The sequence below is a fragment of the Lathyrus oleraceus genome, chromosome 2 (genome assembly GCF_024323335.1).
Source record: "Lathyrus oleraceus cultivar Zhongwan6 chromosome 2, CAAS_Psat_ZW6_1.0, whole genome shotgun sequence".
NCBI lineage: Eukaryota > Viridiplantae > Streptophyta > Magnoliopsida > Fabales > Fabaceae > Lathyrus > Lathyrus oleraceus.
This window is the reverse complement of record NC_066580.1, coordinates 145,443,495-145,515,583: the sequence shown is the minus strand read 5'-3', so window position 1 is coordinate 145,515,583 and position 72,089 is coordinate 145,443,495. Positions and strand designations below refer to the sequence as shown.

Genomic DNA, 72,089 nt, shown 5'->3' with positions numbered 1-72,089 from the left:
CCTTGATACATCCTATAAAAGAAAGAATAAAAAACTTGACTAAGTTGGTATGTTAAAATAAAAGGGGGTTGGTGAAGATGAAAGATAAAAAGTTAACAAAAGAAAAAACTTACATATGTTGCGATGTTTGCAACCGTTCCTCTATGTGATTCGCCCATTGTGAGGATAGACATTTTGTCGGGGGGTTGGTGTAGATGAAACTACAAGAAGTTGTTGCAAATGAAATTATAGAAGAAGTATTATAAAAGAAGTAGTGAGAGTGATGGTGTGGAAGAAGTGTTGATGAAGTGGATGTATTTATAGGCAAATGGATGGGAGCATGAAAAGTTATGCTTGCATGGTGTCTCCATTTGAATTGGCGACCATGTACAACCTTTAAGAGGGGTCGCCATTCAAATTGGCGCCTCCATAGGGACATGCACGCAAGACCTAGGTCTGATTGCTTGGTTTCGAGGACTGAATGCATGGTGTCTCCACTTGAATTGGCGCCCATGTGCAAGGAATGAGTGGGGGCGCCAATTCATTTGGAGTGTGTGTCTGCATGTCTAACACGTGGTTGTCTTGTCTCTTGCATGCTGAACATGTCACTTCTTAGTAGCTTGCATGGTTGACACATCATTTCGGAGTAGCTTGCATGTGTGGCACGTCATTTCGGAGTAGCTTGCATGTGCGACACGTCACTTCGAACTAGCTAGCATGTGAGACACTTCACTCCTCTATTTAAGTGTCTTACTATCAACATCTAAGACATTTCACTCACATTCATCTGCAGTAAGAAAATAGTTTTCATCTACACAATGTCATCTTCATCATTATACAGTGTCAACGTTCACTGCAACGGTGAAACATACGAGTCTGAGCTATATGGTTTTTATTTTCGAAACACCGATACTATTAGACTCACGATCAAGAGAAACACAACCTTCTTGCATTTGAAAAAAAGAATACAATCCTGTATAGGATCGGATATTGTGTCAAAGATCACATATCAAAATCCAATATTTTTTTAGAATAGTCAATGCAAGTATTTCCCCCTTAAGGTATGAGACGATGAAGATGTTGAATACATGTTTGTTAGTCATGAACATTCAGGCTGCAACTGTATTGAGTTATACATTACTCTTCAACCATGTATACCATCTCAACAGTCTCAACTAACCGGTCAGGATGAATCTGGTGAAGATGATCCACAATGGTCAGATGAACTCAACCCAGAAGCAAAAGTGGACGTCGTTGATGAAGAAGAAGAGGAGACCGAGATACAGGTTGATCACATGCTGAACAACGATGATGAAGATGATGATCAACCACCACCAATACCTCCTAGTCATGTCTACAATCCGCCTCAACATATGACAAATATGGATCTTCACGACGATGAAACATCCAACAGTGTTTTCTATAATCCGTATCCGAGTTCAAAAGGCGAATTAAAGGTGGGAGACATGTTTCGTACCAAAGAAGAATGTGTTTTGGCTATCAAAAAATTCCACATGAACAACTTTGCTGACTTTACAGTGAAACGCACTGATTCTAGAAGGTATGTTATCGAATGTCGTAACATGCTTTGTAAGTTTCGTTTGGCTGCGTCTTACAAGAATAAAAATGAATCTTGGGAGATCGGTTCAATAGACCCACCTCACAGTTGCATTGCAACTAACGTTGAACAAGATCACCGTAAACTAAGCGCAGCGTTGATATGTCAAGACATTCTGCCGTTGGTTAATAAAGACCCATCAGTGAAGGTGAGTATAATTATATCCCATATCAGATCAACATATAATTATACTTCATCTTACAAGAAAGCCTGGATTGCAAGGACAAAGGCTGTTGAACAAGTTTTCGACAACTAGGAGGATTCATACAAGGAATTACCATGGTTTTTATGGGCACTAAAAACATATGTCCCAAGAACTGTGGAAATTATGGAGACATTGCCAGCGATGATGCCAGACGGAACCTGTGCTACAGGTAATAGAATCTTTCACCGTCTCTTTTGGGCATTTGACCCGTGCATCAAAGGTTTCGCATTCTGCAAACCTGTTATTCAAATTAATGGCACTTGGTTATACGGAAAATACAAGGGTACTTTGCTAATGGCGATTGCACAAGACGGAAACAACAATGTCTTTCCCATTGCCTTTTCTCTTGTTGAAGGTGAAACAACTGGTGGATGGGGTTTCTTCCTTCGACATCTCAGAACGTATGTGGCTCCACAAGCCAATCTCTGTTTGATTTCTGATAGACATGCTGCCATTGAGAGTGCCTACAACAACCATGACAACGGATGGCATGATCCTCCTTCTACCCATGTCTACTGTATCAGACACATTGCATAAAACTTCATGCGTGCTATAAAAGATAAGAATCTTCGCAAGAAGGTGGTGAATGTTGGGTATGCTATAACTCAGCCGTCATTTTAATATTATCGTGATGAAATTAGATTGTCTAATGAAGACGCGGGGAGATGGCTAAATAACATACCAGTAGAGTAGTGGACAAGGGCATTTGACAGAGGTTGTCGATGGGGCCACATGACAACAAACATTGTGGAATGCATGAACGGGGTATTCAAAGGAATTCGAAATCTACCGATAACCGCCTTGGTAAGATCAACCTATTATAGGTTGGCTTCTATGTTCGCAACCAGAAGTGAAAGATGGAGTGCGGTGTTAATGTCCGGGCAAGTATTCAGTGAGTGTTGCATGAAGGTCATGAAAGAGGAGAGCATCAAAGCTAGCACACACGTTGTAACAGTCTTTGACCGTCATAGGCAAAATTTCAGCATCCAGGAAACAATGGACCACAACGAGGGGAGACCAAATTTAGCCTACGCTGTTAGACTAAACAGAAGTTGGTGCGATTGTGAAAAATTACAGGTCTTCTGCATACCTTGCTCCCATGTCATTGCAGCATGCGCTTATACTCGTCAAGATGCTTACAGCCATTTATCTGATGTGTACAAGGCCAACACCATCATGAATGTATATAATCAAAGCTTCTCAATACTACCAATGGAGGATTACTGGCCTCCATATGAAGGTGATATTGTTTGGCACAATGACGAGATACGTAGAAAGAAGAAAGGAAGGCCGAACAACACACGTATCAGAACAGAGATGGATTCCACAGATAAAATGATAAGATTATGTAGTATCTGTCGTCAACCAGGATACAACAAGAACAACTGTCCCAATCGAGGAGCATCATCTAGGTCTTAAGCTTTTTGTAACATTGTATTTCTGTAACCTTCTATCATTATATATCATTAAGTTTTTGTTACAACGAGGTTCACAACAAACATCAGTACAAAATAAGCTATCTGAAAACATAAATATTTGTAAACTGATTACAACAATCAAATTGATGTCGTCTCGACCGAACATCATTTCCCTAGCATCCTTATCAGTCTTCATTCGCACCCAACCAAAGATACTGTCAAGTCTCTCAATACTTCTAATTTTTTCCCCTTCTGGTATTTTCCCATCTAACCAACGAACCAGCTCCCGCTTCAGTTGATCGAACATAGTGATGTTCCAGAACAACATCAGCATCTGAGGTTCGTCTCTCGCATAAATCACCTTACCGTATCGGCGACGAACACCAAACATGATTGTCAAATAATTGTGTGAGATGTGGAACATTTACTCATACAACGCATCTATTTATAACACAAAAATTGCATTTTAGGAGGAGTCTCCAATTGAATTGGCGACTCCTCTTAAAACCTACACAGGGGCGCCAATTGGATTGGTTTGGATTGGCTAGGGCACCTGCCCTAGCCAATCCAATTGGCGCCTCCATTCAAGTTTTAAGAGGAGTATCCAATTCAATTGGCGACTCCTACTAAAAATTGGGTAGTTTGAAAATTTTTTTGAAACCATGGATATTTTGAGAATTTTCTTGAAAAAATGGATTATTTTTGTAAAAAAACCATGTTATTCCAGTTCAAGTATAACTTGCATTTTATACCTTATGATTCTAATCCTTTATTAAATAAGTAATGTATGTATACTCGTCTCTTTACCATATTAGGTTTCTTTAAAGATGCTTAGCATGTTTTCTATTTTTTTTTTCTTTTAGTCCAAGGCTTGATTCTAAGTTACACATCCTAATATACTAACCTATTTGTTGTAGAACCATAACTCATTCTGGAATCAAATAAGCAAAAATAAATAATGGCACCCAATATCTCATCGATAAATATAGACAACTCCTCAGCTTCGATATTAAAGGCACGGGATATTGACAACTCCTCAGCTCTCTTACATTTCTACATACCAATCAGACACATGTGAGGAACTAAACTAACTTTATGGATTAACAATTTAGCATCTATTGAACTCTTTGACATGCGTATGTCAAATAAATAGGGTAACACATTAAAAGTCGAATTTCATATACCAAAAAATGGCATTCTATCATAATCTTTAAATCAATAAATAATATCTAAGCTCTATAGAGTAAGCATATGAACATTTAGAAAACAAATCGGTGCAATTATCTTGTTATGTTGTTTAATCTATGATGTTAATCACAAACTAGCGTTTCCTAGAACCAATGCCTCTAAATTGTTATAGAGCAGTATAAAGGATAGTGAAGACAAAAAATTATAATGCAAACATAAATGTTAAAAAAAAATACACAAAATTAAAATTTAAAAATAAAAATAAAAATTAGAAACCAATTTGATTGACATTTATATCTTTAAAGAAGAAGAGACTTTAAAAAAAATTGAAGAATTTTCCCCAAAATCTTAATAGCAGCTTAGATAGGTAATATTAAATTTGACACTCGCCTTCCTAAACCTTCAATTTGTAGCTTCGGTGTTAATAATATATAAAGATGCAAGAATTATAAATTTATTTTAGAAGTCATCACCTTTTCAAACATTCATGCTAGAAAATTATAAATTTATTTTAGAAGCAATTATATAGGAAAGAAAATTACAAGCATGAGACAAAATTGAGCATGAAACAAAATTCTTGATGATCTCTAGTCAAACAATTTTAAAGATGATGATGTCTATCAAGAAGTCTTATCAAACTTTATCAGTTAGAAGAAATCAAATCTAAAATCAAGTTTTGAATCGATGAATCAAGCAATTGATCTTGAAATTTCAAAAATTGTGAAAGTTTGTTTGTTTCATGTCTAAATGATCAAAGTATTGTAAGATGTTATATTAATTTTAAATTACTAAGACAGACCACACACTAACCTAAACTTGTTTTAAATCTTTCTAAATTTACTAAAAACACCTTAAACTTATAGAGAGACCATCAAAATGCTTCTGATATTGACAAAAAAAAACGGTTAGAGCAAAGGAATAAAACTTCTTAATGGATTAAAAATATTCCTAATCGATTATGACATATAGTCGATGTAGGTTTCCTTTCATAAGAATTAGAGTTGCCGTATTTTAAAGTTAATAATCGATTAACCATATAAATTAGTCGATTATGTCATTTAAAGGCTCTTGAATGATTTTTTTTCACCTGTAAATAAAAGTCTTCTCCTAACTTTCAAAATAAATTAAAAATGATATTTTTTTTTATTTTTTTTTGCGTTCTTATTTCTTTATTTTTTATTGAATTGTTGAAGTGATTATTGTAATTTATGCAAAAAGAACTTTGTATCTTATATAATATTTTTAGTACTTCAAAAAAACTAGACTTACATTAAAAAAAAGATTATGACATTTTTACCTTAAACTTTTTATTAGAATAAACTTATATTTTAAAAGGTTTTATTTTGTCTCACTTATTTATAATTCTAAAAGACGTGATTTTTATTTTGTTTAGCAATAAAATTGAGTATCCTATTCTTTTGGACACTTTTTGTTTATTTTATAAATAGCCCATAGCTCTACTGAATAATATAAATGAAAAAAGAAGTATAACAAGCTAGTGATCTAAATTAAAACAGTTAAAAACAGATATTCCTTCTGTTCCACGAGTTATCCATTTAAAATAAAATAGTATTTTAAAATAAATGATCAATTTTAATTTTTAATATATATTTTTTAATTTTATCTTCTAATTAATATTATTTTATTATTTTTAATATATATTTTAGTAAAAAAATTATTCTCTTTCATTTATTTAACTTTTTACCATGTGCGAAATTGTCAATTTAATCATTTATTCTGGAATAAATAGAATAATAAAAATAATTTAAAAAATCAAATTTGTTGCATTGAAAATATAAAAAAGGTGTATATTCCAATTGTTGTTGATGATGAAGTCTTTCACTTTGCTTTCGATTGAGCGGGGATACTGATGGACATTTTTAAAGATTTATTACCTGCCACCTCATATTAAATCTGGATTTTTTAGTATTTGGGTTCAAAAACCACGGTGTCATACTGGATTTTTCAACCTAAATACCAATGTTTTCAAAACAAATATATTTTTACTGATAATTTAACATTTTTATCAGATATTTAAGCAAAATATGTATTTTTACCAAATTTCTTAAAATATCCGGTAAAAACTCATGTTTATTATGCATTTTTATCGAATATTTTGAAAAATCTGATAAAAATATATACATTACTATCAAATATTTCGAAAAATCCAATAAAAATACATATACACAGACTAGTTTTTTTTCAAAAACCGATAAAAGAAAATGGTTGAGATGTATATTGGAGATTTTGAAACATCCGATAAATCCATGTTGATTCCTAGAATTTTAAAAAGTCTAGTAGTTAATTTGTTTTTGTCTTGTTCTTTATTTTGCAGTGAGTGAGTTGGAGCGAGGACTCATGTAAAGGTCGATGGCGTAGAGGCTTTGCATATGCGGGCAGAGAGAGTAGTCTCGACCGGTTCTTACAGAAGGCGAATGGTTGAGTAGGCTCGTACACCCTACAGTATCCGACGTAGAGACTAGCTAGAGTTGATGGATGGATCAAAGTTCTTGGTAATGAGTTGGTTGTTTACAATGTCATTTAACAGTGAGGATGTGGAGGGTCAGGGTCAAGATGACAGGAAGATGGTGGTCAAAATATAGGTAGTCTATCAGACTGAGACGGAGGTCTTGACTGATATTGAGACTCCTTAGACTGTTACAGAGGTGAATCCTCCGACAGATATCAATGTGCCTCTTACATATGATATGGAGGTTACTCCTCGGGCTGATATAAAGGTTACTCCTCAGATTGATACTGAGGTTCGGCTTCGACGGATCCGTATTGATACTGAGGTTATTGTTTCGGCTTCGACGGATCCGTATGTTAACATGGATTTAGGGGGATTCTTGAAGCATTCAGTGACCATTACTTGTTCATTGAATATGTCGATCATGTGACATTCAGATTATGGTATATATATATATATATATATATATATATATATATATATATATATATATATATATATATATATATATATATATATATATATATATATATATATATATATGTTGGTGCAAAGGTAGAATAAAAGATGAATATTCTATTAAGAGAATGACGGCTACAAAAAGGATTAAAAGTTACAATGATTGACACCCTATTTATAAGCCTCTAACAAACTTAAATATGAATCAAATCTAATATTTAAATCTAATATCTAACAAACTTAAATATGAATCAAATCTAATATTTAAATCTAATATCTAACAAACTTAAATATGAATTAAATCTAATAATTAAATCTAATACCATCCCTTAATTCATATTCCATCAAAACTTGTAACACCAATTCCATCCCTTAATCTGAGAAATTGATCAGTCTTGATAGCTTTCGTCAGAACATCTGCCAACTGCTTCTGAGTGCTGCAGTGTACAACTTCTAACACTCCCCTCTGAACTTGATGTCTCAGAAAATGATACTTGGTCTCAATGTGCTTGCTTCTCCCATGCAACACTGGGTTTCTGGCAAGATTGATTGCAGACTTGTTGTCAATCATCAGCTTCAGAGGTTTGTTTACTTTAATCTTCAGATCCTGCAATAGATTCAGAATCCACACAGCTTGGCATGCAGTAACAGCACCTGCAATATATTCAGCTTCACAAGTTGACAACGCCACAACAGGTCGCTTCTTGGAACACCAAGAAATGGGACCTCCCAGAAATTTGAATAAGTACCCAGACGTACTTCTTCTGTCAACTCTGTCTCCACACCAATCAGAATCTGAATAACTCAGAAGTTCTGACTCATCCTTTCTTCCAGAAGGAAATAATACTCCATACTTCAGAGTTCCCTTGATATACCTCAGAATCCTGACTGCAGCTTGGTAATGGGACCACTTAGGTTTACTCATGAACCTACTAACCATCCCGACTGAATAGCAAATATCAGGTCTGGTATTGCACAAATACCTCAGAGAACCAACTAACTGTTTGAAGGTTGTAGCGTCCACATCCTTTCCATCAGAGTCAGAATCCAGCTTCTGATTTGTATCAGAAGGTGTGACAGCAATCTTACAATTCTCTAATTCAAATCTCTTCAGAAGTTCTAATTCATACTTGAGCTGATGCAAAATAATACCTTTCTCAGAGTATCTGAATTCCATCCCTAGAAAGTATGTCATTTTGCCTAGATCAGTCATTTCGAATTCATTCATCAGAACTTTCTTGAACTTGGCTATCTCCTGTTCAGAACTTCCAGTCAGCAGTATATCATCAACATATAAACATACCAGAGTCATATTTCCTTCAGAAGTATGCTGAACATAGACACCGTACTCCATCTCACATTTCTGAAAGCCTTGCTTCTTGAAAAAAGAATCAATCTTCTTATTCCAAGCTCTGGGCGCTTGTTTCAATCCATATAGAGCTTTGTATAATCTGTACACCATCCCTTCCTGATTCTTTTTCACAAATCCAGGAGGTTGTGACACGTAAACTTCTTCTTCTAATGGACCATTCAGAAATGCAGATTTTACATCTAAATGCATCAGAGGCCAATTCCTGTTAGCAGCTATTGCAATCACCATTCTGATTGTTTCATGTCTTGCTACAGGTGCAAACACTTCAGAGTAATCCAACCCAGGTTTCTGTAGAAATCCTCTGGCTACCAACCTTGCTTTATGTTTGCCAATTGAACCGTCTGGCTTTAACTTCTGCTTGAAAACCCATCTGACGCTGATGGCTTTCTTGTCTTTTGGAAGTTCTGTCAGCTTCCAAGTCTTGTTTCTCTCTATAGCATCAAGTTCTTCTTTCATGGCCTTCAACCAGAGCTTCTGCTTAAGAGCCTCTTCTGTACTTATGGGTTCAGAGTCTACTAACATGGCACACTGTATAACTTCTCCTTCAGAGTCTACTTCAGTGTCTTGCAGCATGTCAAATTCTGCATATCTTCTGGGGATGTTTCTGACTCTTTGTGGTCTCTGAACTTGTTCAGAGTCTTCAACTTCAGAGTTTCTACCTTCAGATGGTTGACTTCCTCCAGAGCTTTGACCATCTGAAGGTTCTGGCATATTTCCAAAGTCTGAATTGCCACCAGAATCTGGATTACCATCAGAGTCTGGGTCATCAGAGTCTGGATCATCAGAGTCTGAAACATCAGATTCTGGATCACTATCAGAGTCAGAATCAACGTCAGAGTTTACTCCAACCTCAGAAATTCTGAACTCTGACCTTTCTTCAGAAGTTCTAACATCAGAATCAGATTGAGACTTATCCCAATTCCAAACTTCTGATTCCTTCACAATCACATCTCTGCTGAATTCAATTTTATTGGTTTCTGGACAATAGAGTTTGTATGCACCTGTACTGTGGTACCCTATCAGAATCATCACTTTGCTTCTATCATCCAGCTTCTGTCTTCTGGCTTCTGGAACATGTTTATAGCAAACAGAACCAAACACCTTCAGATGACTAACACTTTGCTTATCTCCAGTCCACTTCTGTATTGGAACTATTTCCTTCAACTTCTTCGTAGGACATCGGTTGAGTACATACGTTGCAGTGGCAACAGCTTCTCCCCAGAGCTTCTGAGGAAGCTTCTTCTCCTTTAGCATGCTTCTCACCATATCAAGCAAAGTGCGGTTTCTTCTTTCAGCAAGACCATTGTGTTGAGGGGTATAAGGAGCAGTAACCTCATGCTCAATTCCATTCTCCTCACAGAATTTCTGGAATTCTTTGGAGTTATACTCACCTCCACCGTCAGTTCTAAGAATCTTCAACTTCTGACCACTCTGATTCTCAGCCTTCATTCTGAACTTCTTGAATTCATCAAACACCTCGTGTTTAAACTTAATAAGGGATACCCATGTCATTCTTGTGAATTCATCAACAAATAACACAAAGTATTTATTCCCTCCAATCGATGCTACTGGAAATGGACCACACACATCAGAATGTACAACTCCCAAGGCATGTTTTGCTCTTGGAGCAGTTTCTGACGCAAATGGCAATCGTGGTTGTTTTCCTTCCATGCAAACTTTGCATGACTTTTCAGGCTTCTTAATTGCAGGAATTCCATGTACCAACTTCTTTGAATTCAGATGTTTTAAGCTTCTGAAATTCAAATGACCAAATCTTCTGTGCCACAGCTCACTCTCCTTCTCAGCACTTGTTGCACTAAGACATTCTGAGTCTGCAGTTCTGACATTCACCTTGAATGTTCTATTTCTTCCCTGTTCTGACTCCATAATCAACTTCTGATTGCAGTCATACAGCTTCAGAAGATTGTCCTTCATGGTAACTGAGAAACCTTTCTCAATTAATTGTCCCACACTCATCAGATTGCTTCTGATGCCAGGTACATACCACACGTTCTGAATCAATGCTGTTTTCCCATTGTTCAGAATCACTCTGACATTTCCCATACCTTCTGCATTAAGATATTTGTCATCAGCACATCTGATCTTTGTCCTTTTTTCAGAGTCAAAGTCAACCAGCCATTTCTTGTTTCCAGTAAGATGATTTGAACAGCCAGTGTCCATATACCACCAGTCTATCAGATCCATATCATCAGATTCAGAGGCCATCAATAGCACAGATTCGTCATCAGAACTTCTGGCTATATTTGCTTCTTCTGATTTTCTCTCCTTGTTTGACCAACAGTCTCTAGCAAAATGACCGAACTTCTTACAGCAGTAACATTGGATTTTCTTCTTGTCATACTTCTCTTTTCCCTTCTGAGCATTCTTTTGTCTATCAGAGGTTGAGCTTTCTGACTTCTGACCACCATCAGATCTTCTCCTGGCTTCTGACTGCTTCTGATACCTCCTATCAGAAGTTGCTTTCAGAGCCTGCTGCTCTACTTCCCTTTCAGAAGTTCTCTCAGTTAAACGCAACTCTTGCGCTTCTAGACTGCTCTGCAGCTCTTCAATTCTCATGGTGCTCAGATCTTTGGAATGTTCTATTGCTACCACAATGTAATCAAATTGACAGGTAAGGGATCTCAATACCTTCTCCATGATTGTTTCTTCAGAAAGAGTTTCTCCACACGCTTTCATCTCATTAGTGATCAGAATCACTCTGGAGATGTATTCAGAAACTTTCTCATTATTCTTCATGTTGAGATTCTCATATTGCTTTCTCAAGGACTGAAGCTTCACCTTCTTCACTGATGCGTCACCACCATAACATCTAACCAGTGTGTCCCACGCAGCCTTTGCTGTCGTTGAATCTGCAATCTTCTCAAACACATTTACATCAACACATTGATGAATGAAGAACAATGCTTTCTGATCCTTCTTCCTTACTTCCTTCTGCGCGTTTTTCTGTTCATCCGTCGCATCTGCTGCTACCGGAACATAACCATCAGTGACAAGATCTAGAACATCTTGAGCACCGAATAGTACACGCATTTGGATCATCCAACGATTCCAGTTTTTACCGTCAAATACTGGAAGTTTGGTGTTCATGTTGCCGTTTCCGTTCATCTTTCTACCTTGCACAGTACACTCAGATTTCTCACACAGTGTTTCCCAACCCACAGAATTAAAATTCTGATCAGATTTTGTTCAAGATTCAACACGAATCTAAGAATCAAAATCAAACACACAAGACCTCACGTTCACTCGTGTTTCCCGTGTTTCCCAATGAATCTGAACCGGAGCTCTAGATACCAATTGTTGGTGCAAAGGTAGAATAAAAGATGAATATTCTATTAAGAGAATGACGGCTACAAAAAGGATTAAAAGTTACAATGATTGACACCCTATTTATAAGCCTCTAACAAACTTAAATATGAATCAAATGTAATATTTAAATCTAATATCTAACAAACTTAAATATGAATCAAATCTAATATTTAAATCTAATATCTAACAAACTTAAATATGAATTAAATCTAATAATATATATATATATATATATATATATATATATATATATTATATATATATATATATATATATATATATATATATATATATATATATATATATATATATATATATTATGTTGAACTTAATTTTATTTATTTTTGATACGTTGATCATTTTTATTTTGTTAGATATTATAAATATTTGTGAAAATGTTAGATTTAAATGTGGGAGTAGCGGGTAAAAACCTCTTATAAAAAATACACCACATCAAAGGTCTCATCTTCAATATATCAATTAGAATTAGCAAGGATGGTATGAGATTTATATTTGATGTTGGGTCAAATGGAAATGAAGATATGGTATGAGATTTATATTTGTTGTTGGGTCAAATGGAAATGAAGATATGGTATGAGATTTATATTTGATGTTGGGTCAAATGGAAAGGAATATATGGTAGTTGATGGTTTTATCTTTGTTGTCCCCTGATTAGATAAATGAAAGAGAACTCTATACTTGCACCTTATTTATCTCATCCTAAGTAGTGGGAAAACGAATTTTAAAAAGTGTTCCTCAGAATCCAAAAATACATCTTATGACACATCCTTTAAACACAAAACGCGTCCAAAGTGAATTTCATCTCTTTTTTTAGATACATTTCTGAATTTATCCTATGTGCATCCATGTATTTCTAACAACGATATATTCATTTTAAAATAAATTAATTCGGAGATGCATCTTCGAATTCATCTCAAATAGAATACGAAAATGTATTTTCATTCGCCATCAAATCATATCAAAACACGTCCACACTAAATCTCACTTCAATTTTTTTTTAAATTTAGTTCAAAAATATATTTTTGAACTAAACCCTATCACTAATTTCCTCATATTTGCTTTTAGTAATTGTCTTACTATAACAAAATAACAAGTGAAATTTCAACCACTATTAATTTCTCATTAATTTCTCAGCGTACATAGTGAAAACAATAATTTATGATCAAATATTTTTTTCAAGTTGTAATAAAGTAATATATTGACTACAGTTAACAAATACTTCTAATAACAGACAATTAAATTGAGAGTTAAATTACATTTTCATTTTTTAATTTTTCTCTATTTTTAACAAATTAAGTTCAAATTCAATAAATAATTATGTCAAGATATTAGATGTTTTTTTATCCAACATGAAATATATTTTATCTCAATTTAAGGTACCCTTAGTTTTGATTCTTTTAATAAAAAAATCATTTGCAGAAATAACTATAATATAAATTTCTGTATTTTATTCAATCCAAAAATGCATTTTTAAAATAAATTTTATCATAAAAATTAGGTGTAGTTGAAAAGTAAATGAATTGTGTGTATTAACTATGTCTGAAGAAATATTTTCGAATTCTCTATGTTTTTTTTATTTTTCCCCGAAGGTAAGAAAGCAACTCTTAGAATGCATTAAACAATTTCCTTAATTAATCTATAAAAGAAACAATTTCCTTAATTAATCTATAAAAGAAACAATTTCCTTAATTAATCTATGAAAGAAGTTTGATTCCTATGCAATATTGATCAATAGACTTGCAAACTTTGTACCTGGAAACAGTTAGGAAACAGTTACAAGCTTCTTTTGGTTGATATCTATGCTCAGGATAAAATTTCCCACTCCCTTGTCAATTTTTTTTTGCTTTCAATAGCCAAGAATAACCTTTAAGTATTGTAAATCAAAGCTCATTAACTACTTGAATCACTCATTAAACTTTTTTAGTTATGTACTGTCATGGACAGGACTATCGTACATTTAGTTGTAATGCCAGATCAAAAGCTGAACCGAATCAAAACTGGCACCCTAACTAGCTTAACTGAGTTAGCTTAATAAATCCACACGTGTAAAATGCGATAACTAAACTAATGAGTCAAAGCTCGTTGAGATAATAATTAGTTACTTGAATTTTCAATGATGAATGTACCTACCAGTACTTTGCATGTAAGATAGTGAATAACATCAATTGTAATAACCTACATCCATTGTTTTATTTTGTTTAAATCTAAGTGATTAACATCAACATTCAATAATCAGTTATAATTCCTCATCATAGGACTTTTAAAACAAATTTGAAGACTCTCTTACTCCAACAATTCCTCAAGCTGCTGGTAGGTTTGTAATCTTTCATGATCCAAAAAGCAAACAAAAACCCATTAAAGCAACCACACAGAAGAATTGAACAGAACACACAGATAGGAACTTTGTTGTAACGACAGCAGTAGCAATGTAAAAAAAACAATGTGTTCACAGTGGTTTGAATGTGTGCACACTAACTAATCCGATTTCACACATGACAACAGCTTCTCTCAAACAACTGATTCAAAAACCTACTGAAACCTCAAATTAAAGATCTCTAAAGTTTGCATGTTTATTACAGCTGCAGAACAATAACCAAACCACAATACAAAGATTATTTCATACAAATGAATAAATTATCAAAGATGAAACTAGAAAAGAACTCCGTCTGATGGTTTTAGAAACAACAAAAACCATCCAGCAGCACAGCTAAATAACCATCATCTGGTACCAACTACTAACAGCTAATAACATTGCAAACACGACCCCGGCAAAAAGGGCACAACAATCAGGTACAATCACGGACATACATTCATATTAGAGATGGATCGGCAACCACCTCACAGCTACAATCACGGGGCATCCCACTACATTAAGTAGCAGATATTATAAACTTTGAAGGTTGATGTTAAATAAGTATCCAGTAAAATACCCTTAAAAAGTAACCTTGAATATTTTAGCATTGACCTCTTCACTGTGATTCAAATTGAGGTAATACACCAGCAAATTAGAGTTCATATTCAGTAGCACTGTTTATAATTACTATCTGCAATCAACAAATGACAGGTCCAACTCCTACCAGGCATCAACCACATCAAAATACATTCAACTTGTGTCCATCACAGCATCAAGAATTCCTCTCAGGACAATTTTAATTGATGAAGACCAATCATGATTACCAGATCAAAATCAGAATTCTCAGAGGACGTGAAAGATATAAAAGGAAAATAAAACGTGAACAAAAATGCTTACCAAAATTCAAATCATTCACAACAAAAAATCAAGTCAACTAAGTGTCATTCTAACCAGCACACTGATAAAACAATTCGGTTTTAAAATCAGCAGTCTTGCAACCAGCACCAAACTCGCGAACAATCATCAATGACATAAAAACAGCATCAACAGCAACAATTTCAACACGCGCCTATCAGGCCCCCGTCACTTCTCCCGATCATCATAACTATAAAACCCAATAAGTTGTAAATTTAAATTAACTGAGCTTTAACTAGATCACAGCCACACTGCTTATAATAAAGGAAATGAAAATGCAGAAACAGAGAGATAAATGCAAATAGAATAAGGCTAAAATGACGAAATCCCTCATAGTCAAATATTAGCTTAGCAACTATAAGGCCCAAAAGTTACCAAATTCTAAAGTAGATGACATATAGGTCAAAATATATGAACATTTAAACATCAAGAAAGTCCAATCCTACCAAACTGCACTTAGGCCATAAATTCCTTTAATGACTCTGATAAGACCATTCACACTGACCAAATTGTTCGAATCAAGACAGCAACAGGTACAGTTGTCTCTGGAATACATCCTGAAAACCGCTTACTCCTGCAAATGTAAATAGAATTGAATAGTCACAAAATTTGAAAAATACCTCCAATAACGAAGTTGAATTTTTGATTCAATTTTAAGTTCAAGAATGATATTACTTACATCGCCATTTGAATTTCAAGGAGATGGGCTTGGGGAAACATCAGGGCGACCTCGTGGTGAGACACTTCGTGGAGTAAGAGACCTTTCATCACGGCTACGATTATCAGGACTTTCATGACGTGGACTTTTCTGGGGAGAAGTACTCCTTTGAGGGGAAATACTCTTCTTAGGAGAAGGGCTCCTTATTGGACTAGGACTTCGTTGGGCAGGGGATCGGCTGTGGAGAATAAAAACAACAAAAAAAAAGGCTTCAATAGCTATAACCATTCATGATGGTGCAAAATCAAACTGAAAAGGCCAAGTATCAATAATAAATACCTTTCTACTGATCTGCTTCGGTTTCTACTACGGCGCTCATCATCATAGCGTCCCCTTCCACGGCCCTTGTAATCAGGACTGGCACTACGGCGCTCATCATCATAGCGTCCCCTTCCACGGCCCTTGTGATCAGGACTGGCACTACGGCTTCTGCTTCGGCGACGATAGTCCCTGTCTCTCCCACCGCGGTACCTGTCGCGTTCATACCTATCATAACTCCTGCTGCGACTTCTCCTCCTGTAATCCTTGCCTTTGTAATCATCACGGTGCCTACAGACAATTTGACATTAGTCGATAAAAAATTCTATCAAAGTCAATCATGAATGTGGAAACACCACTGGCTATGAGAAATATAACTAAATAACCGCAAGAAAACTATAAAAAGTTAACACATAATATCCTCTTGAGCATATCAATCAGAAGATAGTTTGAATGCTAGTTACAGTCCATTACAATGGCAGTTAAGAAATTAGACATTCAAAGTACAGTATACTATAGGGTCTCTACTATAAAAATGGTAACAGCCCCCTTAATCCCCGTGGTACGAGATTTTGCAGATTATACAAGTTAACATTATTCTGGAGAAAATCAAACTGCATGATACATCTTGATTGAGCTTCAAATAAATAAATACATCAACTAAATCAAACTGCATGATATATTTTAATTGAAAATTCCAGAAATGGTTTCGGCTATAAAATAAAATGGTCACACTGAACATGAAAACAAAGGCTAAGAAATCGCATGTAACTGAAATACAACATGCATCTAATAACAGGGAGTCAAAACTAATTAAAAAACAATTCTACAATGGTAATTCCAAGGCTCTCCAGACAAGTAGCCACAAAAACTCCTAATTCTACAACACTCTGGAAGCAGCAGTGACATTAAAAAGTTGTACGCACCTTCTCCTGCTGGGACTGCGGCTCCTTGAGCTCTTCGATCTTGGGGATGTTTCAATAATCCTTCCTTTCTGACTGTAGATTGAAGAAACTAAATTTAGCTACGTACAAGTGCGCGAGAATAAAAACAAACAAGCCGTGAGAAAAATAATAACCAGCACTATCAGTATGCCACTTAATAACAAGGTAAGAAAATTATTGTATTAACAAAATATATTCAAGAAAGTTCCTCAGTTTTCCTCATAATATAAACAACATGATAGAGAAACACCAACAGCAACAACAACCAAGCCTTATCCCACTGACTGGGGTCGGTTACATGAATCAACTATCGCCATATTGGTTTTATCCAGAACCATGCTTCTATCCAAATCATTAATCTCAAGATCTTTATTAATAACTTCTCTTATAATTTTTCTAGGTCTTCCACTACTTATATCTAGAAGTTTGTCTCTCTCCATCTGATCTACTCTCCTTCCCACATAATCTAATCTACATGCCTTCTCTCTATATGCCCAAACAACCTAAGTCTATTTTTCACCATCTTTTTCTACGTGCTACCCCAACACTTTCATTTCTAATGACACTAGAACACCAAGGTAAAATTTTAAATATGACATGAGAACACCATTATAACATGACAAACCACAAACGGTTTGAGCTGAGGATTGAATGAAGAGTTAAATGACCCGGATTCAAACCCTAATAAAGACAAAATATTAACATAACTACGAATTACTAACACTTGCCTATAAAAAAAAATCATAATAACAAAAATAAACAAAAGTGCAGAACTTACATCCTCTCAGCATTAGGGCCATATTTCGCAAACTGAACAGTTATTTCACGACCATCAACCATTCTTCCTGAAAAATCAATTTCTGAAATTCTATCAACAATAAAAATGAAATTAAGAGGAAGCATTAATAATCACGAAACAAACAAGCATACCGTCGAGCCTATCAACGGCCTTAGAAGCTTCATCAGCATACTTGTAACGCACAAAAGCGAAACCTCTTGATTCACCGGTCCTTGAAAACCAAAAAAAAAACTTCAGCAAGTTAAAGAAATAATTAACGAATAGTGAATAAAAAGGGGAAATTGAAAAAAAAAACCTTCTATCTTTGGGGACGAAAATGTCAACAACTTTGCCGTATTTGTCAAAGAGAGGAAATAGGTCATCGGGGGTTGTACCTGAAGGAAACAATGTATGGAATTGAATTGATTTTGAGAGGGATAATGGAATTGAAAAACGGAGAGAGAAGAGAGGGCTTACGAAAAGTGATGTTGAGGACGAGTAGAGAGTAGGTGTCGGAGATATCGGGAGGACCGGATCTTCCGAAGTGCGACATGGTTGATTCGAAATTGAGAATTGGATGCAGAGAGAGAGCAGAATGAAGAAGATGAGAAATGAATGGGGGTTTTGCAAAGAACCTTCGCGATTTATATAGAATTTTTTTGCTTACAAAATTATTATAAATTAATTATCAAGTACATTTCATTGCTATATTTTTTTTAAATGAAGTCCTTATATGTTGTTATCTCTATAATCTTTTGATTTTTTACGCAAATACTTCACATTTTTTTTTAAAAATCCTAAAATAACTCATTTTTCAAATAAATTTTTAAAGTATTCTAATTTTAAAAAAAAAATTAAGGTATAGGTGTCATATTAATTGGAGTCTATCCTTAATTTTAAATGGGGGGCGTCAATTGAATTGGCTACGACAAATGGTGATGTCAATTCAATTGACGCTCATGTGTATAAAGTGAGAGGGGATGTCAATTGGTTTGGCGTCTCCGTGTATTATGTAATCTTTTTTTTGTATAAATAGATGTGTTTGGTGATTCATTTTTCCACATCTCTTTTCATTATATTGCAAACATGTTTCGTCTTCGTCGCCTATAAGGAAAAGTGATTTATTCGAGAGACAAGCCTCCGATGGAGATGATGTTTTGGAACATCTGTCGTTTCGAGCAGTTAAAGAGGAAGTTGGTTCTTTGATTATATGGAAACATACCTGGAGGGGAAAAAATTAGAAATATTGAGAGACTCGATGGCGTACGTGATTGGGTGCGAGTAAAAAATGATAAGAATGTTAGGGAAGTGATGTTTGGACCAGATGACATTAGTTTGATTGTTGTAATCAGTTACAAATGTTGTTTTTAAATGTTGTGGTTAAGTATTTTCATCTGTTTTGATGTTTGTTGTTTGTGTTGTTTATTTAAGCCTGGTCGGTTTTAAGTGTGTTTAAGTTGGAGTGATGTTTGTTGTTAACCTTGTTGTAATAAAAAGTTATTAATATATCAAAATCAAAGGTTACAAAAATTGAAAGGAGGTACTAAATTATGATGTAGAGGTTGATCCTAGATTGGAATATTTTTTCTTATTGTGTCCGGGTTGACGACATATACTACATAATCTTATCATTTTATCAGTCGTGTTTATTTCTGTTATAATACGTGTGTTGTTTAGCCGTCCTCTTTTCTTTCTTCGCATTTCATCATTGTGTCAAACTATGTCCCCTTCATATGGAGATCAGTATTCCTCCATTGCTAGCACTGAAAAGCTTTCGTTATAAACATTCATGACGGTAATGACCTTGTAAACATCAAATAGATGACTGTAAGCGTCCTGCCGAGTATGTGTGTGTCATACCCCAAAATTTGCCCGTTGGCATTACAAAGCATTTTCCAAGACCCTCTGACTTGTTCTGCAAGGCACTGATATCAAATGAACAAAAGCCCACTCACAACAGGCCCAATCCACAGGCGGCCCAAAACAGCTGGCTCGCTAGGCGAGCAGCTCCTTCGCCTAGCGAACATTGCATCATGCCACTCGCCCAGCGAAGCATCAGGTCCAGGAAAAAGCCCAGACCTAATTTGCTCGCTAGGCGAGCAATTCCTTCGCCTAGCGAAGCTTGCGAAAATTGGAAATTTTGGACCTCATTTCCAGCCCATTAGGTCATCATTGCCACTACTATAAATACATGCTCTTCTGCCACGAAAAAGAACACACAGAGACGGACGAAGACGGACGGAAACACGCATCCAGAGGGAGGAACACAGAAACCCTGCTGATCCAAAGAGTTCAGAAGGCGGAAACCCTGAAGACCGCTTACCCGCTCCGAAGCTACCGCCGCCCAACTCAATCCGGCTCGCCAATTCAAGGTTGCAACTCGATTTGCAAACAGGTTTGCATCATCATCATCGCTTTAGTTTCTTAATTGGCATATGATATCACTTTAGGATATTAATTTACACATGATTATCACTTGGTATTCTTATTTTGCATGTGGTACCGCATTAGTGTCTTAATTTGCATGTGACATCGTTTTGTACTCTCATTTGGCATATGGTACCACTTCATGTTCTTAATTAGTGGAGGATATCATAAATGAATTCATAAACATTTTGAAGCTTTGCATGAGAATTTAAATGTGCTTGAACATGGTGAAACTGAACCATATAATTATGTGTTAGAGGCCATAGGCCATGCTGCTGATTGAGGTCATAATTTCAAACCCGTGGTCGCTCGCTAGCTCATCGCTAGGCGAGCCCGCAGCGAGCCTTCGCTGAGCCTTCGCTAGGCGAAGCAGAAGCGAACAGGACAGGGGCTGCTTTGTCCCTTTGTTGCCCGTTTTATACTTACCTAATCATGACTCTGCATCATTTGGCTTAAATTCCTGGCTGTTATATTCATTTTGTGATGCAATTTCCAATTGTGTTTTATCTCAATGCTATAATCTGTGTGTTAATGGTGTAAAGGCTAGCATACTTCCGAAGAAATAACCGGCTAGGTACACCGCTTTATGCATGGGAAGACTTTCATGGAGATGGACTCTAAATTATTTCACTTTAATGTGAAAATTCATATTGGTTGCCTAACCAATTTTAATGTATTGATCCTTAATGTGTTGATTTTAATGTATCGATTCAATGCGGTATCACCATAATTACCTAATGAACTTAAAACATGGACTTTAAATAAATGATATCGGACCTCTCTCTATTACCCCACGATTACAATATTACGGTCATGTCCCGCGAATATGGGGATATCCTTAGCAAAGACCCTTCGGTAAAATCATCATAGTCCCTCGGATGTTGCCTTCGAAAATACGACTTTGTCCCTCGATGACCCTTCGGTGTAGCCTACGGTTAAATGATGATAGTCCCTTCGAATGCTAAGGTATCCTCACAACTGTTGCCTTCAATGACCAGCCGATGACCCTACGATGACCCTTCTACATCCCCAGGATAAAACTACTTACTTCTCAATAGTAAGGACAGTTTTACCCTCATAAGGATAGGAAATGCCCGGAAAGACCTCGGACAGGTATAACCCTTAATTGCTCATTCATAACAAAAAAATGCTTTTCACACCTCACACCTTTCAAATATCCTTTTTAGAAAATCACCACTTAGCATACATCCGTACTAGGATCATTGCCGAGTTATATTTTTCTAAACTACTTTCAGAAAACTATACGAGATAACCACTTTGTATACATTCATGCAAGAATCATTACAAAGTTAAATTCTCGTTTTCAAAGCCTTTTTATACACTTTTCAACCACCTTTTTCAAACTAAAAAAAAAAACATAAATGATTGAGCAATTAAGAGCCCATGGATAACCATGGATACAAAGGGTGCTTACCCCTTCCCTTTGTATAAAGTACCTCCCGAGCCTAAGAATCTAAATTAAGGTCTTTCCTGTTCTTTTCCGCCTTTCCTTATGGGATAAAAGAAAAGTCGGTGGCGACTCTTGCTAACCGCGACATTGCGATTACAAATCCAATAAGGTCCAGTTCACCGTATGACAGAACTGGCGACTCTGCTGGGGATATATTAAAGAGAGGTCCATCTTAAAAAAAAAAAAAAAAAAAAAAAAAAAAAATCATTTATGTTTTAAATTGTTCCTTCGTTTAAGGGATGGTTTGAGTGAAAGATCCTACACCCGGATCTAGTGTACCTTAGGTAAGTAGCAATAGATCATCGCGACTATCCGGCGTATACTGGAATGGTTAAAATGATGGCTACGGTTAATGTGACACTTTGGTTGTCCTGATGTTCCTCATGTTACTTGAGGAAAAATTTGGCTTCCGCGTGGTGTCATCAAAGCATTAACCAGACCTTTAGAACCCTAATTGACTCATCCTAGCCATTAGAAAGTAGTGAGATAACTGACTTCGGTTCCGACTGAGGTTGGTTGATACTCGATACTACACTCTTTGAGATTGGACTTTAGGAAAGCTTCGGTCAACCACTTGGTGTTGCACTGAAGTGGACTTAAAGAAAGGTCAATGATTTGAGATCCTTCTAGAACCCGGTTACTATTCTAGGACAGGTTGAACCAACCAAACTTCAGTGGGGAGGGTACTTACCTATGGAACTCATGCAAGCCTTAAAACCTAGGGATGATTGTTGTGTGACTTGCTTGTGCTTGTTATTTATTTAACGTCATAACATCATAACATCATATCATCATAACATCATCATACTAACCATTTCAAGGACTTAGGAATTTAGCTTTGCTCTGTTGAACAGGTTATGGCTTCCAGGAAGACTATCCGGATCAATCTTGTAGCAATCTCTCCTCAACTCAAGGATTTGGTGTCAGAACTCCCCGATCATGCTCAGTTCAACAAGAAACATGGTCATCTCCTCAATTTGGTTACCACTGGTTTCAAAGAAGATATGATGAGGGCCCTATTCCAGTTCTTCGATCCTAAACATCATTGCTTCACTTTCCCAGATTATCAGTTGGTACCCACATTAGAAGAATTCTCCCAGCTGCTTGGGATACCTATCCTTGATCAAATACCTTTCAGTGGTTTAGAAAAGATGCCAAAGGCCGAAGAAGTTGCCGCAGCTTTACACATGACAAAGTCCGACATTGAAACTAATTGGGTAACAAGGAGTGGAACGAAAGGTTTACTTGCCAAATTTCTGATAAGTAAGGCCCGAGAATTCCTAAAAGTTATGAATGTCCATGCTTTTGAAGACGTTTTAGCATTGATAATCTATGGTTTGGTGCTATTCCCTAATCCGGACCAATTCATAGATGTGAATGCTATTAAGATATTCCTCACACGTAATCCTGTGCCTACCTTGCTTGGAGATGTCTTGCATTCCCTTCACACTCGTACTATGAGGAGGCAAGGGACTCTCATGTGCTGCGTACCTTTGTTGTCTAGGTGGTTTATTTCGCACCTCCCTCAATCAGTCTTGAAGAATGATCAAAATCTGAAATGGTCTCAAAGGACAATGACACTCTCCCATTCAGACATCCGTTGGTGTTCCAATCTCAGAGAAAACGTCACCCTCATCGACCGTTGTGGAGAATTCCCTAATGTACCACTCCTGGGGATAAGAGGAGGTATTACTTATAATCCTGCCTTAGCCCTACGTCAGTTTGGGCATGCTCGAAGAGATGGTCCACATGAAATGATTATTCAAGGTATAGTGTTTGACTATGACAATGACTCTCAAGGTCTCCGCCAAAGGTTTGTACGAGCTTGGGGCATGGTGAAAAGAAGCAATTTAGGAAAGAAAAATTCTATTCCTATGGAGCCTTATCTCAGATGGGTGCGCGCCAGAGCTCGCGAACTTGTCATGCCATATCTTGCAGTCGGACCATTGACTGTCGAATCAGAGGCCGAAGGAGCTACTTCCCAGATCATTCCTTATCCAGATATGCCTACTGATGTTGAGGAATTGAAAAGATCCTGGACCCAGTTGAGAGAAGAGAGAGATACTTTCGAAGCTCAGTTCAATGCAGAAAGGAAGAAAGTGTTAGAGCTCACCAGTCAGCTTAATGAGGAACGAAGACTCAATGCATATCTTCGCCCGAAAAGAAGTCGCCCCTGGGAGACTTGAGCTCTGTATTTTTACTATTATTCCTTTTGTAATGAACATTGAAAAAAAAGTAGCAATAAAACATTTCCCTCTTGTTGGGGATTTACGCAGAGTTAAATTCCAAAAGTCCTTGAAAACATTTCATGCATTGCATCGCATAACATAACATTGCATAACAGGTATTCCAAAGGACCATATTCTCACGGTCTGCCTCTTAAACAGAAAAATGGATCTCGAACAAACTGTCAAAGATCTTCAGACTCAGAATGCTCAGTTCAAGGAGATGATGCTAAGCTTATCCAAGGGGCAGGAGGAACTGAAGGCTCTTTTGGTTGAAAAGAAGAAAGACAAGAAAGCTGTGAGTTTCATTAACCCGGGAAGGAGGCGTAAAGGACAGGCTACGGGAATCAAATTTGGAATCCCGAATGGCCCAGAAGAGGGGGCGGAAAATGATTCAGAGGAGGAGAATGCTGATTTCTCTAACCCTGAGGATGAGGATGAAGAGTATGAAAATGAACAGTACTCTCCAAGAGATGATAAGTACAAATTGCTGGAAGAACGCATGCTAGCCATGGAGGGTCAGAAGACACATGGTCTGGATTTCGAAAGTTTGGGTCTGGTCTCCGATGTGACCATTCCTCGCAAATTCAAAATCCCCACTTTCAATAAGTACGATGGCGCGTCTTGTCCTCAGATGCATCTAAGGGCTTATGTGAGAAAGATCCAGCCGCATACCACTGATAAGAAACTGTGGATCCATTTCTTCCAAGAGAGTCTTTCTGGCACTCAGTTGGAATGGTATTATCAGCTCGAGAGCTCTGACATCCGCACCTGGACTGATCTAGCAACGGCTTTCTACAAGCAGTACCAGTACAATTCTGAATTAGCACCTACTCGGCTGCAGTTGCAGAATATGGCCATGGGATCTAAAGAAAGTTTCAAAGAGTATGCCCAGAAATGGAGAGATTTGGCTGGCAGAGTCAAACCCCCTATGACTAACCGAGAATTAGTAGACTTGTTCATGGGTACCCTGACTGGCCCATTCTACAGCCATCTACTGGGGAGTTCTTCATCAGGTTTCACTGAACTTATACTGACAGGTGAGTGGGTGGAGAGCGGCCTTCGAAGTGGAAAGATACAGGCAGCTACCTCTACAAGCAGCAAAAAGTCCTACCAGGGGAAGAACGAATCAAATGCTGTGTACGGTCAAAAGGGTCGTAACAAGAAAAACCGGGACCACGACATTGGAGCAGTTACGATTGCAGCACCACCATCTCAAAACTTCCAGCCCAAACAGGACAGGCCAAGAAGGCAGTTCACCAGGATCAATATGACCTTGGCACAGGCACTGCAGGGAATGCTAAAGGCAAATTTGATCACCCTCAGAGATCCTCCTACAAATCCCAACACTTCCTCTTCTCGTTATAATCCCAATTCCAGGTGTGCATATCACTCCGATAGCCCCGGGCACGATACAAACGATTGCTGGCCATTGAAGAACAAGATTCAGGATATGATCGAAGCTGGAGAAATTGAGTTTGAGCCTCCGGAGACTCCTAATGTCATCACTGCTCCTATGCCTAACCATGACAAGACGGTTAATGCCGTGGATGATGACGATCACGTTTCCAATGTGGCGGACTTAACATCTCCTCTCCCGATCATAAAGAGGAATTTATTGCAAGCTGGTTTATTTCCAGGTTGTACTGAAGATTGCAATCTCTGCATACTCCGGCCCAAGGACTGTCTGAAGTTGAAGAATGGTATCCAACGACTGATGGACGATCGTACAATCCTCTTTGAGAGGGTTTCTAAGGCAGAAAACCCTATTGAAGAAATATCTATGATTGCAAGGTCCAAAGTTCCGGTTAAGATTACCGCTCCCAGGGTACCTGTGAAGATCATTGCTGAGCCCAAGGTAGCTCCCCTGATCATTACTGTACCTGGCCCAATACCGTACTCCTCAAGCAAGGCCATTCCGTGGAATTATGGAGGTGAGGTCTATATCCATGGTGTAAAGCAAGTTGGTGATTCTGCTAATCCTAATGACATCGTTGGGACTAGTAAAATTACTCGAAGTGGAAGGATCTTCTCTCCAGAGATCTCACCCCCAGCTCCTGAGACTCGAGGAAAGGAACCAGTCAATCCTTCTCAGTCGGAGACACCGGTCGAAGATACTACTGAAGACGTTGCCAAACGAGAAATGGAAGAAGTGTTGAAAATCATTCGCAAGAGTGACTTTGATGTTGTAGAGCAGTTGGGACATACCCCATCTAAGATCTCAATGTTATCATTGCTGTTATCTTCTGAATCTCATGCCAATGCGTTGATAAAATTCTTGAAGACTGCTCATGTGCCTCAGGAAACATCTGTCGATCAGTTCGAGCATTATGTGGCTCACTTGGCTGTTGACAATGGCCTAGGATTTTCCGACGCTGATCTGACACCAGCGGGAAAGAACCATAATAAGGCCCTGCATATCTCCATTGAGTGTAAAGGGATCACCCTGTCTCATGTGCTGATTGATAATGGCTCTTCTTTGAATGTGTTACCGAAAGCCGTGCTTGAGAAACTTGACTGCAAGAGCATGGAACTGAAGCCTAGTGACATTGTGGTGCGGGCCTACGATGGTGCAAAGAGTGTTGTCCACGGTGAAGTTGTTCTCCCTATCAAGATAGGACCTCAAGTTTTCAACACTACCTTTTATGTAATGAATATTCGACCTGCCTACTCCTGCCTACTAGGGCGCCCTTGGATTCATGAGGCAGGTGCCGTGGCTTCGTCTCTCCATCAAAAGCTGAGGTATCCAATAGAGGGCAAGATCGTCACTGTGTGTGGGGAGGAAGAATACATTGTCAGTAGTGTGCATACCTTCAGATACGTTGAGATGGATGGTGAATTCTTCGAGACTCCAACTCAGTCATTTGAAGTAGTTCCTCCGACTAATCCTGTCCTTAAGCCGACTTCCTGTGTACCCAAGGTTATTCGTGCTCCTCCTGCTATGATTTCTCTGAAGGACGCTCAAGCCGTGGTTGAAGATGGTGGTCGTACTGGCTGGGGACAACTGATCAACGTACCGTACAAGTCTGACAAAGCTGGTCTGGGATTCAACTCTGAGAAGACGGTCAAAGATCAAATCAATGCTGTAGAAGATGCTGACAGTGATTGCGACCTGGATAGTTGGATCTACCCAACAATTGGCAACGGACTCAATAATTGGAAGGCTGAAGACATTATCCCGATCTCCTTTAGTCAGGAGTAATTGTTATTGTCCATTTAGTATTGCAAATTTTAATTGAACTTCCTAAAGCATTGTGTCTATACCCGGGGCACAATAGCTAATTTGTTAAGGGTTTTGTCATTTCATAAGCATATTTTCATATTCAATAAATCTATGGACGTTTTCGCATTCAAATATTGCGCTCTTTATTTTTCCTGTCGTCTTTCAAACAAGCCATGCATTCTTACACACACTCACGTAACAAATTGCAGATCCGTACTCACTCTGGATCCTATTGATAATAATTCCGCTACTGTTCATTATGACTTTGAAAATCCAATCTACCAAGCCGAAGATGGAAGTGAGGAAGATGGTGAAGTCCCTGGAGAGCTTGCCAGACTATTACTGCAAGAAGAAAGGACTATACAGCCGCATGAGGAGTCAGTTGAGACTGTAAATCTGGGTACCGAGGTGGACAAGAGAGAAGTCAAAATAGGAGCAGGCTTGGAAATCAGTGTCAAAAGAAGATTGATTCAAATGCTACATGACTATGTGGAGATTTTTGCTTGGTCTTACGAAGACATGCCAGGGCTGGATACCGATATAGTAGTGCATCGTTTGCCGACGAAGGAAGATTGTCGTCCTGTTAAGCAAAAGGTTCGGCGCATGCGTCCTGAAATGTCCGAGAAAATCAAGGCCGAAGTCATGAAACAATTCGATGCTGGTTTTCTGGCGGTTACTTCTTATCCCCAATGGGTTGCTAATGTGGTACCAGTGCCAAAGAAGGATGGTAAGGTGCGAATGTGCGTAGATTACAGAGATTTGAATAAAGCGAGTCCCAAAGATGACTTCCCGCTCCCGCACATTGATGTTCTGGTAGACAACACCGCCCAACACAAATTATTCTCATTCATGGATGGATTCTCGGGTTATAATCAGATTAAGATGGCACCTGAGGACATGGAAAAAACTACGTTTGTGACGCAATGGGGCACTTTCTGTTACAAAGTAATGCCATTCGGTCTAAAGAACGCCGGGGCAACGTACCAACGTGCTATGGTGGTTTTGTTCCATGACATGATTCATCATGAGATAGAAGTATATGTGGATGACATGATAGCTAGATCTCATACTGAAGAGGAACATCTCGATCATTTATACAAACTGTTCGAGAGGTTGAAGAAGTACAAGTTGAGATTGAATCCGAACAAATGCACTTTTGGGGTAAGGTCCGGTAAACTCTTGGGCTTTATTGTCAGTGGTAAAGGAATTGAGGTTGACCCGGCTAAAGTGAGAGCTATTCAAGAAATGCCAGTTCCCCGTACAGAGAAAGAAGTCAGAGGTTTCTTGGGACGCTTGAACTACATTGCTCGATTTATCTCCCACTTGACCGCTACCTGCAAACCCATTTTCAAATTGCTGAGGAAAAATCAAGAGATGATATGGAATGACGAATGCCAAGAGGCTTTTGACAAAATCAAGAACTACCTCCAGGAACCTCCGATTTTGATACCCCCAGTGGAAGGAAGACCTCTAATCATGTATTTGACCGTGTTAGAAAATTCAATGGGGTGCGTATTGGGGCAACATGACGAGTCTGGTCGAAAAGAGCATGCCATGTACTACCTGAGCAAAAAGTTTACCGACTGTGAAACAAGATACTCACTGCTCGAGAGAACTTGCTGTGCTTTGGCCTGGGCTGCTCGCCGACTAAGACAGTATATGTTGAATCATACCACTTTGTTGATTTCTAGGATGGATCCCATCAAATACATGTTCGAGAAGCCTGCCCTCTCCGGAAGAATAGCAAGATGATCTTAACAGAGTACGATATCCAGTATACTACCCAGAAAGCAATCAAAGGAAGCGTGTTGGCTGATCATTTGGCTCATCAAGCGGTGGATGATTACCAATCTATGAATTTTGAGTTCCCAGATGAGGATGTCATGTTTGTTACTGATAATGAAAAACCTAAGCCAGATGAAGGACCCGAATGGGGATCCCGATGGACTATGGTCTTTGATGGATCTTCTAATGCATTGGGCCATGGTGTTGGGGTTGTACTCATTTCTCCTGGAGGTTACCATACGCCTCTCACTGCTAGACTATGTTTTCATTGTACCAATAATATGGCTGAGTACGAAGCATGTATTTTTGGACTCAAAGCTGCTATAGATTGGCGAATCAAGTTTTTGAGTGTGCATGGAGATTCGGCCTTGGTAATCAGTCAGATTAAAGGGGAATGGGATACTAAACATCCAAATCTCATCCCTTATCGAGAGCAGGTGATGACACTAATCCCATACTTTGAAGAGATAACATTTGAGCATATTCCAAGAGAGGAGAACCAGTTGGCAGACGCGTTAGCTACCATGTCATCTATGTTCAGAGTCAGATGGGGCAGCGAAGCTCCTATGATTACCATTGGACGATTAGATGAACCAGCACACTGTTATGAACTTGACACTGAGGAGGTACAGGAGAAACCTTGGTTCCACAACGTAAGAAGATATTTAGAAGCTCAGGAATACCCTGAAGGGGCATCCATCAAGGACAGAAAATTCCTGAGGAAGTTCTCCGCTAAATTCTTTCTGAGTAATGGAGTGTTATACAAACGTAATCATGATTCGACTCTGCTTCGCTGTGTGGATAGAAAGGAAGCAGAAAGAATTATGGGAGACATGCATGACGGTATTTTTGGGACTCATTCTAATGGACATACAATGGCCAAGAAGATTCTGAGATCAGGGTATTATTGGTCTACCATGGAAGCTGATTGCCACCATCACTCCAGAACCTGCCACAAGTGTCAGATCTATGCTGATAAAGTACATATGCCTCCTGCTCCACTGAACGTGTTGACAGCTCCTTGGCCCTTTGCAATGTGGGGCATCGATATGATCGGGGAGATTAAACCTACGGCTTCTAATGGACATCGCTTCATTCTCGTCGCTATTGATTACTTCACGAAGTGGGTAGAGGCAGCCTCCTTCGCTTCTGTCACCAAGAATGTGGTGGCACGGTTCATCAAGAATAGTCTTATTTGTCGGTATGGCATCCCTAAAAGAATTATCACTGACAATGGTACTAATTTGAACAACAAGATGATTACTGAACTCTGCACGCAGTTCAAAATAAAGCATCATAATTCTTCTCCGTACCGGCCAAAGATGAATGGCGCCGTGGAGGCTGCTAATAAGAACATCAAGAAGATCATACAAAAGATGACAGTAACGTACAAAGACTGGCATGAGATGTTACCATTTGCTCTCCATGGTTATCGCACTTCAGTACGCACTTCGACAGGGGCAACTCCTTTCTCTTTAGTCTACGGAGCAGAAGCTGTTTTACTAGTGGAAGTCCAGATTCCTTCTCTAAGAATCATGAAAGAGGCGGGCTTAGACGAAGATGAATGGATTCAGACTCGACTCGATCAAATAAACTTGATTGACGAGAAGAGACTTGCGGCTGTTTGTCACGGGCAGATATACCAGAAGCGCATGACCCAAGCATTTAACAAAAGAGTCAAGAGACGGGTATATCAGGTAGGCGACTTGGTGATCAAGCGTATCATTCTACCACAAGGTGACCCCAGAGGCAAGTGGACTCCCACATACGAAGGGCCATTTGTGGTTAAGAAGGTATTCTCTGGTGGAGCCATGATACTTGCTACAATGGATGGCGAAGACTTCCCGCATCCTGTGAACGCGGACATAGTTAAAAAATACTACGCATGAAAGAGACCCGCTAGGTCGACGTACCTAGGCAAAAGTAAGGGCATCCCGGCGAACCAAAAGGGTTCGGGCAAAAATTAGGGATAAATATATAAAGACGTATACCCGGCAAGTCGAAAACCTGAAAAGGCGGCTTGGGCAAAAAGGGGTATCCCGGTGGACTGAAAACCTGAAAAGGCAGTCCAGGCAAAAATTAGGGATTTAAGCGTATGACTATGTCCCGTTCTCTGCCAGCTTCAACCAAGTTCCAGGGACTGAACAAGCCAATCACTTCTATCCGACAGCAGGAGATGGGATGCTTGAAGACATAACGACAGTAGTGGAATCAAAATCAATAGGACTTATTCTGCATAGCTTTCTTTTGGTTGTCTTGACAATTTCCTCTTACTAGGATTTCTGTCTCCTTGTACACGAATTGCCTGTCTATAGGCCCTCTTTCAAAATCAATACAATTTCATTTCCAAAAAGATGCTTTTAGTTTTACCTTTTCTGTTTTGTTTGCGTAAACGTCCATTGATTCAATTTGAATTGACGTATGCACTTGAATATGACCAATGTTTACCAAAAATGCATGCCTAAAATAGCAATAGCAATTACTACACGACTTCAGGGTCGAGGAGAAGGTCTAATCGCACTTCCCCAAGGAGTCCGTTGCTAATCCGATTCCCCGGCAATGCCAGTTATTCCCCAGAAGAGGTCGGCACCACCAGACAGACAGGTCATCCCTTCTATCCCCAGCCAGGCCCCGTTGGACAGAACCCAAACCCCCAGCTAAGGAAGGGCCATCAATACCAATGTCTCCGACCAGTAGACCGAGATCTATCTCCCCAGTAGTGTCCCCTGGAAGAATGTTTCAGACGCCTAATGCATTCATTACATCATTTCATATTACATACCTGCATACGACGCTCACATGTACTTCATTCCGCATCATACACTCTATAACATATACATGCATACACACGCATACCAGGTTCGCAGGCATAAAACATCTCATGCATCATGACATTGCATGAGGCTAACGTTATTTTTCAGGTTAATTATCCTCTTGATACAATCAACACAAAGGTCCATTCAGACGGACATCCGTATCAATTACATTCAGGATTCAACTACAGCTCTCGGATATACTCCGTGTCAACATTCATTCTGACATCCTCCTAATGGTGGCATCTCTGAGCCCACCCCAGATATTCTCTGCAAATATTATCAGATACAGCCTAACGTACGGTTCATTCTGATTCAGCCCAACATATGACTCTTTCAGTTCAGATACGGTCTAACGTACGATCCATTCTGATCTTCAACAACTCAGATACGGTTTAATGTACGACCAAGTTAAACCTTCATCCCTTTCTCAGGTGCTACCTTCGGACAGGTACATTCCTGAATGGTAGTCTAGTATACGGCTACTCCCTTTCTCAGGTGCTACCTTCGGACAGGTACATTCCTGAATGGTAGTCTAGTATACGGCTACTCCCTTTCTCAGGTGCTACCTTCGGACAGGTACATTCCTGAATGGTAGTCTAGTATACGGCTACTCCCTTTCTCAGGTGCTACCTTCGGACAGGTACATTCCTGAATGGTAGTCTAGTATACGGCTACTCCCTTTCTCAGGTGCTACCTTCGGACAGGTACATTCCTGAATGGTAGTCTAGTATACGGCTACTCCCTTTCTCAGGTGCTACCTTCGGACAGGTACATTCCTGAATGGTAGTCTAGTGTACGGCTACTCCCTTTCTCAGGTGCTACCTTCGGACAGGTACATTCCTGAATGGGGGTCTGGCATACGACTACTCCCTTTTCAGCAGATTCAGCCTAACGTACGGCCCATTCTGCAACTCAGAGACGATCTAGCATACGATCCACTCTGATCTTTCATCCCCATCAAAGTCATCCGCCTAACGAACAGCTCACTCTGGTATCCAGACACGGTCTAACATACGATCCATGCTGATCCCATATCCCCAGCAGTATATAGCATACTCTGACTCCCCAGCGAAGTCGACGGCATAATGGATGACTCCCGATACGGTCTGATGTATGACCCGGTGTGACACCCATGTCTTCAGACATCGTCTAACGTACGACACAATCTGGAAATCTCCTCATCAAACTACCTGGATGGCATCTTTAAGCCCATCTCCACCAAGACTAATTGGCAAGTGCAAATTTTTGGGGCATTCTAGTGTTCAATAATCTTTCACCTCCAGACCACGAACGGCACATGCCATTCTACTCTCTCGGTTCGAGAATATTGAACAGGGGCAGCTGTCATACCCCAAAATTTGCCCGTTGGCATTACAAAGCATTTTCCAAGACCCTCTGACTTGTTCTGCAAGGCACTGATATCAAATGAACAAAAGCCCACTCACAACAGGCCCAATCCACAGGCGGCCCAAAACAGCTGGCTCGCTAGGCGAGCAGCTCCTTCGCCTAGCGAACATTGCATCATGCCACTCGCCCAGCGAAGCATCAGGTCCAGGAAAAAGCCCAGACCTAATTTGCTCGCTAGGCGAGCAATTCCTTCGCCTAGCGAAGCTTGCGAAAATTGGAAATTTTGGACCTCATTTCCAGCCCATTAGGTCATCATTGCCACTACTATAAATACATGCTCTTCTGCCACGAAAAAGAACACACAGAGACGGACGAAGACGGACGGAAACACGCATCCAGAGGGAGGAACACAGAAACCCTGCTGATCCAAAGAGTTCAGAAGGCGGAAACCCTGAAGACCGCTTACCCGCTCCGAAGCTACCGCCGCCCAACTCAATCCGGCTCGCCAATTCAAGGTTGCAACTCGATTTGCAAACAGGTTTGCATCATCATCATCGCTTTAGTTTCTTAATTGGCATATGATATCACTTTAGGATATTAATTTACACATGATTATCACTTGGTATTCTTATTTTGCATGTGGTACCGCATTAGTGTCTTAATTTGCATGTGACATCGTTTTGTACTCTCATTTGGCATATGGTACCACTTCATGTTCTTAATTAGTGGAGGATATCATAAATGAATTCATAAACATTTTGAAGCTTTGCATGAGAATTTAAATGTGCTTGAACATGGTGAAACTGAACCATATAATTATGTGTTAGAGGCCATAGGCCATGCTGCTGATTGAGGTCATAATTTCAAACCCGTGGCCGCTCGCTAGCTCATCGCTAGGCGAGCCCGCAGCGAGCCTTCGCTGAGCCTTCGCTAGGCGAAGCAGAAGCGAACAGGACAGGGGCTGCTTTGTCCCTTTGTTGCCCGTTTTATACTTACCTAATCATGACTCTGCATCATTTGGCTTAAATTCCTGGCTGTTATATTCATTTTGTGATGCAATTTCCAATTGTGTTTTATCTCAATGCTATAATCTGTGTGTTAATGGTGTAAAGGCTAGCATACTTCCGAAGAAATAACCGGCTAGGTACACCGCTTTATGCATGGGAAGACTTTCATGGAGATGGACTCTAAATTATTTCACTTTAATGTGAAAATTCATATTGGTTGCCTAACCAATTTTAATGTATTGATCCTTAATGTGTTGATTTTAATGTATCGATTCAATGCGGTATCACCATAATTACCTAATGAACTTAAAACATGGACTTTAAATAAATGATATCGGACCTCTCTCTATTACCCCACGATTACAATATTACGGTCATGTCCCGCGAATATGGGGATATCCTTAGCAAAGACCCTTCGGTAAAATCATCATAGTCCCTCGGATGTTGCCTTCGAAAATACGACTTTGTCCCTCGATGACCCTTCGGTGTAGCCTACGGTTAAATGATGATAGTCCCTTCGAATGCTAAGGTATCCTCACAACTGTTGCCTTCAATGACCAGCCGATGACCCTACGATGACCCTTCTACATCCCCAGGATAAAACTACTTACTTCTCAATAGTAAGGACAGTTTTACCCTCATAAGGATAGGAAATGCCCGGAAAGACCTCGGACAGGTATAACCCTTAATTGCTCATTCATAACAAAAAAATGCTTTTCACACCTCACACCTTTCAAATATCCTTTTTAGAAAATCACCACTTAGCATACATCCGTACTAGGATCATTGCCGAGTTATATTTTTCTAAACTACTTTCAGAAAACTATACGAGATAACCACTTTGTATACATTCATGCAAGAATCATTACAAAGTTAAATTCTCGTTTTCAAAGCCTTTTTATACACTTTTCAACCACCTTTTTCAAACTAAAAAAAAAAACATAAATGATTGAGCAATTAAGAGCCCATGGATAACCATGGATACAAAGGGTGCTTACCCCTTCCCTTTGTATAAAGTACCTCCCGAGCCTAAGAATCTAAATTAAGGTCTTTCCTGTTCTTTTCCGCCTTTCCTTATGGGATAAAAGAAAAGTCGGTGGCGACTCTTGCTAACCGCGACATTGCGATTACAAATCCAATAAGGTCCAGTTCGCCGTATGACAGTGTGCATGCCGCAATGACATGGGAGCAAGGAATACGGAAGACCTGGAACTTTCCATAGTCGCACCAACTTTTGTTTAGTCTGACAGCATAGGATAAATTTGGATGCCCCTCATTGTGGTCCATTGTTTCCTGTACACTAAAATTTTGCCTATGATGGTCAAAGATTGTAACTGCGTGTGTGCTAGCTTTGATAGTTTCCTCTTTCATCACTTTCATACAGCATTCCCTGGATAATTGACCTGACATTAACACTACACTCCATCTTTCATGTAAATGTAGATGTGTCTTTGTGTGCATTTTCGAAACACCGATATCATCCGATTTATGATCAAGAGAAATTCAAATTTCTTGCATTTGAAAAAACGAATAGAATTTTGCCTAGGATTTGGTCTTGTGTCACAAATCACGTACCAGAATCCAATTTATTTCGAAAACAATCAATGTAAATTTTACCCGCTAAAGGTGTGAGACGATGAAGATGTTGAATATATGTTTGTTAGTCACGAACATTCTGGTTGCAACTCTATTGAGTTATATATTAATCTCTAACAAAGTATATCATCTCAACAATCTCAGATAACTAATTAAGCTGAATCTGATGAATTTGATTCAGAAGACTTGGATGAAGTCGACCTAGAAGCATAAGTAGAAGTTAACGTCGTTGATGAAGAAAAAAAAGAAACTGAGACACAAGTTGATCATATGTTGAACAACAACATTGAAGATGACGATCATCCAGCGACATTACTTCCGAGTCATGTATATAATTCGCCTCAACATATGACAAACATGGACTTGCATGACAATGAAACATCCGAAATTGTTTTTTATAACTCGTATCCACATCCAGAGGGTGAGTTAAAAGTGGGAGACACGTTCCGCACGAAAGAAGAATGTGTGCGAGCTATCAAAAAATTTCACATGGATAACTCTGCTGATTTCACAGTGAAATGCACTGATTCGAGAAGGTATGTCATTGAATGTCGTAACATCCTTTGCAAGTTTAGGTTGGCTACGTCTCACAAGAAGAGAAGCAATTCTTGGGAGATAGCTTCTATAAACCCACCTCACAGTTGCATTGCCACTAATGTTGTACAAGATCACCAAAAACTAAGCGCTGAATTGATATGTCAAGACATTTTGCCGCTTGTTAACAAAGATCCATCAGTGAAGGTGAGTATAATAATATCTCATATCGTCACACGATATAATTATACTCGCCCTTACAAGAAAGCATGGATTGCAAGGACAAAGGTTGTTGAACAGGTATTCGGCAACTGAGAGGATTCATACAAAGAATTGTCACGTTTTTTATGGGCACTTAAAACATACGTACCATGAATTGTTGCAATTATGGAGACATTGCCAGCATTTACACCAGATGGAACTTGTGTTGCTGGAAATAGAATTTTTCACCGCATCTTTTGGGCGTTTCAACCATGCATCAAAGGTTTTGCATTCTGCAAACCTATTATTCAAATTGATGGAACATCGTTATATGACAAATACAAGGGCACTTTACTTATGATTGTTGCACAAGGCGGCAATAATAATGTATTTCCCATTGCCTTTGCTTTAGTTAAAGGTGAAACCGCTGGTGGTTGGGGTTTCTTCCTTAGTCATCTCAAAACACATGTCGTTCCACAAGCTAATCTCTGTTTGATTTCAGATAGACATGCTGCCATTGAGAGTGCTTACAATAACCATGATGACGAATGGCATGATCCTCCTTCTACCAATGTCTATTGCATTAGACATATTACACAAAACTTCATGTGTGTAATCAAAGACAATAACATTCACAAAAAAGTGGTGAATGCAGGATATGCTCTAACTCAACTGTCATTTCAATATTACCGTGACGAAATTAAATTGTCTAATGCAGATGCAGGAAGGTGGGTGGATAACATACCATTAGAGCAGTGGACAAGAGGTTGTAGATTGGGCCACATGACAACAAACCTTATGGTATGCATGAACGACGTATTCAAAGGCATTATATATCTACCAATAACTGATTTATCCAGTGAATGTTGTATGGAAGTGATGAAAGAGGAAACTATCAAAGCTAACACACACGCAATTACAATCTTTGATTGTCATAGACAAAATTTCAGTGTACAGAAAACAATGGACCACAATGAGGAAAGGTCAAATTTATTCTATGTTGTCAGATTAAACAAAAGTTGGTGCAATTGTGGAAAGTTCCAGGTCTTTCGTATTCCTTGCTCACATGTCATTGTGGCATGCGCACATACTCGTCAAGACGCTTACAGCCATCTATTTGATGTTTACAAGACCATTACCGTCATGAATGTCTATAATGAAAACTTCTCGATGCTAGCAATGGATGAATATTAGTCTCCATGTGAAGGGGACATAGTTTGGCATAATGATGAGATGCGAAGAAAGAAAAAATGACGGTCAAACATCACGCGTATTAGAACAGAAATGAATAAGGTTGATAAAATGATAAGATTATGTAGTATATATCGTCAACCCGGACACAATAAGAAAAAATATCCTAATCTATGAGCAATTTATGCATCATAATTGTATCTCCTTTCAATTTTTGTAACCTTTGATTTTGATATATTAATAACTTTTTGTTACAACAAACATCACTCCAACTTAAACACACTTAAAATAAAACAGGTCTAAATAAACAATACAAACAACAAATATTAAAAAAGATGAAAATATTTAATCACAACATTTAAAACAAAACATTTCTAACTGATGTCATCTTCAAACATCACTTCCCTAACATCCTTATCATTTTTTACTCGCACCCAACCACGTACGCCATCGAGTCTCACTAACTTGGTTCGAATCAAGTTCACAAAATCCCAATTTTTCATAATTTTCAAAAGATTTTGAGATTTTTCTTTCCACCTAACTTGAATCAATAATATACATGGTTCTTGTTCCACTGACCCAAGCAATTGACTAAAGACATCATGATCGAATTCAAACATAATAATTGATTTATGCATGCAAAAATGAATTGTTTCAAAACTTGATTCAGAGATGTGCAATCATGAAAAATACTCAATAAACAAAATGAAATGAAAGTGATAAGACATGCAATAAATCTGTATTGAGGTTCTTCCTCTAAATGTATTAGGATATGTAACTTCAACGACTCATAATAGTTTTTAGATAGAAAACATTCATAAAACCCTAGTTTGTTTTTATGACATAACACATAAACAAATGACAAAAAATAATTTAGGTTCTTCCTCTAAATGTATTGGATTCATTAGGAGATAGTTAAATGACATAACACATAAACAAACCCAAAAAATAATTTAGGCCTAAAATCATATTACACTTAGCAAACCCAATCCTAGAGATTTTGTCCTTTCACCCCTGTTTTTTTTGACTTGACACCCTTTTAACTATGCTTTTACCATAACACTCATGTGAATATTTACGTTTTTTTAAAAGTATTGTGTATTTTTCAGATTTTTATGTTATGCACACGTTTTTTTTGGAAAATTTGAGAGTTTTTACTGAAAATTTGGGGAAATTCATGAGTTTTACCAATTTTTTAGAAAACTAAAGAGTTTTGACCTTTTTTTAGAAAAAAAACTAGCGTAAAAGCCTAAATTTTACACTACTTTTTAAAAATAAGTTTAAAATTTTAAAACATGTCGAATTTATCAAAATACTGGTTGTTAGACGATAGGTCTAGATCTAGAGAGGGGGGGGGGGGGGGGTGAATAGATCACAAGTTAAAAATTTATTCGAAAATTTAATTGAGATATTAATATAATAAATCTTACTTTGCAAATGTATGGATACAAGAGATGAGAAATAAAATCCCATACACCCTAAGTTTGTTCATGACTCTAGCACCTCTAAAAACCTTGATTAATTTTGATCAAGTAACTAACCATGTCGCTTTAATTTCATTTGTTGTTGCTACTTCCTTACAAGACCTCCTTGTCCCAAGGCTTTCACCCAGCTGAATTAATCCCAAATGCATGGTCATGTAACCAACAATGCCACTTCAATTCATCTGTTGTTGCTACTTTCTTGCACGTCCCTCCTTTTCTTAAGGCTTTCACCTGACTGAATTAATCCCTAGCACACACTTGTTGAACCCAAGATTTGTCAACACGATCTACTATTTCATGCTACTCCCTTGCTGACACACCTAGTCTCAAGGCTTTCACTCGATCGGATCCGAATTGCACAATCTTATCCAAAACCTTCAAACCCTAAAGATCTTAAAGGAAATCTCCACCTCGATTTTCTTATTTGAATCCCTCAAAGATTGATACTTAATATTCTCGGTACAACAAACCTAATTGAACGTTATCAATCATAATCTAGATGACACCCAATTAAAAAATAATCATGTGTAGTTTGATTATGTGTATGCATAGATTGAATTGAAGATGATGAGATGCTTTGAAATTCTGGATTCATGTAGGTTTTACTAACTCTATGCATGGGTGATTTAGGGCAAAAGGAAATGCAAAATGAATGAAAGCAAATGCAATTTTTCAAAAAATTTAACCAATAGGTCAACCTGTTGAAGCATGTGTAAACCTGTAAGGTTATATGCTGCCCATAGGTTGACCTGAAGACTCGACACACGAGATAAAATCTATAAGCTTTAATACTGTAGCGTACGTGTCGACCTATACCATCTATGTGTTGACCTTAAGTTTTAAAAATTCATCTATAGGTCGACCTGTAGTCGTATGTGTCGACCTATAATGATGATTTTTCACTTTAAACAAGTTTCTCATGCACAACACACTATTTTGATGCACAAATATTTTCTAGACCATTTCCAACAATGTTGACATGTTTCCTAATGCAAGAACGCTAAAATGCACAGCTAGACTAGATGATACCGTCAAATGTACGTAAATGCTACTTCCTAATTTTGACATCATGCAAAACATATATAAACGGAAGAATGCACTCACATTGATAGTGTTAATTTTATTTTTTACAAACCTCCCGATATAAACTATCAGAGTTTTAAAAATTCAGTAAAAATATATTGGACTTTTAAAAATATGGTAAAAACTAATACGAAGTTTTAAAAATGTAGTAAAAATGTAAAAAATTACTCTGTATCAGTAAAAAAATTACTAATTTTTTTTAATGTACTATAAAATATTTTAAAAATTACTTTTTTTTAGAGAAAATTATTTTGACCAACTATAATTTTAAGATAGATAAATAATTAAAAAGAAACGTGTCAATGCAAAAATTAGAATTACCCTATCAAATTTTCATGGTGGCAGGACAAAATTTCTGAGTTCATTATAACTAAGACCTTTTTAGACGTATTCAAAAATATTTAAAAATTTTCTTTGATTTCAAAAATAAATAAATGTGGACCAAATTTATTTGATTCCTTTTATATATATATATTCTAAATTCAATTCCGTTTATCGAATTATCCATTGCTTTTTATTAAATATACCTTAAATGGATGATTTACTTTTTCCTGTTTTTTTCTCTTTTCAAAAAGATTCCTAGGCAAATCCCATGCTTTGCCACGTGAAAATTCACATTTCACAATTCACAATTATCATCAAACATACCCCAACTTAACACACACGCATACCGAAAGAGAGTGTTGAAAAAAAAAACTGAAAAATAGTGCAAATGGCCAAGGGCCCCTGGTATTGCAGTTGTTGAATCCAAACAAATATTATTCTATGGTAAACAATTTCAGTTACGATTCTGCTTCTATACAATCCTCCATTCATCTTCTTCTCCTTTCTTCTATTCTATTATTCTATTCAATTTTCAATGGAAAACCCTAGAAACGGTTTTTTGATGGATGAAGATGAAGAAGATCCCGGGAGTGCATTATCCGTTGACTCAACCGAATCAAGATGGGTTTTCCAGGAAGACGAAGATCCCTCTGAGATCGACGAATACGATGCTTCTGATCTGCGCCACCAATCTATGTTCGATTCAGAAGACGAAGATAATGCTGACCACAGGCTTATTCGTACTGGTCCACGAGTTGATTCGTTTGATGTTGAAGCTCTTGAGGTTCCTGGTGCGCATACACATCACTATGAGGTGACTTTTGCTTGCTTTTTTACATTCATTGATTATGGACAATTATGAATTGATTTTCAGTATTTGTTACTGATTTAATTGTATTGTTTCTGTAGTAGTATTTGTACTGTATTCTTTAGGTGTATGTTTGGTTCCACTTTGGAGGATACAAAATTGATTATAGAGTTGTAGAATTGATTTTGACTCCATAACTTAGCACGTGTTTGATTCTGCTGTGCTGTGAAAAATTAATTCTGAGTGAATTAATTCTGTAAAATTGATTTTGACTAAAAGTGAATAGAAGGTAAAGTGATTTATGGTTGGATTTGCAAAAGTGAGATGAAGAATAAATTCAAGTGATATGATACCTTTAAACTCAAAAGCTACAAATCTTACCTTCAAGTAGAGTAAATTCTGAAAAGCATAATCAATTCTACAATTGATTTTTAGCCTTGAATTTATTTTCAATTCACTTTGCTTTAATATATATCCAAACAAGAATCACTTCATATTCAACTCATTTTTAGTCTGAATTAGTTTTACATAATCAATTCATTAAAATTATTGGGTTATGACAGAACCAAACACACATAAGATTTATTATATAGATGTGATGTGAATTCCATTAGAATGTGTATGGTTTTAGAGTTGAGATTCAACTCATTTTTAGTTCGAAGTAGTTTTACATAATCAATTCATTAAAATTATCGTGTCACCTCAGAACCAAACACTCATAAGATTTATTGTATAGCTGAGATCTGAATTCTGTTAGAATGTGTATGGTTTTAGAGTAGAGAGAGGGCCAAAAGTGAGCCCAAACACATAAACTTGACTTTGACATGTTTGGGCGATGTCGATTGGAATTGATGTTGTCTCTAGAATTGATTCTAACTTGAAACTAGGATTTGTAGTTCTAGACATAAAACGTGGATTTTGCACTCAAATTCATTATTCAACTTATTTTTAGGTGAATGTATCATCCATACATAGTCATAAACCACTTCACAATTAACTCTTTTAACAGAAAACAAGTTTACAAAATCATTTTGTCAATTTGAGTTTGTTTTCTGTATCTGCTTTCTTCACCGTGTTGTGCTGTTGCAGGATATGACCGCAGGAAAGAAAATTGTGTTGGCTTTTCAAACTCTTGGTGTTGTCTTTGGTGATGTTGGAACAAGTCCATTATATACCTTCGGTGTTATGTTTAGAAAGGCTCCTATTAAAGACAATGAAGATATTCTTGGGGCATTATCACTTGTCTTGTACACTTTAATCTTGATTCCTTTGCTCAAGTATGTTTTTGTTGTTCTTTGGGCAAATGACGACGGTGAAGGTATGGTGGTGAATTGTGTTTTAAAGAAAGCTAAAATATTCACTCCTATTTCTCTTTTCTCCTCATATGTTTTGTCCTCGATCGGGTTTATTTAATTATTTTGAAATCACTGCAGGTGGTACATTTGCATTGTATTCCTTGATTTGTCGTAATGCTAAGGTGAATCTTCTTCCCAATCAGTTGCCATCAGATGCCCGTATATCAGGCTTTAGGCTAAAGGTGCCGTCCCCTGAGCTTGAAAGGTCTTTAAAAATTAAGGAAAGGCTAGAGTCTTCTTCGAATCTAAAGAAGATTCTACTTTTATTAGTTCTTGCTGGTACTTCTATGGTCATAGCTAATGGGGTTGTTACACCAGCAATGTCAGGTTACTTACTGCTCTAGTATTCTGTATTTTGTAGCTTCTACGGAAATGCTTTTGTAAGTGCGTCTGGAGTTTGGAGTTTGGATTGATACTAATATTATGCTGTAGTCACATCTCGTTGCTTGTGTTCATGGCCAGCTGTTGTTTTCAATAACCTCTTGATTACTTCATACTAGTTCTTACTTCATAAAATTTTCTTCTTGCAGTACTATCATCTGTTAATGGCTTGAAAATTGGTGTAGATGCCATTAATCAAGGTACCGTGTTAACAACCTATTAACAAACTCTTGTCTGTAATAGTTATTAATACCTGCATTTGATATTACCCATAGACACATCCTGAGAACATAGCTTCTATCTTTCATTCTCCTTTGAAATAAAAAATTGTTGCTTCTCCATTAATAGTTATAGTTTTCAAGGTACTATAATTCAGTCTAAGTGTGCGCGGGATGTCGTTCTATAGTTTGGGCTACTCTGGTGGAAACTGGGAAAAATTGGCTAAATATTTCAATTTTAGAATCACTAATGAAGTTGTATTAATTTTTTCTACTTCTTCCGTGATTATGCAGATCAAGTGGTGATGATTTCTGTTGCTTGCCTTGTCGTTTTGTTTAGTGTACAGAAGTATGGAACAAGTAAAGCTGGGCTTGCTGTAGGACCTGCATTGTTTTTATGGTTTTGTTCTCTTGCGGGCATTGGTGTATACAATCTTGTCAAATATGACAGCAGTGTCTTAAGGGCTTTTAATCCCATTCACATCTATTATTTCTTTGCAAGGAATTCAACTAAAGCATGGTATTCTCTTGGGGGCTGTCTTCTGTGTGCAACTGGTAAACACATATGCAGGATCATTGATATTGTAGATGTGATATATATATATTCTCTCTTGTCGTGTATATTTTGATTCTATTTATGTTTCTGTTGTTCTCTATTTTTAAATCAATGCCCTGGTAGCAATTACAATGACTAATATTGATTTCCTCTAATTACTATCAGAGGTTTAATCAAATGCCTACTGGCATCTATCATGACTTCATGATTCTGAATAAAATGCCCTGTGTTCAATGAATAGTGTTTAATATATATATATTCCCATGAGTTGGCTGTATTAGTAGGATTAGATACTGCCGGTAAAGTTGTAGTTTTGATTCTAGTCGGGGGTCTTTTGTTGAATGTCATATGTAAGTACCATTGTAAGCTTTTGACGAGGCTTATGGCATGCAGACCTTGTAGCCAGACAAACTCCCCCTGAGGATGTGTTTTAGATTGTTTGAAATAGGATGAAATATAATGAAATCTTATGGATCACATTACATACTATTTCATCCACCATCTCTATTTTTCTCTGCTTTTCTTGGGTTATGCTATTTATTAATCTTGTTGTCAACCGGTCCACTTTTTAAACAATAGAATGAAAACTTTACTCTGTTTTCATACAAAAATATCCGGACAATTGTATGGAAATTTACTTCATTCCACTCCACTCTAATCCATCCCATTCTACCCCACTATTAAATATTTAACTAAACATGGACTAAATTTTTGTACACCAAATAAAAATATTTTAATATTGTGATGTGGTAAATATGCAATTTACATTTAACTATTTCTGGCATGTACAAATCTTTCCACTATCAATTAACATTGTTATTGGATATGTTACAGGCTCTGAAGCCATGTTTGCAGATCTTTGCTACTTTTCTGTTCGAGCAGTTCAGGTAATTAATCATCTATCACGGCTTCTGGTTGGATTTCTTTTATTTCTTTGGTCAATATCAAATTACACATTGATGAAACTGATGCTGGTTTGTTTGCAGCTTACATTTGTGTTCCTTGTTTTGCCATGCCTATTGTTGGGTTATTTGGGTCAAGCTGCATACCTTATGGAACACCACGCTGATGCCGGCGAGGCCTTTTTTTCTTCTATTCCAAGTAGGTGTCAGTGTGTGTCGGTGTGTATGTATATATTTGTGTTTTGCATTCCTGACAATGTCTCTACACTTCACATAAACTTTGGTGTAATACTGTTCTTTGTCTGTAGGTGGTGTATTCTGGCCAACTTTTCTCATTGCTAATATTGCTGCACTTATTGCAAGTCGGACTATGACAACAGCTACATTTTCTTGCATAAAACAGTCAACTGCTCTTGGTTGTTTCCCGCGTCTTAAAATCGTTCACACTTCTCGGAAGTTTATGGGTCAAATCTACATTCCTGTCATAAACTGGTTCCTGTTGGCTGTTTCTGTGGTGTTTGTCTGCTCTATATCCAGCATTGATGAGATTGGAAATGCATATGGTAATTATTTTATTTCAAAATCTTTATTTTATCTCCATGGATTTTTCAAATTTATCAGCCACATACACATGCATTAGATATTTGTCAAAATGTAAGTGTTGCCACAAATTTAGTGGGATTGACTATGTAGAACAGGTTTTTGAGAAGCTTATGGTGCTGCTATTAGTTAGAAAACACTGAAATTCTCTCAATATTTCTCTTTGGATGTCGTTAACTAGTGGAAGAATAGTAATATTGGAGGCAGAGCCTTGTTTAAGAGGACCCAATTCTTTGGTTCTACCTTCAGTATTGTTGTAATATATCATATATATTATTAACATAACATAAAAGAGTATTTGTTTTCAGCCTGTTCCTTTGGCATCTTTCAGGCATTGCTGAGCTGGGGGTAATGATGATGACCACCATTTTAGTCACTCTTGTCATGCTTCTTATATGGCAGATGCACATCGTCGTAGTGCTGAGTTTCCTGGTAGTCTTCTTGGGTTTGGAGTTAGTTTTCTTTTCATCCGTTTTGTGGGGCATAGCAGATGGAAGTTGGATTATATTGGTCTTTGCTGCAATAATGTTTTTTATAATGTTCGTCTGGAACTATGGAAGCAAGCTCAAGTATGAAACTGAAGTCAAGCAAAAGCTATCAATGGATTTAATGCGAGAATTGGGCTGCAATCTTGGGACAATACGAGCTCCTGGAATTGGTCTACTTTATAATGAGTTGGTCAAAGGAATTCCAGGAATTTTTGGGCATTTTCTAACTACACTTCCAGCAATACACTCCATGGTTATATTTGTGAGTATCAAGTTTGTTCCAGTTGCTATGGTGCCTCAAAATGAAAGGTTTCTATTTCGACGAGTCTGCCAGAGAAGCTATCATTTATTTCGTTGTATTGCCAGGTAACAAGTGCTACAAGTGCATAATACTTTTTAGTAACAGGCTAAAAATGCTATAGCTTCAAATAAATATTTCAAAGGAATAGGTTAGTGATGTAATATTGGGAAAATTTACAGAGTTATTAGCCACTCTTTTGGGTAGTCTGTTGGTTCATGAAAAGACAGTATTTTTTATCTGAGACTATCGTGTTTAGCAATTTTCTCTTGTCATTAAAATATTTTGTTATCTTATGTCTGATCTGAACATTCATATCCCAACAGGTATGGTTACAAAGATGTTCGCAAAGAAAATCACCAAGCTTTTGAACAGCTTTTAATGGAGAGTTTAGAGAAGTTTATACGCCGTGAGGCACAGGAGAGATCACTTGAAAGTGATGGGGATGAGGATACTGATTTAGAAGATGAGTACTCTTGTTCTAGAGTTCTCATACATCCAAATGGGAGTGTTTACTCACTCGGTGTTCCTCTTCTAGCTGATTTTAATGAAACCTTCATGCCTACTTTTGAACCTAGCACGTCAGAGGATGCACATCCTTCGTCGCCCAAACCCTCTGCGCTCGATGCAGAGCAGGTTCTAGAAAGAGAGTTATCTTTTATACGTACGGCTAAAGAATCTGGAGTGGTTTATCTTCTTGGTCATGGAGATATAAGGGCAAGAAAAGAGTCATGGTTTATGAAGAAGCTAGTTATAAACTATTTTTATGCCTTTCTTAGAAAGAATTGCAGAAGGGGGATCACAAATTTAAGCGTACCACATTCGCATCTAATGCAGGTTGGAATGACTTACATGGTTTGACACTTTGGCCATCATTTTGCAGCCCAATAAAAGTTATGAAACAAGTGTCAGGTAAATCGGAACATTCACATCTTGGAAAGTCTCATTTTCGAGCGTGCTTAACTTGATCATCATTATTTGGATCCCCATACTGAACATCTTTCCAGCTCCACCTCTGGAAATTGTTTCAACTTTCCTTATGAGTCCGAGCATGCACCGCGGATATATGGAATTGAAATAGATTGAGAACAGAAATAGATAGATATATGTAGAAAAAGAATGATATATGTAAAATTATATTTATGAAAAAAAAATGCAAAAATGGCTGTGTACACATTTTGTGGATGTGCAAAATCCCCTATTTCAATATGGTAAACAGATTTTTGTACATGAGTACTTTATCTAGTATATGTATTTTTTCATTGAAATTAATTATTTGCTTGATTTCTTGTGAAGAGGCACTTTCTTAATTCAAATTTATGAGATTCTATTTCTTTTTTAAACATTACATTGTGCTTTTGATGCATTATAAGTGATACGAAAATTTATTGGTTAGGTGAGATATTGTGTATTGATAAACTTTCAGGTTAAAAAATGCACACTGAAAATACATTTTATTTATTGAACAGTTCAGGCACAACTTGAAAGTTTAGACGACAAAGACTAGAGCATAGAAAAAAAATAGACAAACAATGACTCAATGATAGCCAATAGGAGCTGGAGCCTCTTTCAATTCCTTTCCTTGATGATGAATATCCTACAAAAAAGAAAGAACACAACATTCAGAACAAATTAAACAAAATGGGATAAACATATTAACTTGCCGTTTTAATCTCTACAAAAAAAATTCTTTAAATTTCCTCTCCACATATTTATTTTGACCGATTTTAGTCTGGTAGAAACAAAAACAAAAGTTGATATATGTATTTATATGGAGGAAAACAGTTATAAATGATAAATTGATACTCACAGAAGCAAAGTGATTGACATCCCTATGATGAGCCTCATCAGCACGAATAACAGTAATAACATCCTTAAGAGTTGCATCCTTAGGAAGTCTCCAATAATCAATTGCAATAGCAGGAGCAGGTACATTTTCAACTTTACCACTTTCAATTGCATTTAAATGCTGTGTATATGAAATCACAGCCTCTTCCTCCAAATAACCAACAAACCTATGCGCTGTTTTCGGCGAGAGAATGTAAAACACAAAGAATGCATTGAAGAAAACACCTTGTGCTGTAATAACCAAAAGCCTCTCATGCCAACTTGGTTTCACAAGCTCAACCATTGTCATCAAATGCATCCTCTCGTTCTCCGCTTCTTCAAGTAACGCTTTGATCCAACCACCAGTGTGTTGAAATTTTCTCAGAGATTTCAAGTGTAAAAGCATCCCTGCTACCATTCCAGGGACACCTGCAATTGTTTCCAGCATCATTGCATGGCAACCATAGCGTTCCTACAACAATTATAACTCAAATGAATCAAACACATAACCGACAGTACTAAATAATTATACTCAAAATTAAACCACTAGTCTGTAACACAGATGACAAGTTTTACACTTTACTACAACAAAAATTATAGTTCAAATTCAAAGTTATACCTTGAAATACAAATCGGAGAGAACCCTTAGAAACTTGACAGATCTGAAAGCAAACTTGTCCGTAAATGTTTTTGGGACATGATGCTTTGTGACATCTATGGATACATCTGAGCTGTAACTTTCCCATGGCTGCGACAGACATCATATATAGAAAACAAAAACATGTCATATAAAACATCATCATGATATATCAAGTTACTCAAAGAAAAACTCTTACCATGAAACAATTCCATGGCCACTCAGTTCCATCTTCCTTGAGAAGCTTAGGCCTAGCGATCCCCCAGTAACTCGAAACGACGGCTTTGCTGTTCTTATTGTTGGTCTCGTTCTTGTTCTCCTCTGGCTGCTGATCCTTTTTCTCTGGCAGAGTAGACATCCTCTGCAAGTAGAAGCTTCCATACGTGCCGCCGCCGTGGTGGTGTCTCGGCTGAGCGATCGCTGCAGTGGAGAAGTTCCGACTTCTGCGGAGCAGAGCTTGTGTTGTTGACCTTACTAAAAAGTGTTTCATGATGAATATTTTTTAGTGTTTTTTTTTATGAAAGAATAGCTCAGTATTGGAGATTAATTTATAGTTATATAGTTTTCGTATTTGATTTTGTATTTGCTACAAGGTGAAGCAAAGAAGAAAGGTCGAAGAAGGCTTCACCAATATGTGGTGACTTTTGTTGGTTAATTACGTTGGTTAAATTAAAGAGTTTGAATAAGTGAGTGATTGATTAGTTGCCACAAAATTGGAATTGAAAATGTTCAGTCAACGTTGACGGTTTCTCCTGGCAGCCACGGATGCTTTCTTGACTATTCTCCTCCCTTGATTTTACTCTTTTATTTGATAATTACTACTATTTTGTTTTTGATTGGATTGATTATTACTTTCTTTAGCCTCATGCAACATCACTAAAGAAGAAGGAACCAAATATTTTTTTTTTGAATATTCTAAAGGATGGCTGTTTTTTTTTAATAAGCATAAATCATGTTATATACAAAGTCTTCGGAAACTCCAAGAAGAGGGTAGTAGCCATAGAAGAAAAATATGCATGTGTAAATTTGATTGACGATGTACAATTGTGTATTCTTAAAAATAATCTCAAGTCACATCTTTCACAAATTTAAAAAGTCAAGAATGCTATTTGTTTCACACATTCTCTATTAGATTAAAGTCTAAGGAAAAATTTCATAGTGTGTTGATTGAGTTAAACGTGTTTAGACATTGTGTGAGTTTCTTCAAGATACACGATCATCTTTAAACTTGAACCAAGAAATCTCATTGTTGTAGTCCTCAACGGTAAAAAATGAGTATGAGTAGTAGATAAAAGGTGTATTAGGGAAAAATTGTGTGTAACTTTTTATTTGTATCATATTGAAGATTCAATGTTGTGATTATGGTGCTTGGAGAATGACTTTCAACAAAGAGATTATTTGTAGTCCATTTAATAATTTTAAGGTATTAAGTATTGTCTGATTATTTATTTATTTGTAAAATATTGGAAGGCCGGACAAATTTTCAATGGTTTATCATTTTATGTTAAGCGTAAAGTAATGAGATCTCTCTCTCACACACACACAAACACACACCCCTTCTAGCATAGACTTGCATGACTTAGGATTTACTGCTTATTAGAATATCATGTTAATATATGTTATCTGCTTGTAATTTTATTATTATTTAAGTGTAGGTGTGTGATAGATCTAGTCATTTGAATATTCTATTTGAGAAGTATGATTGTATGAACTCTTTGTTACATATGTGACTTCATACATAAGATGACAGTGAATTATGGAGGTTTAAAAAATGATAGTTTAAAATAAAATTATTTTCTAAATAAGAGTTTGAAAATATTTTCTAAAAAACGTTTGGATATGCAATGAAAAATACAGATAAAGAAAATAAAGAGAAAGTAAAAAGTTAAGGTAAGAAAGATAACACCCGAGATTTATAGAGGTTTGATCTTAAAGAAGTGACAAACCTCTCTCACTAAGAAATGATCTTGAGAGTATCCAATAATGCTCGAGAGATTTTAGAAGGTTAAGCCAAGGAACCCCTTTATACAAGGAAAAATAAAATTTTAGGAAAACTTTCAATCAAACAACAAACAACAGAATAAAGTGGTTAGTCTTCACACCAAACAACGAGTAGAGCTTCGAGCAGTTAGTCCTAAGACAAACTGAGATTTTGCACAGGTTGATCTCGAACGAAATTGGAGTTTTAAGTCGACTATCCTCAGAACTGAATCAAAGTTTTACACAGGCTGACCACAAATGAATCGAGATTTTATACCAAGTTGATCTCGAACTTATTTAGCTTTTATACAAGGTTAAGTTCAAGAACTAATGTGAATAATTTTCTCTAGTAATTTTTCACAAACCGAAAATAAGAGTTTTTTCTCAAGTGACAGAGCTCACGAACCAAACAAAGACTAATCCTCCAAAGATATTTTATACATGTTTAGCTCCAAACCTAAACAATAACTTCCTATGGAAGAATAATTTCCTAGAGAGGAAAAAGAAATTTTGACAAATTTACAATAATTCCTTTCCTAGAACAACCTCATCACTAAACTCAAGAACGTTTCTCAAAGCACTATGACTAAAAATATATGAGAGAAAAATATAATTGAGAGAGAGAGAGAGAGCTGATATATCTAATGTTTATGGATGAGATGAAATGAAAGGGTAACCCTTTGTTTATAGGCCAAAGGATGGTTTAATTTAGGAAACAATACTTGGGCAAAATCAATGACCTATCGATTTAGAGCATGCAATAATAAAATATTTCTATCCAAATTGGAAGGTTTTGATAGAGAGATATTATCATTCATTAATACAGTATCATAATCGATTATGGACTTGTTTAGCCTTTATCTAATCGATTAGGCATTTGTTATAATAAATTAGATAATTCAAAAACTTGTCCTAATAAATCTGACAGTTCCCAATTCATCTGGTTAGGTTCCGAAAACATTTTTCGTGATTTCATTTGAAAAATATATGCTTAAAAAATAGTTTTAGGGGTGTGTGTGTGTGTGTGCGCGTGTGTGTATGTGTGTGTGTGGATGGGTGCATGTGCATGTGCATGTGCATGTGTGTGTGTGTGTGTGTGTGTGTGTGTGTGTGTGTGCGTGTTTGTGTGCGTGCGTGCATGCGTGTGTGTGTGTGTTGTGTGTGTGTGTGTGTGTGATTTAGCCATATTACTTACAAAAGCATCCTTGTGTTTTTATAAAAATCTTATCACTAAACTAGTCCCAATCAAGCGAGCTTTCATGCTTCCTCTCTTTTACACTGTGAAGCTTCAAGTCCTTTTGTCAGATATAAGAATCATATAAGAACTTAAGTTGAGTCTTCTTTGTAGATCAGGCTTGAGACATCTTCAAGTCAGATACAATTATCGAATGATATTACCGGTGATCATAAAACCCTAATTCTTTAGTTTGATTCAGAGGGATAATTTGATTAACCATCTTTAGTATCTTTGATTGCTTGAACTAGTTTTAGTACTTGATTTTCTTTATGCTTTGTCACCAAAAAATCACTTCAGAAGTTAACTTTAGGTATTGTCTGTTGGTGTAAGCCCTAGAGGCCAATACTTTTGGTACTTGTATCGAATTATTTATTAATAATAAAAGGCATTTTCTTTATTATGGTTGATTAATAAAGTCCCTAGAATAGATAGTCCGCTTAATGTATTAAGTGTGACTTAATCATGAGAACACATTAAACATAAGGGCACTGTTCTTAAAGTATCAGTAGTCGAGCTTTAATGTGAAGTGGGATAACATTAAAGCATTAAGACTATTATGTTTGTAGACTGATGATCACCTCTCATGGATCATGGATAAAGAGTTATCAAGTCTTAAACATAGGTATGAATATTAGGAGTAATATTTATACTGGATTGACCCGCTATGAGAATACTATATAGAAAGTTATGCAAAGTGTCATAAGTTATTCTCATGGTGATAATAGTGTATACCACTCTTCGACCTGAAACCACTATGGATCCTAGATGCAGAGTTGAGTGCTTTATTACTGATCCAACGTTATCCGTAACTGGATGACCATAAAGACAGTTGATGAGTACTCCACGAAGCATGCTGAGGGACATGAGTGTCCTAGATGGAATTTGCCAATCTTGCATAACAGGATAAATGTCTATGGGCCCAATATTGAACTGGACAAGGGTGACACGGTCTATACCTTGTGTTCAATATAGACATAAGGGCAAAGGGGTAATTATACACATAATTATTATCACAGGAGGTTTTGTCAGATCACATGACATTTTCGTGACTTGGGTAACAGTGATGTGTTGCTAGATACCGCTCACTGTTTATTATGTTAAATGCGTGATTTAATATAATTGCCAACGCCGCGAAAACCTATAGGGTCACACACAAAGGACGGATTGATGAGAGATAGAGTAACTAAGGAACACCGTAAGGAACGATGCACTTAAGTGGGAGACGAAATATGGTAAGGTACCAAATACTTAAGTGATTTTGGGCATATTATAAGATATGGGCCAAAATACACTTAAGTGGGCTTTTTAGCTTGAAGCCCACACAAGTGGTTCTATAAATAGAACCCCTTGGGTAGAAGCATTGTCACTCCAATCCACTCAGACAGAAATTCAAGTAGAGACTTGGAATTTTGTTTCCCTCTTTCTCTCACTCAAAGCCTTCATTCATAACAGCTAGCACTGCGATTGAAGGAATCCGTTCGTGTGGACTGAGTAGAGACGTTGTCATCATTCAACGTTCGTGATCGCCCCGTGGATCTGTATCAAAGGTTTTGATCATTATCAGAGATCTGCACCAAAGGTTTGAATCGCCACAAGAGGTAACGATTCTATCACTAATCATGCCCATTCGTAAGGATCACTAAATGGAGAAAATTTTAAATTCCGCTGCGCCTTGGATGGCAATTCTCCAACAGTGGTATCAGAGCCACTTACGAAACCATGAATCTGATATCTGTTTTTGTTCTGTAATAATATGATTAAGACAGAATGAATCAAAGGTTAAATTGAGATCGATCAAGTTACATATATGTGATATATGTAATCCTGATGCAAAATACATTATATATGATATAGTGTTCTCGTTTCGTTCATTCAAACCCTCAATGATTGTTTTCCTTTGAGCGATCAATGGTCATTTGCTTCTTGATCCGACATTAGTATGGTGAAGCAATGACGTGTTGATCAATCATACTGAATTAACAATCGAGATGTGTTTGACGGTCTGAAATTGGTGCATCAGAGTTAGTGACGGCACAAGGGTTGTGTTGTCAGAGAGTTATGCGATTGGGGTTTGAACGCACAAGAGTTGTGCTTCCTAAACACTTTTTGGAACAGTGTTAACCGGTTAACGCGTATGGTTAACCGGTTAACGCAATGCGAAATTAAAATTTTTAAGTTTTCAAACAGTGTTAACCGGTTAACGCATTTGGTTAACCGGTTAACGCAAGGCGGAAAACAGTTTTCCAAGACATTTTCAAACAGTGTTAACCGGTTAACGCATTTGGTTAACCTGTTAACGCAAGGCAGAAAACATGTTTTTTTTAATTTCAAACAGTGTTAATTGGTTAACGCATATGGTTAACCGGTTAACGCAAGGAAATTTTCACCCATTCGGCTAACTCAGTGCTTTAAAAGTGTCAAGTGTTGATACGAAAAGCGACATCGATTTTAAATGAATTGTTCATTAAAATGTGATGATCGGTCGTCAAAATTTAATTTGATTTTAATTAATTAAAGGAATTAATAATAATAATAATAATAATAAAGTGTTTATTATTGTCTTGTGGTGATCGGTTATGGCCTTAGTTTTCCTTTGTTTTGTTTTGGGTTTTTAAAATACGACCTGCGTGTCGTGCCTCTCTCTTAATCTCCCAAATGTAACTTCTTTTCTCATCTCACTCCCTCGTATGTAAAACGAGTTTCTTTCATGTAATGTAATGATATGAAGAAAGCAAAGAAGTCAGTGCCAAAGGAGGATAACCTTGAAGATCTTGCTTGGAGAAGCTTAGATCGTTGTAGGTTAGCTTAGGTTCTCTCATTGGCTTGGGAGAACAATTGCGATAGGGGCCATAACTGTTTCATTTTGTTTGTATGTATGTTGGTGCATGTGAATGTATGTTGATGCATGTGAGAGACGATTTATATGATAAACAAGCCGGTGAGATCAGAAAAATTGCAATTCCCTCAAAATAAATATTAAGTTTATGCTTTCCAAGTTTTAACACTCATCAAGACTAGTAATGGATAATGTAGGTTTCGCCTACGCGAGGTGCATGATCTATATATTAGTAAGGTGCGATGGGATAATTGTAATATCCAACTGTTAAAACAATGGGTCAAACTTAACTAAACAAATTATAATAAGATTATATATGTTTAGAAGCAAGAGTTAGGAATAATCCATATGATGGATTGGAATAAGGAGTTATTCACCCAACTGAAATTTTCGAGAGTTGTATGAGATACAATTGGAAGGAGTTCCTACCTAAAATAACCTAGTTTTGTGTAATCCGCCTACGCGGACTTAGAACGAAGTGAAATATGGATCTCGACCCACTAGAAAATCTTCCAACGGGATTTTCCGAATCAAATGATTAGGGTCATTTGTTTTGAATAAAATAGTGGGAGCATGTTTAATTAAAGGCCTAATTAAATATGTCAATGATACTTATATTTTCATTAATCCTTGTGTAGATTACCATGACAACAAACACCTCTAACAACATATTACGATCAAACCTTGACAAGGAAAAATTGTCTGGGACAAATTTTCTGGATTGGTACCGAGACATGAGGATTGTCCTCAAACATGATAAAGGGAAAGGCAAGGAAGTTGCCAAACCCAAACCCACTAGTGCTGCTTTGAAGCCTAGTGGAAGCATAGAAAAGGAAGGCACCTGCTTCCATTGCGGTAAGACCGCAAACTGGAAGAGGAACTGACCAAAGTACCTGGAAGATAGGAAGAATGGAGTAGAGACTCCAACTTCAGGTATTTTTGTTATTGAAATTAATTTATCTACTTCTGCATCATGGGTATTAGATACTGGATGTGGTTCTCACATTTGTACAAATGTGCAAGAACTAAAAGGGAGTAGAAAATTGGCAAAAGGTGAAGTCGACCTACGAGTTGGTAATGGAGCAAAGGTTGCTGCCTTAGCCGTAGGAACTTAAGAATTGACTTTACCTAGTGGTTTGATAATTCAGTTAGAGAACTGTTATTATGTACCAGCAATTAGCAGGAATATTATTTCCGTTTCTTGTTTGGACAAGTTCGGTTTTTCATTCATAATAAAGAACAATTGTTGTTCAATTTATTTGAATGGTATATTCTATGCAACTGCACAAATGAACAATGGACTATATGTCATTGATCTTGAAATGCCTATTTATAACATTAATACTAAAAGGATGAAACCTAATGAGTTAAATCCAACTTACCTTTGGCATTGTCGATTAGGCCACATAAATGAGAAACGCATTTCCAAACTCCATAAAGATGGACTGTTGGACTCTTTTGATTATGAATCATATGAGACATGCAGATCTTGTTTAATTGGAAAGATGACAAAGTCTGCATTCACAGGAAAAGGTGAAAGAGCTAATGATCTTTTGGCCCTCATACATACTGATGTATGTGGTCCACTGAACATATCAGCCAGAGGAGGTTTTAAGTACTTCATCACATTCATTGATGATTTCAGTAGATATGGTTATGTGTATTTAATGAAACACAAATCAGAGTCCTTTGAAAAGTTCAAAGAATTCAAGAATGAAGTACAAAACCAACTAGGTAAGAATATTAAAGCTCTTCGATCAGATCGAGGAGGTGAATATTTAAGCCTAGAGTTTGATGACCATCTGAAAGAGTGTGGGATCCTATCCCAACTCACTCCTCCTGGAACACCCCAATGGAATGGTGTGTCTGAGAGAAGAAATCGAACCCTGTTGGACATGGTCCGATCCATGATGAGTCAAGCCGATCTTCCAAACTCCTTTTGGGGACATGCGCTGTTGACCGCAGCTTACACACTTAACCGTGTTCCATCCAAAAAAGTTGATAAGACACCATATGAGATATGGAGTGGTAAGAGACCACATATGTCTTACATGAAGATTTGGGGTTGCGAAGTTTATATGAAACGACAAATTTCAACTAAGCTTGAGCCCAAATCTGACCAATGCTTATTTGTGGGGTATCCTAAAGAAACAAGAGGATATTACTTCTACAATCCTTCTGAGGGCAAAGTGTTTGTCGCTCGAACTGGAGTTTTCCTAGAAAGGGATTTGATTTCCAAAGGAACCAGTGGGAGGAAAGTAGAGCTTGAAGAAATTCAAGAATCACAAAGCATCGATACACCTATGGAGGAATTAGAGCAGGAAACACAAATGGTTGTGGAAGAGCAACCTGCTTAAGTAGAACAAGACCAACGTAGGTCAGGCAGGATACGTCACCTACCTGAGAGATATGGATATCTCATAACAGACCAAGGTGATGTATTACTCATGGATCAAGATGAGCCTGTGACCTACCAAGAGGCCATAACTGGTCCCGAGTCTGAGAAGTGGCTAGAGGCCATGAAATCCGAAATAGATTCCATGTACACTAACCATGTTTGGAACTTGGTAGAGCCTCCTGTAGGAGTTAATCCTATAGGATGCAAGTGGGTCTTCAAAAGGAAGACTAACATGGATAGTAAGGTACATACCTATAAAGCAAGACTAGTTGCAAAAGGATATAAACAAATTCATGGGGTTGACTATGATGAAACCTTTTCACCAGTTCCAATGCTTAAATCTGTTCGGATTTTACTTGCTATTGCTGCATATCATGATTATGAAATATGGCAGATGGATGTCAAAACTGCTTTCCTTAACGGGAATCTTCTTGAGGATGTGTACATGACACAACCTGAAGGATTTGACATACCAGAAGAAGCCCATAAGATATGTAAGCTACAAAGATCAATCTATGGATTGAAGCAAGCTTCCAGAAGCTGGAATCTTCGTTTTGATGAAACGGTAAAACAATATGGATTCATCAAGAACGAAGATGAGCCTTGTGTCTACAAGAAGGTTAGTGGAAGCATGATCGTGTTCCTGGTGTTATATGTAGATGACATATTACTCATTGGAAACGATATCCCTACCCTGCAACAAGTAAAGACTTGGTTGGGGAAATGCTTTTCTATGAAGGACCTAGGTGAAGCAACCTATATATTAGGAATCAGAATCTATAGAGATAGATCACAAAAACTGTTTGGCCTAAGTCAGAGTACATACATAGACAAAGTGCTGAGACGCTTTCATATGCATGATTCCAAGAAAGGATTCATACCTATGCAACATGGCCTGTGTCTGTCAAAAGCACAATCCCCTTCAACTAAGGAAGAAAGGGAACGCATGAATAAGACTCCATATGCATCTGCAATAGGATCTATCATGTATGCCATGTTATGTACTCGACCAGATGTCTCGTATGCTTTAAGTGCAACAAGTAGGTACCAATCTGATCCTGGTGATGCCCATTGGGTAGCTGTTAAGAATATCCTTAAGTACATGAGAAGGACTAAGGAATCATTCTTGATATATGGAGGTCAGGAAGAGTTGGCTGTAATTGGTTACACTGATGCTAGCTTCCAGACAGATAAGGATGACTTTAGATCGCAATCTGGTTATGTGTTTTGCTTGAACGGTGGCGCTGTGAGCTGGAAAAGTTCAAAGCAAGATACAGTTGCTGATTCTACGACCGAGGCCGAGTATATTGCTGCCTCAAGTGCAACAAAGGAAGCTGTTTGGATCAGGAAGTTCATTAGTAAACTTGGCATAGTCCCTAGCATTGTGGATCCCATTGGTCTCTATTGTGATAACAATGGTGCTATCGCACAAGCTAAGGAGCCTAGATCTCACCAACGATCCAAACACATACTTAGGCGTTATCATCTCATTCGAGAGATAATAGATAGAGGAGATGTGAAAATATGTAAAGTAGCTACACTAGACAATATAGCTGACCCACTGACAAAGCCTCTTGCGCAGCAGAAGCATGATGGCCATACTAGATCAATGGGCATACGGGGTATGTCTGATTGGCTCTAGTGCTAGTGGGAGATTGTTGGTGTAAGCCCTAGAGGCCAATACTTTTGGTACTTGTATCGAATTATTTATTAATAATATAAGGCGTTTTCTTTATTATGGTTGATTAATAAAGTTCCTAGAATAGATAGTCCGTTTAATGTATTAAGTGTGACTTAATCATGAGAACACATTAAACATAAGGGCACTGTTCTTAAAGTATCCGTAGTCGAGCTTTAATGTGAAGTGGGATAACATTAAAGCATTAAGACTATTATGTTTGTAGACTGATGATCACCTCTCATGGATCATGGATAAAGAGTTATCAAGTCTTAAACATAGGTATGAATATTAGGAGTAATATTTATACCGGATTGACCCGCTATGAGAATACTATATAGAAAGTTATGCAAAGTGTCATAAGTTATTCTCATGGTGATAATAGTGTATACCACTCTTCGACCTGAAACCACTATGGATCCTAGATGTAGAGTTGAGTGCTTTATTACTGATCCAACGTTATCCGTAACTGGATGACCATAAAGACAGTTGATGAGTACTCCACGAAGCATGCTGAGGGACATGAGTGTCCTAGATGGAATTTGCCAATCCTGCGTAACAGGATAAATGTCTATGGGCCCAATATTGAACTGGACAAGGGTGACACGGTCTATACCTTGTGTTCAATATAGACATAAGGGCAAAGGGGTAATTATACATATAATTATTATCACAGGAGGTTTTGTCATATCACATAACATTTTCGTGACTTGGGTAGCAGTGATGTGTTGCTAGATACCGCTCACTGTTTATTATGTTAAATGCGTGATTTAATATAATTGCCAACGCCGCGAAAACCTATAGGGTCACACACAAAGGACGGGTTGATGAGAGATAGAGTAACTAAGGAATACCGTAAGGAACGGTGCACTTAAGTGGGAGACAAAATATGGTAAGGTACCGAATACTTAAGTGATTTTGGGCATATTATAAGATATGGGCCAAAATACACTTAAGTGGGCTTTTTAGCTTGAAGCCCACACAAGTGGTTCTATAAATAGAACCCCTTGGGTAGAAGCATTGTCACTCCAATCCACTCAGACAGAAATTCAAGTAGAGACTTGGAATTTTGTTTCCCTCTTTCTCTCACTCAAAACCTTCATTCATAACAGCTAGCACTGCGATTGAAGGAATCCGTTCGTGTGGACTGAGTAGAGACGTTGTCATCGTTCAACGTTCGTGATCGCCCCGTGGATCTGTATCAAAGGTTTTGATCATTATCAGAGATCTGCACCAAAGGTTTGAATCGCCACAAGAGGTAACGATTCTATCACTGATCATGCCCATTCGTAAGGATCACTAAATGGAGAAAATTTTAAATTCCGCTGCGTCTTGGATGGCAATTCTCCAACATTGTCATCATAACCACTTCAACTACTTCAAATATTGTCATTATTAAAATTATGATATTATCGGGACTAAGCATATCTTGCTTATCTATGAGCTTTGATTACTTCCTGATTATGCAAGCACATGGTCAACACTTTTGTTGTTAGATTGATTATTCGGTTAAACAATTTCAATTTAAGTCACATGTTAAAGTTGAATTATGATAATTGTTGAATTGTTTGTTTAAGCAACTTCGTCTTTCCCAGTCATTGAGATCTCTAATAATATGAGTTAGTTGTGTCATTCAATTCATCATATTTTTTATATAATCTATGTTAGATGTTGCTTCTGCTCGTTAATTAGGCATATGTTTATAAAACTATGATTTTTGAAGAAAATGATTTTTATAAACTGTATTTAGGGAAATGGTCCATTCAACCCCCTTTTGAACCATTCAAATCCTATATTCTCCACCAACAACTATAACCTATCAATTAATCCTTTGTATCAAGATATGTCATGGTATGTATGACTAGTGTTATTTTGCAATTTGTTAGATGGGTAAACATGTGTTATGTCGGGTTTAGTACTTAAAGAAGCTTGCGCCAGATAGTAAATATTAGACAATATTTTCTTTGACATAATGATATCCCTTGTTTGGAATGAGTCACTTAAATACCAAGAAAATATTTGAGTCGATCAAAATTTTAAATTTGAAATATGTATGCAATACATGCTTGATATAATCAAATTCAAACATGGAATTTCAAGCAATTATTATGTCATATACATATACTAATAATAAATGACTTAGTGATTTTTTATATGAAAAGGGAGTGGAAGGTGTAATACCACAGGATAGTGTTATGTAGACATTTTCTTGCAATTCACCATACCAAATGCATTATTGACATTTAATTGGTGGATGAATTAATCTAATGGTATGTGTCACGTAGTTAAGTAAGTGGAAAAACAAAGAATATAGTTAAGGGTTAACATAGAATGAAAGAATATGTTGGACAATGTTCCATTTAATGAATTCATCTAATGTATTTGATATGTTCTGTCGTGACAGATGAGGCAAAAAGTGATCAAGTGGTGTATATCTACAACATCAAAGCATATGCATTAAGTTAGGGGGATAACTCTCGAGATATCACAATAAAGCATGTCTAGTTTAACTTATGATTTCCCCCTATGATTGTAGTCCTTTGTCTCTAAAGGGATTAATATAGTAAATATGTATATCCTACTATTTTCAACCATATTTACTTATGAGTTCCGCTGCAAAATAGATCTCTCAATCATCAACTAGCTTATATCTACTTTCAAGGTGGCTAGGCAAAAGAATAAATATATGATATAAATTCTCATGAGTAAAATATATCAAGACAACTCATTCATAATATTCAAAAGATTGCTAATTCATTAAACTTCAAATTATCCAAAAAAGAAAGTTTAGCTCATAATGAGAAAAATAAGTACTATACAGAAAGATATTAAGTTACATGTTCCTAAACAAGAATATAGAAATGATAAACCTAAGGATGGCACTTCAATAACTTGTAATTTGTTAATCAACAAGCGACGTCTTCCGTCACGCCTCCCAGTGTTGTTTCCTTCAGTCTGACAAAATCAGAGTCACGTCGGAGCTCTTCATATTCCTAAATTTCTCTTATGGGAAATTCTTTCCGAATTTCAGAACCTTTTCATTATTGCATTGACGCTCGATTTATAGAGGTTTTCCAGCGGCATAATGTCTACCTATTTGGTTCTTGGGCCTTTACAATGATCCATTAACTTAAGCCCGAAGAATAAAACATATTCCACTATGTTGTACTATAATAATACATTGAATATGAGAGATAAGACGACATTGTAGAAGCATTGTAGGAACACCATCGGTATAACAACAACATGTCGTGACAACTTTTTTAGAGTTTTGTCTTGTAGCGATTCATCCTTATCCGTTCATTTTTTTCCAACTCAAACATATTTTCTTCTAAAAATTTGGCCACGTCAGCATTAACGTTGAATTTGAGAACTCATACCAGTATCTTCTAGATCAAGGCCTCTTGGCTGGTGTTCACGAATACATGACGTGACATAACTCGTCACAAGAGGTAATTCTGCACAAGCACAAAATGCATAAAATTGACAAAAGAGAGCATGTAGTATGTTCTATCCTAAATAAACCAACATAACATAAAACATAAATAAATTTCATTATTCAAGATATAAATTACCCTAAAATTTAAGTATATAGGGATTAAATATCTCACACAAAATGAGTTATCAAAAGACAACTCAAAGAAATGCGAAGTTGACTCTTCAAGAACTGTATGCTAGCATGCAAAAGAAAATGGACTCTATCAAACATTTCAAATTACTCACACACATACTGAAGTGTTTAAGTTACCAAGGGTCATAATGAGGGTACCTACAAAAATACGTTTGAAGTATGGGGCATCAAAGACGCGATTCCCTAAGAAACTAAAACGTTCACTTTTTCTCTTTCAAGATAAATGAGAAAGTGGTTGGTAACCGAGGCTAATACGACAAACCTTTGCCTTGCTATACATAAGCAATAACTTCAGGAAAAATTGTTTTGGGCCGACCATATTGGTCCCGACTGACCATATTGGACCCGACTGACCACTTTGAAGAAATTACAATTCTTCCAGATTCTTTTCAGCGCACGGGAACTATCCTTCTGATGAATATAGTAGATACAAACTTCAGCTACATCCAACGACTCTCCATAATCTATGTCTAACAAATAATCGTTTTTTATTTTCTTTCCATTATATAGAGAGTCAATTCAGGTACTCAGTTTCAAATTCAATTTCAATTCACTATTCTTTCTCACATAAGCGTTAGAGTGTTAACCTTGCAGGTCAGTGTAACATCCCAAATTCAATTAATTTATTTAGTTGAATTTAATTGCATTTCATTTAAATTATTACGTAGTTTATATGTTTTATTTAGATGATTGGAGAACATATGTGTTTTGGAGGATTTTGGAGAGAGTTAAGGGAATAATAGAAATTAATTAGACTTATTTTAATTAAATTGAGTTGAGTAAATAATTAAGAATAAGGCGGTGGTAGAGAAATAAGGAAAATAATAGAATTTGGTGGACTAATAGAAATTTAAAATAAAAGAAATTGGAGTTAGTAAGAGAAGTAAGGACAATATGGAAAATAAAAAATCAAGTTGAGGGTAATCAGAGAATAACATAATTAGGAGAATTAAGTTTTCATTTAAATAGAAAAGAGTGAAGGCTGAACTTTGACAATTCATATTATTTTGGAGAACAAAAGAAAAGAGGCAAGGGAGACAACCTAGAGTTTGGGGAGAAAAAACCATTGTTGAGGAGCTTAGAGTTTGCTTTATTGAAAATCCAAGGTAAGAGGAGAGATTACTCTTCTATGAGTGTATATTATATGAAAGGTAGAGAGGGATCCTCACCCTCCTCTAAGTTTTTATTGTATTTCATTATTGTTGTGTTTTCTAATCTTTTTATATGGTTATGAACATTCGATGATAATAATGATTCTTGACGTGTGCTTATGTGTTGATGATATGATAATTTAAGAATTTGGTATGTGAATTGTATGTGAGGTTGAATTTGATATTATTCTTGTTGATGTGTTTGATGGTCACGAACACAAAGATAATTTACATGGTGAATTGATGTTAATGTGTAAATTGCATGAAATTTGATGTATTGATTGCTTTCTATATGCTTACTGGTGTTGAAGTTGTAGTATAAAATGTTTAGGTATGTTAGGATATGTTTGGATGGGGTTCGGAAGGGATTACCGTTGCTGAAACGTAATTTAAATTTGGAATTTTTGAAAAAAATAGAAGTGTCAACACCCTGATACAATCGATTAATGTCAATCGATTGACGTTCTGGGACAATCGATTGATGTCAATGGATTGATTCTCCCAATAAATCGATTGACACAATTTCGAAACCAGAAAATTGTCACTTTAGTATTTTTGCCATAACTTTAGTTCCATAAATTCAAATGAGGTGTGATTTGAAGTGTTCAAAAGCTAACACATATGACTATCTTATAATGATGTATTAAGAGGCTAGATGGATGATGGAATCGGTGAAAATATTGAGTTGGTACCACGTGTATATAAAGTCGAGGTGTTGTCACATTGCATACAAGTTGGCATTTGTGAATTGATGATTGTTGTGTGAATACGCATATGCATTGAGTTTGAGTTAGCTGCTGATGTGAGTTGATGTGAATGAGTAATTGATTGCATGAGTCAATTGAAGTGCTTTAATGAGTTTATGTTATCGATGATTATTGTGCGAATACATTACTTGTTGATTGTTGTTGTCATTGTTGTTTAGACTATCATTCTTGATCTTTTGCACCGCTAAGATATTTGAGTGTATTCTCACCATTTGCTTTATGTTCTCCACCATAGATATCTTGCAGATAATCAGGAGTAAAGTTTGGTTATGCGAGTGAAAAATAGCTTATTGAAGCCCGCCCATCTTCATTTATTTTATCGTTTATTATTTAATCAGTTAAATGCTCTGATTGGGCTCATGTATCTACATTGATTCATCGTTATCTGAGACAGGTTAATGCCGAAGAGGAAGATCCACAGTTTGCTGATTTATTTGAAGCTTTGCATATTTCTCGTTCACATTGATTTTTGTATTAAGTTTTAGAACTGAATATAATAGACATAATATAATATTCATGTTTTCATTACATATTCATGTTTTGATTACATATTCATGCTAATATAGGCGTAAGTAATTGGCAATGTTGTAGACGTCCTATAAATCCTAACATCCAAGACGTTGCTGCTTGACAACGAAACTTCTTCCAATCTAATGTGACTGGTGGCAATGGAAACCCCTTTTTCATGTTAACCTGATAAAAATAATTAAAACATATATTTAATAAAGTGAAATAATTAAAACAATAAGTCATATAAAATAAAATACGTAACTGAATCCAATGATTTTGGTTAACAAAACCAATGCAATAAATGGAGACATTTGGTGAATGTGAACTTGTCATAAGAAAGAAAGTCATGCACGGATTGCCTAAATAGACAAGTACAATATTATAGCGATTCACTATCAAGTAACCCATATCTGGTAGGGTAGAGTCAACCATTTTTCTGATGGTTGTGAACCAAAGGATTATATCATCAAAGATTCTCTCACTTATGACAACCGATTATAAAATAACTTGTCATACAAAGTTGACATATCCTTGTCTATTATTTCCAACCCCAAGTCTCTGTGACCCATTGACCAACCATCCTCACCATATCCATGCAACGATGCAATGACTCTAAATCCACAATTACCATCTGATTCAACATTAACTACATCTTCAATGTATGACCTAATATGATTAGGAAATTGAAGAGTGAAATGTTTCTTTGATTGTGGTTGCTTCTTTGATAATTTTAACTTCTTCGAAGTCTGTGATGGTTGAGATTGCCTTTGTGAAGATTGAGATGCCTTATCAACATACTCATGATACGAAGGGTGTTGGTGTAAGCCCTAGAGACCAATACTTTTGGTACTTGTATCGAATTATTTATTAATAATAAAAGGCTTTTTCTTTATTATGTTTGTTTAATAAAGTCCCTAGAATAGCAAGTCCGTTTAATGTATCAAGTATAACTTAATCACGAGATCACATTAAACATAAGGACACTATTCTTAAAGTATCCGTAGTCAAGCTTTATTGTGAAGTGGGATAACATTAAAGCATGGAGACTATTATGTTTATAGACTGATGATCACATCTCATGGATCATGGATAAGGAGTTATCAAGTCTCAGACATAGGTATGAATATTAAGAGTAATATTTATACTGGATTGACCCGCTATGAGAATACTATATAGAATGTTATGCAAAGTGTCATAAGTTATTCTCATGGTGATAATGGTGTATATCACTCTTCGACCTGAAACCACTATGGACCCTAGATATAGAGTCGAGTGCTTTATTGCTGATCCAACATTGTCTGTAACTGGATAACCATAAAGATAGTTGATGGGTACTCCACAAAGCATGCTAAGGGGCATGAGTGACCTAGATGGAATTTGCCCATCCTGCGTAACAGGATAAATGTCTATGGGCCCAATATTGAACTGGACAAGGATGACACGGTTTATGCCTTGTGTTCAATATAGACATAAGGGCAAAAGGGTAATTATACACAAAATTATTATCACTGAAGGATTTGTCAGATCACATGACATTTTCGTGTCTTGGGTAGCAGTGATGTGTTGCTAGATACCGCTCACTGTTTATTATGTTAAATGCATGATTTAATATAATTGCCAACGTCACGAAAACCTACAGGGTCACACACAAAGGACGGATTGATGAGAGATAGAGTAACTAAGGAACACCGTAGGGTACGGTGCAATTAAATGGAATACGAAATATGGTAAGGTACCAAACGCTTAAGTGATTTTGGGTATATTATAAGATATGGGCCAAAATACACTTAGGTGGGCTTTTTAGCTTGAAGCCCACACAAGTGGTTCTATAAATAGAACCCTTGGGTAGAAGCATTGACACACTTGCAATTTCGTTTCTCTCTCTATCTCTATCACTCAAAGCCTTCATTCATAGCAGCTAGCACTGAGATTGAAGGAATCCGTTCGTGTGGACTGAGTAGAGACGTTGTCATCGTTCAACGTTCGTGATCGCCACAAGAGGTAACGATTCTATCACTGATCATGCCCATTCGTAAGGATCATTAAAGGAGAAATTTTTAAATTCCGCTGCGTTTTGGATCGCCATTCTCCTTCAGTGGTATCAGAGCCACTTACGAAACCATGAATCTGATAACTATTTATTTTCTGTATTAATACGATTAAAGACAGAATGAATCAAAGATTAAATTGAGATCGATCAAGTTATATATATGATATAAGTAATCCTGATGCAAAATACATTATATATGATATAGTGTTCTTGTTTCGTTCATTCAAACACTCAATGGTTGTTTTCCTTTGAGCGATCAATGGTCGTTTGCCTCTTGATCCGACATTAGTATGGTGAAGCAATGATGTGTTGATCAATCATACTGAATCAACAATCAAGATGTGTTTGACGGTCTGAAATTGGTGCATTAGGGTTAGTGATGGCACAAGGGTTGTGTTGTCAGAGAGTTATGCGATTGGGGTTGTAACTGCACAAGAGTTGTGCTTTCTAAACACTTTTTCGAACAGTGTTAACCGGTTAACGCATATGGTTAACCGGTTAACGCATATGGTTAACGCAAGACAGGATTCAATTTTCTAAGTTTTTCAAACAGTGTTAACCGGTTAACGCATTTGGTTAACCGCTTAACACAAGACGAAATTCAATTTTCTAAGTTTTTCAAACAGTGTTAACCGGTTAACGCAAGGCAAAATTCACCCGTTCGGCTAACTCTGCGTAATGTGATTGGTCGTCGAGATTTAATTTGGTTTTAATTGATTAAAAGAATTAAAATTGATAATAATAATAATGTGTTTATTATTGTCTTGTGGTGATCGGTTATGGCCTTAGTTTTCCTTTATTTTGTTTTGGGTTTTAAAATACGACCTGCGTGTCGTGCCTCTCTTTTAATCTCTCAATGTAACTTCTTTTCTCATCTCACTCCCTCGTATGTAAAACGAGTTTCTTTATGTAATGTAATGTTATGAAGAAAGCAAAGGAGTCAGTACCAAAGGAGGACAACCTTGAAGATCTTGCTTGGAGAAGCTTAGATCGGTATTAGGTTAGCTTAGGTTCTCTCATTGGCTTGGGAGAACAATTGCGCTAGGGGCCATAACTGTTTCATGATATATGTATGTTGATGCATGTGTATGTATGTTGATGCATGTGAGAGACAATTTATATGATAAATAAGGCGGTGAGATCAGAATAATTGCAAACTCCATCAAATTAAATATTAAGTTTATGCTTTCCAAGTTTTAACACTCATCAAGACTAGTATCGGATAATGTAGGTTTCGCCTACGCGAGGTGCATGTTCTATATTAGTAAGGTGCGATGGGATAATTGTAATATCCAATTGTTAAAACAATGGGTCAAACTTGACTAAACAAATTATAATAAGATTATATATGTTTAAAAGCAAGAGTTGGAAATTATTCATGTGATGGATTGGAATAAGGAGTTATTCACCCAACTAAAATATTCAAGAGTTGTATTAGATACAATTGGAAGGAGTTCCTACCTAAATAACCTAGTTTTGTGTAATCCGCCTACGCGGACTTAGAACGAAGTGAAATATGGATCTCGACCCACTAGAAAATCTTCCAACGGGATTTTCCGAATCAAATGATGAGGGTCATTTGTTTTGAGTAAAATAGTGGGAGCATATTTAATTAAAGGCCTAATTAAGTATGTCAATGATACTTATATTTTCATTAATTCTTATGTAGATTACCATGACAACAAACACCTCTAACAACATCTTGCGATCAATCCTTGACAAAGAAAAATTGTCTGGGACAAATTTTCTGGATTGGCACCGAAACCTGAGGATTATCCTCAAACATGATAAAAAGCTGTATGTCTTGGAGAAACCTGTTCCTGAAGAGGAACCTCCTAGTTCTGCACCTAAGGCAGAAAGAGATGCTTATAAGAAGCATGTCGATGATGCCAATGAAACTGCTTGTCTCATGCTAGCTACCATGAACTCAGAATTGCAAAAGCAACATGAGAACATGGCAGCGTTCGATATGATCGAACACCTGAAGATGCTCCATCAAGAGCAAGAAAGGCATGAGAGGTTTGAAGTTTCAAAAGCCCTTTTTCAAGGTAAGTTAGCTGAGGGAGCCCTTGTAGGTCCCCATGTGCTCAAGATGATTGGGTATGTGGAAAACCTTGAGAGATTGGGTTTTCCCCTCGGAAAGGAACTTGCGACTGATTTGATCTTGCAATCGTTGCCAGATACATTCAGTCAATTTGTTCTAAATTTCAATATGAATGATATGGACAAATCTCTTCCTGAACTGCTCGCCATGTTAAGAACTGCTGAGCAGAATCAGAAGTCAAAAGGGAAGTCCATTCTGATGATCGGAAATGGAAAGAGACAGAACAAAATGCCCACTAAGCAGGGTGATAAAGGGAAAGGCAAGGAAGTTGTCAAACCCAAACCCACCGTTGCTGCTTTAAAGCCTAGTGGAGGCATAGCAAAAGAAGGCACCTGCTTCCATTGCGGTAAGACCGGACACTGGAAGAGAAACTGCCCAAAGTACCTGGAAGATAAGAAGAATGGAGTAGAGACTTCAACTTCAGGTATTTTTGTTATTGAAATTAATTTATCTACTTCTGCATCATGGGTATTAGATACTGGATGCGGTTCTCACATTTGTACAAATGTGCAGGGACTAAAAAGGAGTGGAGATTTGGCAAAAGGTGAAGTCGACCTACGAGTTGGCAATGAATCAAAGGTTGCTGCTTTAGCCGTAGGAACTTATGTATTGACTTTACCTAGTGGTTTAATAATTCAGTTAGAGAACTGTTATTATGTACCTGCAATTAGCAAGAATATTATTTCTGTTTCTTGTTTGGACAAGTTTGGTTTTTCATTTATAATAAAGAACAATTGTTGCTCAATTTATTTGAATAATATATTCTATGCTACTGCACAAATGAACAATGGATTATATGTCCTTGATCTTGAAATGCCTATCTATAACATTAATACTAAAAGGATGAAACCTAATGAGTTAAATCCAACTTACCTTTGGCATTGTCGATTAGGCCACATAAATGAGAAACGCGTTTCCAAACTCCATAAAGATGGACTCTTGGACTCTTTTGATTATGAATCATATGAGACATGCAGATCTTGTTTAATTGGAAAGATGACAAAGTCTCCATTCACAGGAAAAGGTGAAAGAGCTAATGATCTTTTGGCCCTCATACATACTGATGTATGTGGACCACTGAACATACCAGCCAGAGGAGGTTTTCATTACTTCATCACATTTACTGATGATTTCAGTAGATATGCTTATGTGTATTTAATGAAACACAAATCATAGTCCTTTGAAAAGTTCAAGGAATTCAAGAATGAAGTACAAAACCAACTATGTAAGAATATTAAAACTCTTCGATCAGATCGAGGTGGTGAATATTTAAGCCTAGAGTTTGATGACCATCTGAAAGAGTGTGGGATCCTACCCCAACTTACTCCTCCTGGAACACCCCAATGGAATGGTGTATCTGAGAGAAGAAATCGAACCCTGTTAGACATGGTCCGATCCATGATGAGTCACGCCGATCTTCCAAACTCCTTTTGGAGACATGCACTATTGACAACAGCTTACACACTTAACTGTGTTCCATCCAAAAAGGTTGAGAAGACACCATATGAGATATGGAGTGGTAAGAAACCACATATGTCTTACATGAAGATTTGGGGTTGCGAAGTTTATGTGAAACGACAAATTTCAACTAAGCTTGAGCCCAAATCTGACAAATGCTTATTTGTGGGGTATCCTAAAGAAACAAGAGGGTATTACTTCTACAATCCTTCTGAGGGCAAAGTGTTTGTCGCTCGAACTGGAGTTTTCCTAGAAAAGGATTTTATTTCCAAAGGAATCAGTGGGAGGAAAGTAGAGCTTGAAGAAATTCAAGAATCACAAAGCATTGATACACCTATGGAGGAATTAGAGCAGGAAACACAAGTAGTTGTGGAAGAGCAACCTGCTCAAGTAGAACAAGACCAACGTAGGTCAAGCAGGATATGTCACCTACCTGAGAGATATGGATATCTCATAACAGATCAAGGTGATGTATTACTCATGGATCAAGATGAGCCTGTGACCTACCAAGAGGCCATAACTGGTCTCGAGTCTGAGAAGTGGCTAGAAGCCATGAAATCTAAAATGGATTCCATGTACACAAACCAAGTTTGGACCTTGGTAGAGCCTCCTGTAAGAGTTAACCCTATAGGATGCAAGTGGGCCTTCAAAAAGAAGACTGACATGGATGGTAAGGTACATACCTGTAAGGCAATACTGGTTGCAAAAGGATATAAATAAATTCATGGGGTTGACTATGATGAAACCTTTTCACCAGTTGCAATGCTTAAATCTGTTCGGATTTTACTTGATATCGCTGCATATCATGATTATGAAATATGGCAGATGGCTGTCAAAATTGCTTTCCTTAATGGGAATCTTCTTGAGGATGTGTACATGACACAACCTGAAGGATTTGACATACCAGAAGAAGCCCAAAAGATATGTAAGTTACAAAGGTCAATCTATGGATTGAAGCAAGCTTCCAGAAGCTGGAATCTTTGTTTTGATGAAACAGTAAAACAATATGGATTCATCAAGAACGAAGATGAGCCTTGTGTCTACAAGAAGGTTAGTGGGAGCATGATCGTGTTCCTGGTATTATATGTAGATGACATATTACTCATTGGAAAAGATGTCCCTACCCTGCAACAAGTAAAGTCTTGGTTAGGGAAATGCTTTTCTATGAAGGACCTAGGTGAAGCAGCCTATATATTAGGAATCAGAATCTATAGAGATAGATCACAAAAACTGCTTGGCCTAAGTCAGAGTATGTACATAGACAAAGTGCTGAGACGCTTTAACATGCATGATTCCAATAAAGGATTCATACATATGCAACATGGCCTGTGTCTATCAAAAACACAATCCTCTTCAACTAAGGAAGAAAGGGATCACATGAATAAGATTCCATATGCATCTGCAATAGGATCTATCATGTATGCCATGTTATGTACTCGACCAGATGTCTCGTATGCTTTAAGTGCAACGAGTAGGTACCAA

The 72,089-nt window shown here is 37.1% G+C and overlaps 3 protein-coding genes across 7 annotated transcripts; 1 reads left to right on the top strand and 2 right to left on the bottom strand.

Moving 5' to 3' along the window:
* Window positions 1-14,574: 14,574 nt before the first annotated feature.
* LOC127118565 (serine/arginine-rich splicing factor SC35) lies at window positions 14,575-18,669 on the bottom strand. Of its 4 annotated transcripts, XR_007802264.1 has the most exons (10): window positions 18,501-18,669; window positions 18,340-18,418; window positions 18,176-18,255; window positions 18,024-18,090; window positions 17,228-17,299; window positions 16,323-16,592; window positions 16,005-16,221; window positions 15,772-15,899; window positions 15,002-15,515; window positions 14,575-14,922 (listed from the first exon to the last, which is right to left on the bottom strand). XR_007802264.1 is itself a non-coding variant. In XM_051048777.1 (8 exons), exons 1-7 carry the CDS (start codon window positions 18,574-18,576, stop codon window positions 16,020-16,022), a joined length of 846 nt encoding a protein of 281 aa, XP_050904734.1. In that variant the 5' UTR covers window positions 18,577-18,669; the 3' UTR covers window positions 15,618-15,899; window positions 16,005-16,019. The 4 variants fall into 4 exon arrangements, 1 of the variants encoding a protein (XP_050904734.1); XR_007802262.1 differs by having other exon boundaries at window positions 14,575-15,515; XR_007802263.1 differs by having other exon boundaries at window positions 14,575-15,515; window positions 15,831-15,899.
* A 22,344-nt stretch (window positions 18,670-41,013) lies between these two features.
* LOC127118559 (potassium transporter 7) lies at window positions 41,014-47,638 on the top strand. 2 transcript variants are annotated; one of them, XM_051048772.1, is made up of 10 exons: window positions 41,017-41,551; window positions 42,635-42,863; window positions 42,979-43,227; window positions 43,431-43,481; window positions 43,794-44,054; window positions 44,890-44,942; window positions 45,042-45,156; window positions 45,266-45,520; window positions 45,889-46,411; window positions 46,670-47,638. In XM_051048772.1, exons 1-10 carry the CDS (start codon window positions 41,273-41,275, stop codon window positions 47,202-47,204), a joined length of 2,550 nt encoding a protein of 849 aa, XP_050904729.1. In that variant the 5' UTR covers window positions 41,017-41,272; the 3' UTR covers window positions 47,205-47,638. The 2 variants fall into 2 exon arrangements, with proteins under 2 accessions (XP_050904728.1, XP_050904729.1); XM_051048771.1 differs by having other exon boundaries at window positions 41,014-41,551; window positions 44,890-45,156.
* A 132-nt stretch (window positions 47,639-47,770) lies between these two features.
* LOC127118564 (alternative oxidase 3, mitochondrial) lies at window positions 47,771-49,450 on the bottom strand. Its single transcript, XM_051048776.1, has 4 exons — window positions 49,007-49,450; window positions 48,790-48,918; window positions 48,154-48,642; window positions 47,771-47,940 (listed from the first exon to the last, which is right to left on the bottom strand). The coding sequence occupies exons 1-4, from the start codon at window positions 49,295-49,297 to the stop codon at window positions 47,881-47,883; spliced, it is 969 nt and encodes a 322-aa protein (XP_050904733.1). The 5' UTR covers window positions 49,298-49,450; the 3' UTR covers window positions 47,771-47,880.
* Between the last annotated feature and the right edge of the window lie 22,639 nt (window positions 49,451-72,089).

Bases quoted from the DNA above. Each gene is read 5' to 3' on its own strand.
- LOC127118565 (XM_051048777.1), bottom strand. From the start codon at position 18,576: ATGTCGCACTTCGGAAGATCCGGTCCTCCCGATATCTCCGACACCTAC. The intron at 18,256-18,339 runs GTTTTTTTTTTC...TTGGTTTTCAAG, and splicing joins TTCGTCCCCAAAGATAGAAG to GACCGGTGAATCAAGAGGTT. The intron at 16,593-17,227 runs GTGCGTACAACT...AATTGTCTGTAG, and splicing joins CGCAGTCCCAGCAGGAGAAG to GCACCGTGATGATTACAAAG.
- LOC127118564 (XM_051048776.1), bottom strand. From the start codon at position 49,297: ATGAAACACTTTTTAGTAAGGTCAACAACACAAGCTCTGCTCCGCAGA. The intron at 48,919-49,006 runs GTAAGAGTTTTT...TGTCTGTCGCAG, and splicing joins GGCCATGGAATTGTTTCATG to CCATGGGAAAGTTACAGCTC. The intron at 48,643-48,789 runs GTATAACTTTGA...TAATTGTTGTAG, and splicing joins TCTCCGATTTGTATTTCAAG to GAACGCTATGGTTGCCATGC.
- LOC127118559 (XM_051048771.1), top strand. From the start codon at position 41,273: ATGGAAAACCCTAGAAACGGTTTTTTGATGGATGAAGATGAAGAAGAT. The intron at 41,552-42,634 runs GTGACTTTTGCT...GTGCTGTTGCAG, and splicing joins CGCATACACATCACTATGAG to GATATGACCGCAGGAAAGAA. The intron at 46,412-46,669 runs GTAACAAGTGCT...ATATCCCAACAG, and splicing joins TTATTTCGTTGTATTGCCAG to GTATGGTTACAAAGATGTTC.